The sequence below is a fragment of the Glycine soja genome, chromosome 8 (genome assembly GCF_004193775.1).
Source record: "Glycine soja cultivar W05 chromosome 8, ASM419377v2, whole genome shotgun sequence".
Taxonomy (NCBI): Eukaryota; Viridiplantae; Streptophyta; class Magnoliopsida; order Fabales; family Fabaceae; genus Glycine; species Glycine soja.
Window position 1 is genome coordinate 41,629,564 of NC_041009.1, and position 71,743 is coordinate 41,701,306.

General features: G+C 34.9%; 6 protein-coding genes across 13 annotated transcripts in view; 4 read left to right on the forward strand and 2 right to left on the reverse strand.

Annotated features, from left to right (window-relative positions):
- The first annotated feature begins 5,820 nt into the window (after positions 1-5,820).
- LOC114424271 (AP2-like ethylene-responsive transcription factor At1g79700) lies at positions 5,821-8,696 on the forward strand. The gene is made up of 8 exons (XM_028391108.1): positions 5,821-6,105; positions 6,582-6,664; positions 6,790-6,798; positions 6,892-6,980; positions 7,069-7,142; positions 7,234-7,284; positions 7,382-7,458; positions 7,865-8,696. The coding sequence occupies exons 1-8, from the start codon at positions 5,870-5,872 to the stop codon at positions 8,467-8,469; spliced, it is 1,224 nt and encodes a 407-aa protein (XP_028246909.1). The 5' UTR covers positions 5,821-5,869; the 3' UTR covers positions 8,470-8,696.
- A 14,034-nt stretch (positions 8,697-22,730) lies between these two features.
- LOC114423257 lies at positions 22,731-28,188 on the reverse strand. The gene is made up of 8 exons (XM_028389944.1): positions 27,795-28,188; positions 27,588-27,640; positions 26,671-26,839; positions 25,998-26,086; positions 24,747-24,879; positions 24,170-24,262; positions 23,301-23,403; positions 22,731-23,208 (listed from the first exon to the last, which is right to left on the reverse strand). The coding sequence occupies exons 1-8, from the start codon at positions 27,993-27,995 to the stop codon at positions 22,832-22,834; spliced, it is 1,218 nt and encodes a 405-aa protein (XP_028245745.1). The 5' UTR covers positions 27,996-28,188; the 3' UTR covers positions 22,731-22,831.
- A 1,248-nt stretch (positions 28,189-29,436) lies between these two features.
- Positions 29,437-32,773, forward strand: LOC114423258 (single-stranded DNA-binding protein WHY1, chloroplastic-like). Of its 3 annotated transcripts, none has more exons than XR_003668812.1 (7): positions 29,437-29,758; positions 30,235-30,335; positions 30,441-30,533; positions 31,109-31,203; positions 31,529-31,602; positions 31,879-31,995; positions 32,495-32,773. XR_003668812.1 is itself a non-coding variant. In XM_028389945.1 (7 exons), the coding sequence occupies exons 1-7, from the start codon at positions 29,518-29,520 to the stop codon at positions 32,609-32,611; spliced, it is 810 nt and encodes a 269-aa protein (XP_028245746.1). In that variant the 5' UTR covers positions 29,438-29,517; the 3' UTR covers positions 32,612-32,773. The 3 variants fall into 3 exon arrangements, 2 of the variants coding, with proteins under 2 accessions (XP_028245747.1, XP_028245746.1); XM_028389945.1 differs by having other exon boundaries at positions 29,438-29,758; positions 31,907-31,995; XM_028389946.1 differs by lacking the exon at positions 31,879-31,995.
- A 4,500-nt stretch (positions 32,774-37,273) lies between these two features.
- LOC114423260 (ubiquitin-conjugating enzyme E2 2-like) lies at positions 37,274-46,431 on the forward strand. The gene is made up of 6 exons (XM_028389950.1): positions 37,274-37,426; positions 38,064-38,197; positions 38,327-38,352; positions 38,926-39,015; positions 39,910-39,998; positions 46,126-46,431. The coding sequence occupies exons 2-6, from the start codon at positions 38,073-38,075 to the stop codon at positions 46,252-46,254; spliced, it is 459 nt and encodes a 152-aa protein (XP_028245751.1). The 5' UTR covers positions 37,274-37,426; positions 38,064-38,072; the 3' UTR covers positions 46,255-46,431.
- Positions 46,432-47,706: 1,275 nt separating this feature from the next.
- LOC114423259 (probable LRR receptor-like serine/threonine-protein kinase At1g14390) lies at positions 47,707-51,993 on the reverse strand. The gene is made up of 7 exons (XM_028389949.1): positions 50,013-51,993; positions 49,741-49,874; positions 49,382-49,625; positions 49,095-49,288; positions 48,965-49,005; positions 48,772-48,883; positions 47,707-48,131 (listed from the first exon to the last, which is right to left on the reverse strand). Exons 1-7 carry the CDS (start codon positions 51,268-51,270, stop codon positions 47,898-47,900), a joined length of 2,217 nt encoding a protein of 738 aa, XP_028245750.1. The 5' UTR covers positions 51,271-51,993; the 3' UTR covers positions 47,707-47,897.
- Positions 51,994-67,321: 15,328 nt separating this feature from the next.
- LOC114423261 (protein IQ-DOMAIN 31-like) overlaps positions 67,322-71,743 on the forward strand; it is a 5,277-nt gene continuing 855 nt past the window's right edge. The window contains exons 1-6 of one of the 6 annotated variants that reach the window (XM_028389956.1): positions 67,322-67,340; positions 68,047-68,189; positions 68,495-68,758; positions 69,908-70,096; positions 70,318-70,398; positions 70,707-71,688. In XM_028389956.1, the coding sequence (XP_028245757.1) occupies positions 68,094-68,189; positions 68,495-68,758; positions 69,908-70,096; positions 70,318-70,398; positions 70,707-71,688 (1,612 nt within the window). In that variant the 5' untranslated portion in view covers positions 67,322-67,340; positions 68,047-68,093. The other 5 variants (XM_028389952.1, XM_028389953.1, XM_028389955.1 and 2 more) reach the window with 5 other exon arrangements.

The following is a 71,743-nucleotide window of genomic DNA, read 5'->3' on the forward strand; positions in this document are numbered from 1 at the left end:
TCATTTTGTCCTCAGTTTCCTCTTCAATGTTGGTCATCACTAGTGTCATCTCCATCTCCTTGTAGTACTCCTCCACAGTCAAACCTCCCTACGACAGCCTCTGGAGTTTTTGTCGCATGGTTCTGCTGTAGCTAGTTGGAACATACCTCTTTCTTATAACCCTTCTCATCTCAGTCCATGTATCTATCTCTCGCCCTTCCTCTATCATCCCCTCTCTTTGATTTTTATTCCACCAAACAAGGGCATAGTCTGAAAGATGCTGCTAACTTCACCTTCTACTCTTTAGTATAATCATTGCAAGAGAATACATGCTCAATCTTCATCTCCCATTAAAGGTAGGCATCTGGGTCACTCCTGCCTTTGAAAGAGGGTACATTGAGTTTTACTCTCTCAATTTTGTTCTGCCCCTCCACTCTGCTTTGCTTGGGTCCAACATTGCCCACTCTGTTCCCACCATAATGTCTTCCAGTATTCTGATTCAGTTGGTTCTCTAGACCCTCAATTCGTCCATAGAGCTCTTCATTGTTATGGTTCAGGAATCATTGCATTTGTGTAGTCATTACGTCCAATAACAAACCTTGAGATCCATCCAATTGATGATAATCACCACCACCATCACCAGTTCCTACCATAATTAACAGAGAAGAAAATATGCAGTAATTTTCAACAAAGGTTTCAGTATCTCACCACACTCTACTCACGTGTTTCTCTCTTTGATGGTAGTACACTTATGTTTGATGCTCTCAATATAGGCTTTTGTGTGATGCTTTTTTCACTCTTGCGTTTTACCATTCACTCCCTTTTAAGTTCCTCGATGAATCAAATTAGATGCACAAGGTAATATAATAGGAAAAATAGTTTAATTATCACAAACTCAGTAACAGAATTGGATAACAAATTGGATAACACATTTGGATAACTAATTGGATAATAGATTTGATAACAAATTTGATAATAGATTGGATAATAGATTGGATAAAAAATTTGATAACAGATTTGGATAACATATTCGATAATAGATATGATAACAGATTTGGAGAACAAATAGAAGAAACAAAGAAACTACTTAATCACAGAGAAAAGAGAACATAATTAACGAAGATGACATGTAAACTTCAAATGGTCATAACTTCTGCTACGGTTGTCCGTTTGAGGCTCAATATATGTCAAAACGCTCAGAATTCAGAGGAGAATCCTTAAGCAAGGGGATTTGGTCTACGATTTTTGCCAAAGATGCCTCTAACTGCCTCAAATCCGCGTTCAAAGATCAAACACCCACTTTCTTTCTTTCTTTCTTTTTTCAAACTTTCTGCAACTTTTTTTTATAATGTCTTCTTTTCAAATTCATCTAGGATAATTTAGGCAATTCATTCAATAGGAAATTAGGCAATTTGTTCAACTGGCAAATAGGAAAATAGATTCAAGAGCCTACTAAACCCTAAACCCCTAAATTCTTCCCGTAAGCCAAATTGTCCCCAAACAGAATTTGTAACAAAATTTGAAATAGAATTCAAATAGAATTTTTTTTACACAGAATTTGAAAGCAAGAAGAACAAGAACAAGAGCAAGAACGAGAACAAGACACAAACAAGAACACAAATAACAAAACAAGAATAATATGAACCTAAGATAAATTATAAAGAAAAAGAATTGGATAGGATAGAACCTGTATCAAGAGCCAAAGCTCTGATACCAAATGATGTGATCCTTACTAGGAGTGGATCGTTTGATACAAGTTACAGAGTTTTGAATGACGCCACTTTCGGAGAGGGAAGACAAGTCATGGTAGACGTCACAAGGATTACCTTGACAAGTCCGAGATTAGTTTAGCGAGGAACCCAAAGAAAAGTTCTCACAAATTTTTTATCAAATGCCAAAGTCCTTCTATTGAAAACGAAATCCATACATATAGTGTATCTGAACGAAAAAATAGAAATAGACATGGGTCTTCAAATTAGTTTGGGCTAAAAAATTACAACGAAAAAATTATAAATAAAAAATAGAACATATTTGGCATGGGCCTTCAAATTAGTATAGGCCTTTAGCAACAATTAATATGCTTAGTTGGAGGGTATCTACTAACTGTTTGGTCCTACTCCTAGTCATAGGTCCCTGTATTTGGGCAGTTTTAGGATTTTCATCAAATACAAAAACTCTATTTAAATGAATAATTTTCAGAGTTTTATTTGCATAATTTTATATGTTTTAACATTATGATTGATTATTTTCCTTTCATTATATATATTTCACATTATGTGTTTTAACATTATGTGCTTTATTATGTCAATTTCACTTTATTCTTATATTACTCTTATAATATTTATGCATAAACTTACTTTTACCTTCTCATTACTCAACTTTAGTTGAGTAGTCATACTCCAATTTTGAAATATTTTCTTATAAATATATGAATAAATATAAATTATCTTAATTTATACATAATTTTTTTTAACTCCTTTAACCGTCAATGATATAAAATATCATTAATATTTATAATTTTAATTTTTATTTATCAAACAAATTATTTATTTAAAATTTTTTTAATTATTTATAAACCTGTGCATCGCACGAGTCTATGTCTAGTTAAGAATTATGTCCATAACCTTCATGTTAACGATATATGGCGCATCATGTGACATAATTAAGACAATAAAGATAAAATTATGCATTATAATAACATGTACAAAACAATCTTAACCATTCTGGTTAACATAGTTAACCGAATGACAGTACTAGTCTACAAAATAATATCATAACAGCAATAATCATTCATAATAAGAGAATGGGCCATGTTATATACTTCAAACATATTAGCCATATATACTATAGTTAAGCATTGAGATTAATTCCAGATAACAACTTTTAAATATTGTGAAACATTAAGCATTATGCTCATAACCTTCATATTAATGCTATAGGGTGCATGTATGACTTAAAAAGAAGTATAATTATATTTAGGAACTTGTTTGTCATACCAAAACAGAAATAACACAAACACATGAAGTAAAATTTGCAATTTCAACATGCATGGAATGAACCTAAACTATTTTTAGATTCTACAAAATAATAATTCTCAAATCCTAACTCAAGCATGGCAAAGACATTGATGGGGAATCACACTCAAACATATGGCTAAACTTTTGGATTCCTTCTCAATACAATATTATTGTTAGCTGGTTAACATTGTTGGTGAAAATGGTTAAATTTTTTTACTAATTGGTTAATATGTTTATTTGATATGCGACCTTATACCATTTGAAAGAACAAATCTTATGAGAATCAAAAGGAACAACCCACAATGGCTAAAGTTCTCATATGAAATCATAACACAAATTCATATGACAAACCCTATATCAAATTAGAGAAGAAATGCAAATATGAGAGATAGACAAACCTAACCTGAGAGAGATGAACCTTAACCAACGATAGACACAAATTAAATGTGTGAGAATCGCAACTCCCATGCTATAGAGAAACATATCAATGTGCGTGTGTGACTGAGATGAACTTCAATACAAACGTCCATGCAAGAGAGGGAGTCACTTACTAGCTATGCCATCGAGGACATTCAATGGTGATGAATGAAAACCTCCGACAACGATGGTGACGTCAGAGAACATCGACGATGGCTTCGGAGAAACATGAAAGATAATGTTGTTTTAATGTTTTAATATGTGAGAAATGGTATTTCTAATTTTTTAAAAAAAAAAACATTTTTTTTTAATTTTTAAAAATGAATTGATTGATTAAAAAATGCTACATAGACAAGTGGCTCATGGGTGCACATTAATGTACAGTGATTCGTTTATCATACTTTTTTTTTTAAGATAAACTTTTAAATTTAAGAGACTAAAAATAAATTATTTCAAATTTAAAGGATTAGAAACATATTTAACCTTTATAATTTCATGCTAATAATTAATTTTCTTTCATAAACATAAATGAAATCAAAGGAAAAATGAAAGAAATACTTTTTTTAAAATGATACGGTCTAACTTGATGGATAAGAAGCAAATAACAAAAATAAACTTAACGTCAGGTCTAATTAAAAAAATTACAAAAAATTAAAATTGCAGATTATTATCACTTATATGTTGTACAACTTACTCATTTTTATTTATTATGGGACTTAACTCACACTTACACTCCAACAAAGTATTTTGATTATTTGGTGTAGTCATTAACCTTTTCCAAACCAATGTGAAACTAATCACAGTAGAAAATGAAAATTAATAAAAATTGACTTAGAAATAAATTATCATCGATTTTTTTAACAAAAACAATTTGTCAGATATGTTGAGATTTATTTTTTAAGACCGCTAATATTCTTGGTAGAAAATCTTTGAAGAGTTAACTGAAGACAATTTTGAACGAGTTAGATAATTGTTCAGGCAGTGCAATAATGAAATCTAGCCTTCGATTACTCCATGTAAAATGGAATAATTTTGCGTTGATATCATACCTGTTTTCATAGGAATTGTAAAGCTCGGCAGAGGGAATAATCTCTTTTTTTTTTTTTCTGTCTTCTTCTCTGCTACCAGGTAAAAGACCAAGTTGGTTGGAACTTCTACACAAATTGACAATTGGGCAACAAATTAAGCACTCTTTATTGACGACATTTACTAGGCCTTTTCATTTAACAACTTTCATTATTGACAAATTTTGTTCTGCACATTATATATAACACTGACAACAGAATCACTTATACATATCCCAAAAAACAAAAGCTGCAATAAAGACATTTTTAACTCGTTTTTCAGTACATGCCAAACCCATTTGTCCTATTTCTTTCTGAAAAATGTTTTGATTCGCCGGAAGTTATAATGTCATTGTATCCTCTAGATTTGTCATTTCTTAGGATGAGTTAATGCAAGCTCTTTTATTTACTTTTGGGATGAATTACATTAATGTAAGGTTTATATAGGGATCTTGTAATGTATATATGGCTCAAACATCCTTTTCAAATTTTTAGGTCTATTTTTTCTTTTCCTTAAAAATTTAAGTTTCTTTAATGAGATAACATTTGACCTAGTGGTGGCAAAACAAGCTGAGCTTTAACAAGCCGATCCATAAAAGTCTGGATTCAATTTGGACCTCTAAAACATAGTCCAAGCCCTATAAAAACCTGATTTTCCGAGCTTTTGGCGGGTTTTGTAAGTTAAGCTTGCATTGGGTCATGATCGGATTTAGCAAAAATTGCTCATGTTTAATTCGGATTCAAAATTTTAAGTTGAAGTCCTACATTTTAGTTTGGGCCAACCAACCTAGCTAGCTAAACCCATTTTGCCACCTCTTATTTGACCAAACTATTTTAGACGTGGTAACAAATAGTAAGTCGGCATGGCAATGTATGATTTATTACCTCATGATTTATATATAAATAGATAAACTAAAATGGTTACGTTTTATGTGAATGTTTTTTCTTATTTTTCAATAGAATCTTCTCCATCTGAGTATCCTCAGCATAGTCTCGTTTGGTGTCAATTCTTTAACACAAGTGAACATAACGAATATAATAAACTCTTGTAGACTTTGATAAAATCAATGTATTGTTTTGGGATTGTTATCAACTAATTAGACATCGTCTTACATTGAACCAGATAATTTTGTTTATACCTCAATAAGAGTAAGCTCATTGCTAGCTAGCTACATGTTATTGGTTTCGTGGGTTGTGAGCAAATTAAATTTGTTTTATGGTAATGTTATCATCGACAATTTTTGTCTTTGTTCCAAAATCCATTTTAAACAACAAAATGACAAGTTAAGCATGAAACAAGTTTCTTTTGTAGTATATATAGATAAGTCACAGGTTTAACCATTCCAGGTAAATTACATTGTTGTCTGCTGAAATAAAAAACAGAAGAGTGAAATGGAGCTTGCACCTGTGAAGTCTGAACTAAGTCCAAGGAGCCATAGGTTGCTCATGATAGATGGTAGTGAGGTTATTGGCACTAAGTGTGTCAAAAGGCGGCGAAGAGATTCATCTACGGCCGTGTTAGGTGGCAATGGACAACAAGGTGAACAGTTAGAAGAACAGAAGCAACTTGGTGGCCAATCAACTGCCACCACTGTGAAGAGAAGCTCAAGGTTCAGGGGTGTTAGCAGGCATGTCATCCTCATAAACATAACAACATCTTAGGCCTTATTTGTTTACTGTTTTTAAAAAACAGTTTTTTTGTTTTCTAAAATTTATTTCTCTCTTAAGCACATTTGAAAGTCTTTGTCTGGTGAGCATATTTCTGTTTCCTAAAAGTTTGTCCCAAGAGTAGTTGAGCAAAACATTTGAAAAAAAAAAACAGAAGAGGATGAGAAAACATTTCTCAACTATTTTCTATTTTTTGGTCTTTAAAATACTTGTTTTGAAAACAGTTTTCAAAACTTAGTAGATTTTGGGTGAGATATTGATTGTTAAGTAGAGTGGAATTGTTTTAAAAAGTAGTTTTTAAAACAAAAAATCTGAGAAAAAAAGCAAACAAGCTCTTATTCTCAGTTTTTTAATTTTTTTTTTTTTTTTACTTTTTTCAGTGTTTTTAGTGATTGCTTTCTGATTTCAAGCTAACTATATTCTTTCTGTGGAGCAGACACAGGTGGACTGGAAGGTTTGAAGCACATCTATGGGATAAAGGGACCTGGAATCCCACTCAGAAGAAGAAAGGAAAGCAAGGTAGATGTGGAACACTTTGTTAACTTTACTTTCATTTATTTCTTGTTTTTGATTGCTCACACCTTCTCATTGCATTGTGGTTCTGTTTGTGTATGTAACTTTGTTGCTTTGTTGATGTGGAGCAGTATATTTGGGTAAGTTCTTCTTCTATTTGAATCCACCAGTGTTTTATCTGAATTAAATGATAGAGAAATTGAACTTTTGGGGCAAATTTATGCTTTAATCAGGAGCTTATAATGATGAAGAAGCTGCAGCTAGAGCTTATGATTTGGCTGCACTCAAGTACTGGGGAATATCAACTTTCACAAATTTTCCTGTATGTCTATCATATATAAACAGAATAAGTTATATTGTTGAAGAGTATCTCAGTGAGATCCATTTGTGGCATACTGATATTTTTGCAGGTATCTGATTATGAGAAAGAAATTGAGATAATGAAAACTGTAACCAAAGAAGAATATCTTGCTTCATTGAGAAGGTAATCCCATTTTTTTTAATAAATACTGCCATCAAGGCTTTCTGATTTTTTCTTTTCAAGTTTTATATCCTTTTTTGTGTTTTTATTGTAGGAGGAGCAGTGGTTTTTCCAGAGGTGTATCGAAGTATAGAGGAGTAGCAAGGTGAAACATTTTCTAAATTTTGCACTCAAACCTTATCTTTTGTTTTCAAGAAACAAATACACGGTGCTAAGATTTTAAGTCTGAAAACTAAATACAGGCATCATCACAATGGAAGATGGGAAGCAAGGATTGGGAGAGTGTTCGGTAACAAGTACCTCTACCTTGGGACTTACAGTGAGTATTCACACTCCTAACTTAATTCCCTTGTTTCTTATGAAAAACACAACTCAAACAACATTGGTTATTTCACTCTACATACATGTCTAAAATAAGATGAATTTTGGTAAACAAAGGGTCAAAAGATTAGAACTTAGGTAGTAGGCTAACTAGTAAGACTCATTATCCATAACAAGGTAGTTAATAAACGGTTGGCGACCACAATTTTGTTCAGAATGTTAAGGTTTTTGGGCTCTATGTGACCACAATTATGGCTGTATTGGTTGCAATTGTACGTAATTTCTGGTAATATCAAAGATTGTGACAAAACTGCATCCAAGACTGCAATTTAAAACCGTGGTCCTAATATTTTATAGATAAAGAGCTGCTACCTTATGTATGTGCTCAATGTCTTCCTCTAAAGGTACACAAGAAGAAGCAGCTCGCGCATATGACATTGCAGCAATTGAATACAGAGGCATAAATGCAGTGACAAACTTTGACTTGAGCACCTACATAAGATGGCTAAGACCGGGAACACATCCTACTGCTTCTCATGATCAAAAGCCTAGCACTGATGCTCAACCTTTTGCAACCTCTAACTCCATGCAAGCAAGAGGGAACATTGAGGTATCCAACTCCAACAAGAATTCATTCCCCTCAGGTAAATTGGACAGTACCAAGAAGCGAGACTTTTCCAAGTACATGAACCCTTTGAGTCCATGCAACAAGCCATCTTCCCCAACAGCATTAGGACTTCTCCTAAAATCCTCAGTGTTTAGAGAACTGATGCAGAGAAATCTGAACTCTTCTAGTGAAGAAGCTGAAGAAGTTGAATTGAAATATCCACATGAGGGCAATGATGGAGTTAGAGGGATTTATGATAATGACAACACCAATAACTCTTACTTTTGCTCTTCTAATATCAGCAGATTACCTAACTTGGAGTCATCAGAAGAGAGTCCATTGCCTATGTATCATGGAACTGTGCAATCACTATGGAATAGTGCTTTCAACATGTCTAACTGATTGCTTTTGTTATTTTATTTTATTTTTCTGTTAAGAAAACTTGAGAGAAACTCTCTCCCTCCTTAGCATACTAGTGGATGTCAAATAATTGCCAAGATGTGCATATTGTCACTTCGACCTTGACTGTTCATAAATCAACAATGTCAAATAAACATTGCTGTATTGACTTCAATTTTGAAGCAAAATGTGTAAAACTTTTTCTTTAGAAATAAAATATTGTTAACTAATGACTTTAGAGCTATGGTTAAGGAATATTAAACACGTTCTATTAAATAATGACCTCTTTTGAATGATAAACCCCTCACTCCTTTTTAACTATCCTATCTTGATTGAAAAATTGATGTCCTTAGAATAATGTTGGACATTTTAGTGTAATTGATCTCTTTATTATGTTAAAATAAGAGTGCACGCTTGTTTTAATGTAATAACGAGATGTTCGGTTTAGGCAAATTTTGGAAGTTACATGGAAGTTACTAAAACTTCCATCAACGGCAGTTTTTAAAAAGAAATAACTTCCATCAACCGCCAAAAACCACCTGTTCTTTGATCATAAATAATCATTCTGGTTCAGAAAGCATAACGTGTGACAAAACATACAAGACCAAAACAAAACTCTTGAATTATAATCTTCTGATTTTATCCGATTGAACAATTTTGGTTGAACCCCGAAATTTGATTCAATCTGAAAGTGTTATACACGACTTCAGATTTATTCAGTATTATCTCGATTTTCAAATTAACCAACAAAAGATTGAATCAAATTTTTTGAGATGACGAACGATAGTTCGAAGATGACAAGCAAGTTTGCGAAGTTGGACAAGTTTGAAGGGCAGAATTTCAGAAGATGGCAGAAGAAGATGCACTTTCTCTTGACAATATTGAAAGTGGTGTATGTGCTGAGTACACCGATGTCAGTGTTTATGGAAGACGAAACTCTGGATCAAACAAGGAAGCGTTCGAAATGGGAGAACGACGATTACATTTGTCGTTGACACATTCTGAACGGTATGTCTGACTCTCTCTTTGATATTTATCAAAATGTTGAGTCTGCTAAGGAATTATGGGACTCTCTTGAATCCAAGTATATGGCAGAAGATGCCTCAAGTAACAAATTCTTAGTTAGTAATTTCTTTAATTACAAAATGATTGATTCGAGGCCTGTTATGGAACAATATAATGAACTGCTGCGGATTTTGGGTCAGTTTACTCAACATGATTTGAAAATGGATGAATCCATTGCAGTTTCATCTATAATTGATAAACTGCCTTCTTCTTGGAAAGACTTCAAGCATACCTTGAAACATAAGAAGGAAGAGTTGACTCTGGTTCAACTCGGTAGTCATTTCATGATTGAGGAGTCGCTGAGGGCTCAGGAAATTGACAAAGTCAATGATAAAAATGTAGCAGGTTCCTCTTTCGTTAATATGGTAGAGGAAAGTGGAACAGTTAAGCAAAATTATAATGTTAAAGGTAACAAACGCAAATTTCAAGGAAATAAGAACTAAGGTCCAAACAAACAGACAAAATTGTCATGTTGGAAGTGTGGGAAACCTGGTCATTTAAAGAGGGATTGCTGGGTGTTCAAAGGAAAGAACAACGCTGGTCCAAGTGGGTCTAATGATCCTGAAAAGCAACAAGGTCAGATTGTAGTGAATAATTTTAATTTGAATACGAATTCAAATTATGTATCACTAATATCTAATGCATACTATGTGCAGTGTTAGTGCTTAGCTCTACTGAGTGTTTAAAAGATTGGCTAAGATTTTGTTAAAACATAAGCACTTAGACAATGAAGGAAAGCTGGAGTTGCTGCACATGATGTCCAACATTATGTCAAGGAATCAGATCGGGCTGCACAATGCACAAGGCAAGATAAAATGTCAAATGAAGAATTGAAGCTGCAGGATCCACGATGTCGGACACGATGTCCTGACATCCGGCCCGAAAATACTGGACACATAAATCTGTTATCTCTTTAACAGATTATTGTGCAGTTAGCAACAGATTAGACGATCTATCTCTTGGAACGAATTAAAAGATAATTAAAGTTCGAATTACAAACTTGAATAGTTCGTTCAGGGATTAAAGATTAAAGATAAAAACTAAAAGATCAAACTTGATCTTTTAGATCTTTAAGTGCAGATTTTCAGGAAAATGATAGATCTCATCCAGCACAAGCTGTTGCAGCCCAGAAACGCACACTGTTATATAAACATGAAGGCTGCACGAGTTTTCCACCAAGTCCGGGATTGAAGAGTTATTTTGTGAGTTTTGGGACTTGAGTGTTTTGTGAGCCACCTTGATGTCACCCTAACATCAAGTGTTGGACCTGAGTGTGTAGAGTTGATCTCTATAGTGTGTGGAGTTGATCTCTATTGTTCAGAGAGTAATCTCTGGTGTGTATTCGAATTAATTGTAAACACGGGAGAGTGATTGAGAGGGAGTGAGAGGGGTTTCTCATATCTAAAAGTGGCTCTTAGGTAGAGATTGCACGGGTAGTGGTTAGGTGAGAAGGTTGTAAACAGTGGCTGTTAGATCTTCGAACTAACACTATTTTAGTGGATTTCCTCCCTGGCTTGGTAGCCCCCAGATGTAGGTGACGTTGCACCGAACTGGGTTAACAATTCTCTTGTGTTATTTACTTGTTTAATCTGTTCATACGGTCATATACAAGCTGCATGTTCTGAAGCGCGATGTCGTGACATCCTGTACGACATCTGTCCCCAGTATCAGAATTTCATTTGGTATCAGAGCAGGCACTCGAAATCACTGAGTGAGATCTAGGGAGATAAATTCTGATGAACATGGAGAAAGAAGGAGGACCAGTGAACAGACCACCAATTCTGGATGGAACCAACTATGAATACTGGAAAGCAAGGATGGTGGCCTTCCTCAAATCACTGGATAGCAGAACCTGGAAAGCTGTCATCAAAGGCTGGGAACATCCCAAGATGCTGGACACAGAAGGAAAGCCCACTAATGAATTGAAGCCAGAAGAAGACTGGACAAAAGAAGAAGACGAATTGGCACTTGGAAACTCCAAAGCCTTGAATGCTCTATTCAATGGAGTTGACAAGAATATCTTCAGACTGATCAACACATGCACAGTGGCCAAGGATGCATGGGAGATCCTGAAAACCACTCATGAAGGAACCTCCAAAGTGAAGATGTCCAGATTGCAACTATTGGCTACAAAATTCGAAAATCTGAAGATGAAGGAGGAAGAGTGTATTCATGACTTCCACATGAACATTCTTGAAATTGCCAATGCTTGCACTGCCTTGGGAGAGAGGATGACAGATGAAAAGCTGGTGAGAAAGATCCTCAGATCCTTGCCTAAGAGATTTGACATGAAAGTCACTGCAATAGAGGAGGCCCAAGACATTTGCAACATGAGAGTAGATGAACTCATTGGTTCCCTTCAAACCTTTGAGCTAGGACTCTCGGATAGGACTGAAAAGAAGAGCAAGAACTTGGCGTTCGTGTCCAATGATGAAGGAGAAGAAGATGAGTATGACCTGGATACTGATGAAGGTCTGGCTAATGCAGTTGTGCTCCTTGGAAAACAGTTCAACAAAGTGCTGAACAGAATGGACAGGAGGCAGAAACCACATGTCCGGAACATCCCTTTCGACATCAGGAAAGGTAGTGAATACCAGAAAAGGTCAGAGGAAAAGCCCAGTCACAGCAAAGGAGTTCAATGCCATGGGTGTGAAGGCTATGGACACATCAAAGCTGAATGTCCCACTCATCTCAAGAAGCAGAGGAAAGGACTTTCTGTATGTCGGTCTGATGATACAGAGAGTGAACAAGAAAGTGATTCTGACAGAGATGTGAATGCACTCACTGGGAGATTTGAATCTGCTGAAGATTCAAGTGATACAGATAGTGAAATCACTTTTGATGAGCTTGCTATATCCTATAGAGAACTATGCATCAAAAGTGAGAAGATTCTTCAGCAAGAGGCACAACTAAAGAAGGTCATTGCAAATCTGGAGGCTGAGAAGGAGGCACATGAAGAGGAAATCTCTGAACTTAAAGGAGAAATTGGCTTTCTGAACTCTAAACTGGAAAACATGACAAAATCAGTAAAGATGCTGAATAGAGGCTCAGATTTGCTTGATGAGGTGCTACAGCTTGGGAAGAATGTTGGAAACCAGAGAGGACTTGGATTTAATCATAAATCTGCTGGCAGAACAACCATGACAGAATTTGTTCCTGCCAAAAACAGCACTGGAGCCACGATGTCACAACATCGGTCTCGACATCATGGAACGCAGCAGAAAAGGAGCAAAAGAAAGAAGTGGAGGTGTCACTACTGTGGCAAGTATGGTCACATAAAGCCCTTTTGCTATCATTTACATGGTCATCCACATCATGGAACTCAAGGTCGCAGCAGCGGAAGGAAGATGATGTGGGTTCCAAAACACAAGACTGTTAGTCTTGTTGTTCATACTTCACTTAGAGCATCAGCTAAGGAAGATTGGTACCTAGATAGCGGCTGTTCCAGACACATGACAGGAGTTAAAGAATTCCTGGTGAACATAGAACCTTGCTCCACTAGCTATGTGACATTTGGAGATGGCTCTAAAGGAAAGATCATTGGAATGGGAAAGCTAGTCCATGATGGACTTCCTAGTCTGAACAGAGTACTGCTAGTGAAGGGACTGACTGCAAACCTGATCAGCATCAGTCAGTTGTGTGATGAAGGATTCAATGTAAACTTCACAAAGTCAGAATGCTTGGTGACAAATGAGAAGAGTGAAGTCCTAATGAAGGGCAGCAGATCAAAGGACAACTATTACCTATGGACACCTCAAGAAACCAGCTACTCTTCCACATGTCTATTCTCCAAAGAAGATGAAGTCAGAATATGGCATCAAAGATTTGGACATCTGCACTTAAGAGGCATGAAGAAAATCATTGACAAAGGTGCTGTTAGAGGCATTCCCAATCTGAAAATAGAAGAAGACAGAATCTGTGGTGAATGTCAGATTGGAAAGCAAGTCAAGATGTCCCACCAGAAGCTTCAACATCAGACCACTTCCAGGGTGCTGGAACTACTTCACATGGACTTGATGGGGCCTATGCAAGTTGAAAGCCTTGGAGGGAAGAGGTATGCCTATGTTGTTGTGGATGATTTCTCAAGATTTACCTGGGTCAACTTTATCAGAGAGAAATCAGACACCTTTGAAGTATTCAAAGAGTTGAGTCTAAGACTTCAAAGAGAAAAAGACTGTGTCATCAAGAGAATCAGGAGTGATCATGGCAGAGAGTTTGAAAACAGCAAGTTTACTGAATTCTGCACATCTGAAGGCATCACTCATGAGTTCTCTGCAGCCATTACACCACAACAAAATGGCATAGTTGAAAGGAAAAACAGGACTTTGCAAGAGGCTGCTAGGGTCATGCTTCATGCCAAAGAACTCCCCTATAATCTCTGGGCTGAAGCCATGAACACAGCATGCTACATCCACAACAGAGTCACACTGAGAAGAGGGACTCCTACCACACTGTATGAAATCTGGAAAGGGAGGAAGCCAACTGTCAAGCACTTCCACATCTTTGGAAGTCCATGTTACATTTTGGCAGATAGAGAGCAAAGGAGAAAGATGGATCCCAAGAGTGATGCAGGAATATTCCTGGGATACTCTACAAACAGCAGAGCATATAGAGTATTCAATTCCAGAACCAGAACTGTGATGGAATCCATCAATGTGGTTGTTGATGATCTAACTCCAGCAAGAAAGAAGGATGTCGAAGAAGATGTCAGAACATCGGGAGACAATGTAGCAGATACAGCTAAAAGTGCAGAAAATGCAGAAAACTCTGATTCTGCTACAGATGAACCAAACATCAATCAACCTGACAAGAGACCCTCCATTAGAATCCAGAAGATGCACCCCAAGGAGCTAATTATAGGAGATCCAAACAGAGGGGTCACTACAAGATCAAGGGAGATTGAGATTGTCTCCAATTCATGCTTTGTCTCCAAAATTGAGCCCAAGAATGTGAAAGAGGCACTGACTGATGAGTTCTGGATCAATGTTATGCAAGAAGAATTGGGGCAATTCAAAAGGAATGAAGTTTGGGAGCTAGTTCCTAGACCCGAGGGAACTAATATAATTGGCACCAAGTGGATCTTCAAGAACAAAACCAATGAAGAAGGTGTTATAACCAGAAACAAGGCCAGACTTGTTGCTCAAGGCTACACTCAGATTGAAGGTGTAGACTTTGATGAAACTTTCGCCCCTGTTGCTAGACTTGAGTCCATCAGATTGTTACTTGGTGTAGCTTGCATCCTCAAATTCAAGCTGTACCAGATGGATGTGAAGAGCGCGTTTCTGAATGGATACCTGAATGAAGAAGTCTATGTGGAGCAGCCAAAGGGATTTGTAGATCCAACTCATCCAGATCATGTATACAGGCTCAAGAAGGCTCTCTATGGATTGAAGCAAGCTCCAAGAGCTTGGTATGAAAGGCTAACAGAGTTCCTTACTCAGCAAGGGTATAGGAAGGGAGGAATTGACAAGACTCTCTTTGTCAAACAAGATGCTGAAAACTTGATGATAGCACAGATATATGTTGATGACATTGTGTTTGGAGGGATGTCGAATGAGATGCTTCGACATTTTGTCCAACAGATGCAATCTGAATTTGAGATGAGTCTTGTTGGAGAGCTGACTTATTTTCTGGGATTCCAAGTGAAGCAGATGAAAGACACCATATTCCTCTCACAAAGCAAGTATGCAAAGAACATTGTCAAGAAGTTTGGGATGGAAAATGCCAGCCATAAAAGAACACCTGCACCTACTCACTTGAAGCTGTCAAAAGATGAAGCTGGCACCAGTGTTGATCAAAGTCTGTACAGAAGCATGATTGGGAGCTTACTATATTTAACAGCTAGCAGACCTGACATCACCTATGCAGTAGGTGTTTGTGCAAGATATCAAGCCAATCCCAAGATAAGTCACTTGAATCAAGTAAAGAGAATTCTGAAATATGTAAATGGCACCAGTGACTATGGGATTATGTACTGTCATTGTTCAGATTCAATGCTGGTTGGGTATTGTGATGCTGATTGGGCTGGAAGTGCAGATGACAGAAAAAGCACTTCTGGTGGATGCTTCTATCTGGGCAACAATCTTATTTCATGGTTCAGCAAGAAGCAGAACTGTGTGTCCCTATCTACTGCAGAAGCAGAGTATATTGCAGCAGGAAGCAGCTGTTCACAACTAGTTTGGATGAAGCAGATGCTCAAGGAGTACAATGTCGAACAAGATGTCATGACATTGTACTGTGACAACATGAGTGCTATCAATATTTCTAAAAACCCTGTTCAACACAGCAGAACCAAGCACATTGACATTAGACATCACTATATTAGAGATCTTGTTGATGATAAAGTGATCACACTGAAGCACGTTGACACTGAGGAACAAATAGCAGATATTTTCACAAAGGCATTGGATGCAAATCAGTTTGAAAAACTGAGGGGCAAGCTGGGCATTTGTCTGCTAGAAGACTTATAGCAATTACTGTTATTTGAATGTGCTCAAACGTTAATAGCACATTCACTACTGGGCCAAAACAGATTCGACCGTTGCTTCACACGTCCCTCTACATTCCTCATTCAAATTTACATTTTCGTGGCATTCTCGGTTTCATCAGCATTCCCCAACACCTCTCAGATTTTCACGAAACCATTTCAAAAGCTCTGCTTCTCCATGGCTACCTCACCAAAAGAAACTTCATCTCCTGGTTCACCCTCTGTACCATCGTCTCCATCATCCACCAAAGCACCATCAAACCAGGAACGACCTGAATTCAATATCCAACCCATACAAATGATTCCTGGTCAAGCCCCTGTTCCTGAGAAACTGGTTCCCAAAAGACAACAGGGAGTGAAGATTTCTGAAAACCCTAGCCCTGCAACAAGTCCTAGGGAAGTAGACCCGGAGATGGATAAGAAGATCCGTAGTATTGTGAGTAGCATTCTGAAAAATGCGTCTGTCCCTAAAGCTGATGAAGATGTCTCAACATCTTCCACCCCAAATGTTTCTGTGCCTGATGTTGATAAAGATGTTCCAACATCTTCCGCTCCAAATGCTGAAGCCCTCCCTTCACCCAGTGAAGAGGAATCAACAGAAGAAGAAGATCAAGCCACAGAGAAGACCCCTGCACCACGGGCACCAGAACCTGCTCCAGGTGACCTCATTGACCTCGAAGATGTAGAATCTGATGAGGAACCCATTGCCAACAAGTTGGCACCTGGCATTGCAGAAAGGTTACAAAGCAGAAAAGGGAAAACCCCCATTACTAGGTCTGGACGAATCAAAACTATGGCACAGAAGAAGAGCACACCAATCACTCCTACCACATCCAGATGGAGCAAAGTTGCAATTCCTTCCAAGAAGAGGAAAGAAATTTCCTCATCTGATTCTGATTCTGATGTCGAACTAGATGTTCCAGACATCAAGCGGGCCAAGAAATCAGGGAAAAAGGTGCCTGGAAAAGTCCTTGATGCACCATTGGACAACATTTCATTCCACTCCATTAGCAATGTTGAAAGGTGGAAATTTGTATATCAACGAAGGCTTGCTTTAGAAAGAGAACTGGGAAGAAATGCCTTGGATTGCAAGGAGATCATGGACCTCATCAAGGCTGCTGGACTGCTGAAAACTGTCACCAAGTTGGGAGATTGCTATGAAAGTCTAGTCAGGGAATTCATTGTCAACATTCCCTCTGACATAACAAACAGAAAGAGTGATGAGTATCAGAAAGTGTTTGTCAGAGGAAAATGTGTTAGATTCTCCCCTGCTGTAATCAACAAATACCTGGGCAGACCAACTGAAGGAGTGGTGGATATTGCTGTTTTTGAGCATCAAATTGCCAAGGAAATCACTGCCAAACAAGTCCAGCATTGGCCAAAGAAAGGGAAGCTTTCTGCAGGGAAGCTAAGTGTGAAGTATGCAATCCTGCATAGGATTGGCACTGCAAACTGGGTACCCACCAATCATACTTCCACTGTTGCCACAGGTTTGGGTAAATTTCTGTATGCTGTTGGAACCAAGTCCAAATTTAATTTTGGAAACTATATTTTTGATCAAACTGTTAAGCATTCAGAATCTTTTGCTGTCAAATTACCCATTGCCTTCCCAACTGTATTGTGTGGCATTATGTTGAGTCAACATCCCAATATTTTAAACAACATTGACTCTGTGAAGAAGAGAGAATCTGCTCTATCCCTGCATTACAAACTGTTTGAGGGGACACATGTCCCAGACATTGTCTCGACATCAGGGAAAGCTGCTGCTTCAGGTGCTGCTGCTTCAGGTGCTGTGTCTAAGGATGCTTTGATTGCTGAACTCAAGGACACGTGCAAGGTGCTGGAAGCAACCATCAAAGCCACCACAGAGAAGAAAATGGAGCTGGAACGCCTGATCAAAAGGCTCTCAGACAGTGGCATTGATGATGGTGAAGCAGCTGAGGAAGAAGAAGAACCAGCTGAGGATGAAGAAGAAGCAGCTGAGGAAGAGGAAGATGCAGCAGAGGATACAGAATCAGATGATGATGATTCTGAAGCCACCCCATGACCATCAGACCTTTATTTTTGCTTTTACTTTTACTAGTCATTGGTCTGTAATATTTGCACATTAATTTCATGCATTCTACTTTTGTCAAATTCTGTCTAAAAAGGGGGAGTAATAGTAGTATTATGCATGATTTATGATTTTGAGTAGTAGGATACGATGTATGCATGATTCATGATTTTGAGGGGGAGTTGTATGATACGATGTATGCATGATTCATGATTTTGAGGGGGAGACTGCTGCTGCTAATGATGACTGATGTAAGCTACTGTAACTACGAGTAGCTGATAGAAGATGCTGCAGCTAGAGCATGGAGACAGGGGGAGCAGAACACTGATGTCACATGAGATGTCTTGACATCCTGGAAAAGACTAGTAGCTGATAGAAGATGCTGCAGTGAACTGCTTCACAGCAGTAAGAGCATGGAGACAGGGGGAGCAGAAAGCTGATGTCACGTGAGATGTCTTGACATCCTGGAAACGACTTGCAACTTGCAGAATTTTGCTGTCGCCATTACCAATTCCGCTGAGCTTGATTACTCTGATAATGAAAGTTGCTGATCCCACTTGCATAACTGCTCGTACCTGCTCAGGAAGTGTCTAAGTATGTTTTAGACAAAATTTGCCAAAGGGGGAGATTGTTAGTGCTTAGCTCTACTGAGTGTTTAAAAGATTGGCTAAGATTTTGTTAAAACATAAGCACTTAGACAATGAAGGAAAGCTGGAGTTGCTGCACATGATGTCCAACGTTATGTCAAGGAATCAGATCGGGCTGCACAATGCACAAGGCAAGATAAAATGTCAAATGAAGAATTGAAGCTGCAGGATCCACGATGTCGGACACGATGTCCTGACATCCGGCCCGAAAATACTGGACACATAAATCTGTTATCTCTTTAACAGATTATTGTGCAGTTAGCAACAGATTAGACGATCTATCTCTTGGAACGAATTAAAAGATAATTAAAGTTTGAATTACAAACTTGAATAGTTCGTTCAGGGATTAAAGATTAAAGATAAAAACTAAAAGATCAAACTTGATCTTTTAGATCTTTAAGTGCAGATTTTCAGGAAAATGATAGATCTCATCCAGCACAAGCTGTTGCAGCCCAGAAACGCACACTGTTATATAAACATGAAGGCTGCACGAGTTTTCCACCAAGTCCGGGATTGAAGAGTTATTTTGTGAGTTTTGGGACTTGAGTGTTTTGTGAGCCACCTTGATGTCACCCTAACATCAAGTGTTGGACCTGAGTGTGTAGAGTTGATCTCTATAGTGTGTGGAGTTGATCTCTATTGTTCAGAGAGTAATCTCTGGTGTGTATTCGAATTAATTGTAAACACGGGAGAGTGATTGAGAGGGAGTGAGAGGGGTTTCTCATATCTAAGAGTGGCTCTTAGGTAGAGATTGCACGGGTAGTGGTTAGGTGAGAAGGTTGTAAACAGTGGCTGTTAGATCTTCGAACTAACACTATTTTAGTGGATTTCCTCCCTGGCTTGGTAGCCCCCAGATGTAGGTGACGTTGCACCGAACTGGGTTAACAATTCTCTTGTGTTATTTACTTGTTTAATCTGTTCATACGGTCATATACAAGCTGCATGTTCTGAAGCGCGATGTCGTGACATCATGTACGACATCTGTCCCCAGTATCAGAATTTCATGCAGGATGATGACGTTGCTTGGTGGTTTGATTCGGGAGCAACAAGCCATCTGTGCAAAGATTGTCGTTGGTTCAAGGAATTTAGACCAATCGATGATGGCTCTATTGTGAAGATGGGCAATGTTGCAACTGAACCAATCCTAGGATTAGGTTGTGTGAATTTAGTTTTTACTTCCGGAAAAAGTTTGTATTTGGATAATGTCTTATTTGTACCTGGTATTCTTAAGAACTTATTGTCTGGTATGGTTTTAAATAATTGTGGTTTCAAGCAAGTACTTGAAAGTGACAAGTACATCTTGTCAAGACATGGTTCGTTTGTTGGATTTGGTTACCGTTGTAATGGAATGTTTAAATTAAACATTGATGTTCCTTTTGTTCATGAATCTGTTTGTATGGCCTCGTGTAGTTCTATAACTAATATGACAAAATCAGAAATTTGGCATGCTAGATTAGGACATGTTCATTACAAAAGATTAAAAGATATGTCAAAAATAAGTATGATTACTCCTTTTGATATGAACATTGAAAAATGCAAAACTTGCATGTTGACCAAGATCACTAGGAAACCTTTTAAGGATGTTAAAAGTGAGACTAAAGTCTTAGACCTTATTCATAGTGATTTGTGTGATTTGCATGCTACTCCATCATTAGGTCATAAAAAATATCTTGTTACTTTTATTGATGATGCATCAAGGTATTGTTATGTATATTTATTAAATACAAAAGATGAAGCTCTTGATAAATTTAAAATTTATAAGAAAGAGGTAGAACTTCATCAAAATGGGCTAATCAAAACTCTTCGTACGGATAGGGGAGGTGAGTATTATGATCCGGTTTATTTTCAATCTATTGGAATAATACATCAAACTACCGCTCCCTATACACCACAACAGAATGGTGTAGCCGAAAGGAAGAATAGAACCTTGAAAGAAATGGTGAATTCCATGTTATCCTATTCGGGTTTAAGTGAAGGATTTTGGGGTGAGGCTATGTTGACAGCCTGTTACTTGTTGAACCGAATTCCTAACAAAAGGAATAAGGTTACCCCATATGAACTTTGGCTAAGGCATATAGTCAAGTGTATAATGGGAAGTCTAGACACTTGGGTGTTAGACACAACATGTTTCGGGAGTTAATCATGCATTGTGTGATATCAGTGGAGTTTGTGAGAACTCAGCATAATTTGACCGATCATTTAACCAAAAGGTTAAGTAGAGATCTCGTGAAAAGGTCGGCTGTGGGATTAGGATTAAAGTCCATCTGAAATCTCTTATGTTAAGATACCCAATTCCCATCTAATATGACATTAGGTGCTGAATTCAATGTGGAAAGCTTAACATGTAGAGATTGGAACACATCATCGAAAGTATCCCAAAAGGTATGTGTTTGGTTCTGCAAGTTAAGGAGGTTGAAATATAACTTCTCAATGGTTTTTTTGAAAAATTGCATTTGCAGGTGCAAGAAAGAAAAGAACTACCTATATAAGCATGAAGTTTAGCCGCTTCAAGAAGCTGGGACTTGGCTTTGATATGCTTATGAAGGATAGGGACACAGGCTAGTAAACTAGTGTCGAGCAAGAGTAATGTTATAAACTATTGTGCAGATTATCTTCATGTATTCATTATGAATAGAAAGGGTTCAATACTTAGTGACACCCTGATATTCGAATATTTGAAACGTGTAATTTGCTAAGATGAAATTCAATCGTCACGATATTTCATCTATGCAGTAGTTTGTGGTATGTTATGACTTTTGTGATTTGATCGGTAATTACACTAAAATGGGGGAGGTTTGTTGGACATTTTAGTGTAATTGATCTCTTTATTATGTTAAAATAAGAGTGCACGCTTGTTTTAATGTAATAACGAGATGTTCGGTTTAGGCAAATTTTGGAAGTTACATGGAAGTTACTAAAACTTCCATCAACGGCAGTTTTAAAAAAGAAATGACTTTCATCAACCGCCAAAAACCACCTGTTCTTTGATCATAAATAATCATTCTGGTTCAGAAAGCATAACGTGTGACAAAACATACAAGACCAAAACAAAACTCTTGAATTATAATCTTCTGATTTTATCTGATTGAACAATTTTGGTTGAACCCCGAAATTTGATTCAATCTGAAAGTGTTATACACGACTTCAGATTTATCCAGTATTATCTCGATTTTCAAATTAACCAACAAATAATGAGTTAGATTGTGCCATCACTGCTTGTACTACAAGTAATTAAGAAACTAGTTTATTTTGACTTTAGCACGATACTCTTGCCAAACACCAAAGACTTGAATATTTAGCCCTTCACGATTTCCTTGCAATCAAATATCTATAAAATTTACCGTGGTGTATGTAAGAGGAATACACACACAACTTGCCCAGTGTTAAATAAACAACTTGCAAAGTGTTTGCTGCATTGAACTAATGACAATATATAAGATGGGGTATTATGAATGTGAATACTTGAAATGACAATATCGTGAAGACAACAATATAACATTGCAAAATCTCCATCCAAGGTAATATAAAAAGAGGCGACAGTGGAAATTTCCTTACATCTAAGGTATTCTTGGTATTTTCTTGCATTCCCAGTTTTTTTAAAATTTCTCTTTTCTTTTAGAAAAAAAGATGTGCCAAAATAGAATTTTAAGAAAAAAGAACTTTTTTAACAAAGAAAACATCGAAGAGCTTTTGAAAAGGTTAAATTTAGAACTTTTGATTTCTACTTCTCTTTTTCCTTTTTTATTTTAAATCTCAAGATCCAACAAAACATTTTTCAAGAAATTTAACCTTAAAAATAACATTTAAGGTTTAAAAATAAAAATTATCGAACAACTTTAAATTTAAATTTTCTATTTTTAATTTTAGCTTCAATTAGGTTGTAAAGTCTAAAAAAGTTAGGTCAAGTAGCTTAATCTTGGATGGATGGATGATCCAACAACCACCCCTAAACCTAGCTGAATTTTGTCAAAGTTGTGACCAATTGGCATTACTCAATAGGTCCAGTTGCAGATAGTTAAAGAGCAAACATAATATATAAAGCTCTTCTAGCTTCAATTACTATCCATGATAAGATTTAGGTTGAAAATTTTATGTTTGACATGAGTAGGATTATTAATCTTGAGGATTCTCAGTAACAACTGTCCTACTTGGACATGTCCTAATATTATGCCCCTCCTTCTTACACAACCTACATTTGTATGGTCTTCGAGAGGCCGCGTTCCTTCGTTTACTAGGAACAGCAAAAGGAACAGCTTGAGGGCAGGTCCTGCGGTTATGGCCGAATTGGTGACATATTTTGCACTGATGGTGTTTTATTGTTCTTCCATTGCTAAGGCTTATCTTTAACTTTCTACATGTTCTTCTGTTGTGGCCTTTCCCCCCGCAGAGCCTACACGTGAATCGCCGATCAACCAAGCTATCATTGAGTTCTGGACAGTAGTGTCTCCTATGCCCTTCACGTCCACAGTTTTGGCAGTAGAATTTCACACCTGCATTTGAGGGGGAACAAAAAGCAAATGAGTATGAAGTTCAACCATGTCTACCAGCAACGAAGTCACAGGTGCAAGGCTATGAAAATGACCCTTCATGGCCATGCTCCTTTTCTGACGGTTTACTGGATCACTAAAGTAAGCTTTCATAATTTTGGAAGTATGCTTTCTTGCTGCAACAGTTCCCTTGGCTTTCTGCATCCATTAGAGCAAATATTTTTTGTGCAGAATTTTCCGTGTGTCAAAATTCAAATGCTTCAAGTACTTGTACAATTTACTTACTGCGTGCCTATACTCAAGTAAATCATAAAACATGCAAGCAAAGAAGGTAAATGCTCGCTCGGGCTTTAAAAGATGTTTTATTCCCTACCCTAATTAAAATAGTAGAATTATAGCAATCAAAAACCATTTGAGAGCTTAATTTAGCCAGGACAAAAGAAATTTAATATTGATAATACTCAGTTCACTTCCTTATAGAGTAAAAGCTCATTTTTTGCCCTTCAAAGATATACGCAACATGACATTAGCCTTCCATTTATTCGTGACATTAAATTCGTACTTCAAATGATTAATGCCAACAGTGGTCTTTCAAGGACCAATCTGATGGCAAAAATGTGACATTTACCGACGTTTGATACTGCACATATCTTTGGAGGCCAATTTGATATATTTATAAATGGAAGATTAATATGATGCCACACATATCTTCGGATGATAAAAAATGAGTGTTTACTCCTTTACTACATATATCACAGAAAAAATAAAAACAGAAAAATTCTTTTTGAAGCCATATTTTATTTTGTGGATATTCCTCAAAACCGGTGAATCCTAAATGTCAAGGCATGAAATATTATTAACTTGTAAACAAGAATGCAACAAAAATTACTATGAAGGATGCAATCATTTTGTAAAATAAGAGAAATGATGATATCAATGAAATACAAATCCTGGCATTTTAAACCTTGATAGCAGCCACACGCTGTGCCTGAAGCTTGGGATCCTGGTGGATAATCTTCATTCTGTTGCTAAATAGACCAGTTTTGGCATTGAGACTCTGCAATCATTCAACTAAACAAAGACATTTAAATTTGCAACCTAAACAACATCTATAAATTCTTTTTCTCAGTTTATCATATTAATACAGCAGTAAACACAAGGAGAAAACAGTGCATGGAATCTAAATCACTAGTTCACTATATAATTATAATTTATAACTGCCCTCTATCATAAATATACGTGTGCATATATGTCCATGTAATTCTCAAGTCTTTTACCCAGAAATAGGTTAATGCTTCTGCAAGATAAGATGTGTTCTTATCAATTGTATGAGACACCAAAAATTGACATTCAATTCTTTGCATAGATGTATTCTATCTGTGTGTGTGTGCGTGGAGTGTGCATGTATGTCTATATCAAATATCAAACAATGAAGGTAACAAGCTAATGGGCTCAACATCTGTGACTCATGTAAAATGTATGCATTATAACAATTTGTATCCAAAACATGCTTATTAAGTAAGGTTAAGCAACCAACTAACTTTTAATGAACGACTGATCTTTAATCCAACTTCTGGAGGTGGAGACTGGTAAACACGCTTGGATTTTTTCTTCACATCTAGCTTTATGTCTAATTTGTCAACTTCATCATCTTCCTTCACTTTAAGTGGGGAGCTGAAAAAGTAAAATCCATAAAGAAGCATTATGTATGACCATAAAAACAAAAACATTTTGCATAATTAAAAAATTTAGAAGCAAATTAAACAAAATTTAGAAGCAAAACAAGCAACACATTAAACTTTTATGTTTACCGAGTATGTAAAAAAAATATACCACCATCATGTTGGAATTTTATGACATCACAATGCTAAGAAGTTCACAATACAGTATTACAAGAATAAAAGCAAAAAAAATAACAACCAGAAGCTCCCTACCCAGGTGCATGCACCTCCACTGCAACAAAATGATAGTGACAAATATAAAAACCACAAGTGTTGGTTTGAATACCATAACTAAAACCGATATATTATTACCTAAATCCATATGCTCAACCAATTTCCTTCTGAAAGAACATATACAACATTGATTATAGAAAGAATGTTTGACAACTTATACTTATAGATCATGATTGTCTATTATCATAAAAATGCCGCACCAAATTTCAAAATCCAATATAACTAGTGCAGGGATGCAGAATAGCAATGCCAGATTATAGCAGTTCAGCAGTATATTTTGATATAATCTCCTATTTCTGAGATTTAAAAAAATCACACTTGGGAAAAAGAAAGAAAATCATAATAGTTTTTATTTTTAATATAGAAACAACCAGATGAGCAGATTAAGTTCATATTCAAGAAATAAGGAATGATAATTGATTTCTTTTGATAAATCTAAAATGAATATTACACACCAGTATTTGGCCTTTTATGAACCAGTTTTGCAAACAATGTGGTTTGGAAGAGGGGAAAAACTAAAGCTAAGTACCATGGACATTGACATGGAGGAGGATATTTTGACTAAAAAATTCAAGGTGTCATATTAAGATGCGAAATGTCATGTCAAACAAGTATATGGCATGTGTTGATAGTTGATACAACTATTAAATTTGTCCAACAAAGAGACTGTTCCTCTTTTGAAGTGTCTATGCTAGTGATTACTAAAGTTGGAGAATGTACAAGTGTGTATTTACATTAACATGCACAGGACCATGTAAAGTGTATATCAACATTGCAAGGAGCTAACAAAAGATAAGATCGGTAAAGAAAGGCAAAATTTTATGTCTCAGAAGTTACATAGAACGGGCCCTCTCCCATGGTTGTTCATCAATTGATTCCTCCCATATAACACGATCTCCAGAGCACTGGTGGCAAGTCAGTATACCCTGTTTACATGAAGATCAAATGGGAAAAAAGGTAATTAAAGTAACTACTGTGCGCATTGCACTGATGATGTTCAATATCTTAGTGTTTCACAATTGCTATGAATATTAGGAAAATAACAAGCAAGAATCTGTAAATAACAATATATAAAGTCATAAACCAATAGGATGCAAATTTAACTAGTAACTTTTGTGTCTAATACATGAATGCATGGCATCAAGCTATGTTGAAGTATGAGGATTTGTATAAATGTAAGTTTCTAAGCATATTGGTCATTTTAGGTAAAATCTAATTTTCCCCTTGTGAGTGTACAAAGAAGAGAAATAAAATCTCATTTGCCCCATCCTCAAGTGAACTTCAAAATTTCAGAATTTTTCATTCAAATCAGAAATGACTTAATTCCAAGCTGTCTTGGATGGAAATACAATATGTATGCCAGCACATTCATAGAAACTCGATGATCCTTGCTTTTCAGAGGCAATTTAGGTATTTATGGAATAAATTATCCAAGTAATTAAACTCTCCTAAGAGCAAGAAGAGATTCTGCTTTACTTAGTAGCAAACTACAATTCCAAAAAGAAAGTACCTTTCCATAACATTTTGGACAGTCTGGCCTTGATCTTTCTATTCCACACTCTGTACCTGTACAAGGGGTATAACCCCTTCCCCGGCAACTTGGACAAGGTAGCTCTCTGATATACTGTCCATTTGGACCAAACCAGGACCTTGGTTCTGGTGTATGAGAATTAGCCGTGCTGAAATTATAGAAAAAATTGTTAAAAGTCACTCCGCCAAAGGACTTTTTCATAAAATATCAAATATGGAGATAACCATACCAACATTCAAATCATAATATGTATTTTGTTCGATTGAAACGATGAGTATTATCATACGAAAATAACCAATACAGTTTGCAATTAACCACACAATATAGCATAATTTTTTTATCTGAGAATATCTAAACCCAGGAAAAAAGAGAGAATGATTTTGCAGGGTGAATGAGAATTGGATAGATGTAACAAATTGAAATAGCAGCACTGGCAGCAACTTCCAGCTGTACAAGAATATTTTTTTTTCTTTTCTTTTTGGTGAAATGTACAAGAATATTGCTGATGTGGTCCTGTATAATCTAATTCAATCATGGTAAGAACTTCAATACCCTTGTTTATGCTTAAAGCTAGATATTGTTTATTCAAAATCCTAGACCCGAAAGTAATAAAAGTTTTTCTATGCTGAGTGAACTGAACAAAAGATGCAGCTAAACCTTAATAGAAATCATATTTTCACCACAAAGCAACTACAAACACAAAGAACCCAAAGTCCACACTCCTAAATAAAAAAGAGGAATGCCAGCCAAGCTAGCAACAGTTGAATAAAAAATACAATTCAATGATGTAAAAAATGTGTTAGAGAATACATTGCTAGAATTTTTTAAACTAAATAATTAAATTTTTATGACAAAGTAAGAGAAAATTAAATAAAATAAAAGGAAAAGGTTGAGACCTTGGCTTGAGTTCCTCCAGACCAAACAGTTCCTCTGAAGGATTGTAACCCAACTGTCACAAAAACATAATCACATTATCCAGATATAATTTTTTTTTTTAAAAAAAAAAAGAACTCCAAGTTATGGTTTTGTTTGTGTTTTTTAAGTTTTAAAAAACATGAAGAACAGAAAAAAATGTAAGAGAAAAGAAAAAAAAAAGTGTGTGCCTGGTTTGGTTTTGGGGTGGAAAAGGAGTCATCACTGAGTGATGAACAGAGGAAGGTTGGTGATGTGCCAGCGTTTGTGTTGTTGTTGTTGTTGGCATGAAGCAGAAGAAGGAAGAGACGCGTGTTGGGTGGGGTTTTCGTGCGTGGATATTTCAGAACGCGAAATGGAGAGCGGAACACGTGAACCTGGTTGGAAAACATGAACAAAGAAAGAAAGAAAAAGATTTTGTTGTTCGGTGGAGCTTGTTCAAACTTCAAACTGTATTGTGTGTTTTTTCCGAGATGGTGATTATTTTCTGTTCTTCGTGTGTTTGTGTTGATGTGTTTGAAACGTGCGGCTACCAAGACAAGGTAGTGAGGTGGATGGATAAGTCGAAGAAAAATGCTTGAGCGTCCGAAAGAAAGAGTTCGAATGATGTTACGACTAAATTAAAATTTGACATATGTTAATATTAAAAAATTGATTTTCGGGTAAATACTTATTAGGGTTTATGAAAGTGTGAGAAATTGGTTATGAAAAAACAAGAATTTAAATTTAGTCGTACACAAAATAAAACAAATTGATCATGCTGTTAAATCTGAATGTGACGGTAAGATATTATTATTTTTGTTCATGATGTCAAAGTGACGAAGATAAAGATGGAGATTATGTTTCTTGTTTTATGTCTAACTATGTGGATGAAGACTCACTTGATTTTTGTGTATGCTCGCATGTCTTTGGTGTTATGAGCTGTGATTTGTTAAGTGGTGATAAGGATTATTTGTTTGCACATGAAATGTTTAACATGCAGTTTTTTCGTTGTCACCTTGGCGGCATAACTTTGTGTTTATGATTGTCTAATGTGTTGTCTACCTTGTAAATGATATTTATGTGGTTAGTTAAACTTGTTTAGTGGATATTGTTTTCTCAAGATATGATACATACAATAAAAATAAACGAAAAATATTACAAAAACAAAATTAATAAAACATAAACTTAAAGAAATTAAAATTAATATATATATATATATATATATATATATATATATATATAAAGACCAAAATTGAAAAAGATCAGCTATCATATACCAAAAATATGAATATCATGCATATTACATTCAATAACTATTAATTCAATGGACAGAGTGTAATAAGTGTATATATTCACCCAACTTTTAATGCATATTTTAATTTTCTTTACAACATACATTTTTTTAGGAGCCAACATACATTTCTTAAACCTTTAAATCTTTTTTCAATCACCACTTAACTTTTCACTTCTTAATCCAAAATTATTTTTGAAACGTAACTTTTACTAAATTTACTTTGCATTTGGGTATATTGTTTGTTTTTCAAAATAATTGAAATAATGATTACTATTTGGATAAGTGCACACATTGTCATTCCTCAAGTTGTAAATGCAATTAGTTGCTTGTTGAAATAAAAAATAATTCACATTGTTTTGTAAATATTTGTTTGTTGATTAGAATTATTATAGAAAATTTATTTGTTATCTAATAACAAATTTTCACCGTCTGCAGGATTAAAAGGAAATGTTTTTAAATATATAGAGAAGGTAAAATAGAAGGTTTTTATAGTTATAAAAACCAAATTAAACTAATTCTAAATATAAATTTTTCCTAAAATAAAAATAAACTAAACTAAACGCACTCTAACAAAGACCGGGAAAGGCACAGGGAAAGCAGCAGCAGAAGCAGAAAAAGATAGAGTGAGGTGAAGAAAGATGTCGAATTTGCAGTTACAGCTTCACTCTCCTCCACCATCATCCCTCTTATCATCTTCATCATCACCATCATCACTATACTCTTCTTCTTCTCTTAAGCTATTCCCAAACCACCCTTTTTCCACAAAGTCCCTTCCTTTCAACAATCATAAACATTTCTCCCTAAGATGCCGCCACACTGACCTCTTCGACCAGAACACCATAGCCTCCACACCACGACCAACGAGACCCTCTGCTTCAGGTACACCCCCTTTTTTCTCTCTTTTTTCCTTAACCCCTTTTGCTTTTTTGGTTTCTGAATGACACCTTGGAAAAAAAAAACATTTGGGGTTCTGAGAAACCTAATGGAGGCTTGGTTTTCCAATTTAAAATTTTCATTTTTAGTAGTTGGAAGATGAAAATAACATATTTTTGTGCTATGTCTTTTATAGAATGGTGGGTTAGTTAGAAAATTTGCAAAGGGTTTGTGTTGTGATGTTTTCTTGTGTAATGTAGTACTTATTTGGTTTTCTGGTTCCTAATGGAGTCTTGGTTTTCCAATTTTAAAAACAAAAATATTTTTAATAGTTGGAAGATAAAAAGAACATATTTTTGTGCTATTTCTTTTGTGGACACTGGACAGTCACTAATGGATGGTGGGTTAGTTTTGTGTTATGTGTTTTTGTTGTGTGATACTGTGATGTACTTATTTGGTTTTCTGGTTTAATGTGTGTTCAGTTGGAGCTTTGCCGCCTAGGGTTTATGTTGGTTACTCCATTTACAAAGGGAAGGCTGCGCTTACATTGACTCCTAGGCCCCCGGAATTCATGCCGCTCGATGTATGTTTGTTTTGGTTTTGGTGGTGGTTGTGGTTGGATGTGCCATGATCTTTATGGACTTGTGAATTGAGCATTTAACTGTGAAGGTTTTGGTGTGTTTTGTAGTCAGGAGCATACAAAATATCCAAGGAAGGTTATGTGCTGCTTCAGTTTGCACCGGCGGTTGGTACGCGCCAATATGATTGGAATAGGAAGCAGGTGCGTTGTAATGATTCTTCTGGTGATTTAAGGGTAATATCTATGCTGGTGTTATTTGTCAAAACCGAGAAGGTTGTGCTTGGTTTTCAGTTGGGAGGTATCCAACGTCCGTTGGAAAAGTAAAACTGAAAAATTCTCTTGTTTGGTTTTCAGTTAGGACCAATAGTAAACCAAGTTTTGCTTCAGTTTTGCCTTGAAACTCGGTTTGAAAAGGAGGGGTTGCTTTTGCACAGCCTTGAAGTTGTTGTGTGCTCTTATTAGTTTTTCCATGAAGTTGTGTGCTGAGAGTATTGCATCAGTCAGCTAATAATATAGCACAATTAAGACAGGGTACAACATAACCATACATGCCATTTGTTCTTGAATTGAAGTATTATATATGGAAGTTTAGATTGAATATGAACTGTTGAAAGCATTGCTCTTTGAGTATATGAATATTTTTAGACAAAATCTGACTTACTTCCGTGTTTTGATAAATTTGGATGTTTTTGTATGATTCTGTTGGATTCAGTCTGTTGGTCTTCTCTTATGGTTTAGGAGTGCGAATTTTTATAGTACAATTTACTTGAATGCAGGTGTTTTCCTTATCAGTGAGTGAAATGGGAAGTGTGATTAGCCTTGGTGCAAGGGACTCTTATGAACTTTTTCATGATCCTTTTAAGGGCAAAAGGTAGTTTCTATGACGCACCCTTATAGTTGTTGTAAAATGTAAATTTGTAATGGGATTGACAATTTGACATATTATGATTTGATCAGTGAATATTGCTTGATGCCTTGATTATCTTGCAATAAGAATTGCATTTTTTTCTGTTTGGGTCTTAGTCTCTTTGAATATAAGTAATTGATCTATGATGTCATAAGTTGAATATATTTTGCATTTTCCTTTTGCTATGTGGGTAGATGCTGGGGAGTGGGGCTCAGGTTTTGATGTCATAAGTCGTGGCTGTTGTGCTTGTACACCTTTAAAGCATTTCTATAATTGTCTTGAAATGCAGTGATGAAGGTAAAGTCAGAAAAATTTTGAAGGTGGAGCCTCTTCCAGATGGTTCTGGACACTTCTTTAACCTAAGTAATACTCTTTCTTCATGAACATATTTTATTATTATCATATCATTTTTATTTTATTTCCTTCCCATATTGATGTTGCTGGGACACTATGAAATGTTGGGTTGATTGGGTCCATCACATATTGTGGGGAAACTGAAACAAGCTCCCACAGTGATGCACTATTTCAAAATTGATCAGTCTTAATGTCATCATTTAAAAAAATAACTTATGTGACCCTTTTTATGCCAATACATGCAATATAAATGAAGGAAGTTAAACGTCTTTATATATGCTCCAGTTCTAACTCTGTTATGGAATTTCCCAAGGTGTTCAAAACAACCTTGTGAATGTGGATGAAAGCATCTATATCCCTGTTACAAAAGCAGAGTTGGCAGTTTTGACCTCAACTTTCAATGTATAACTTCCTCTCTCTCTCTCTCCCTTCTAATATAAATTGCCAGCATCTGCATTTTCATGTTTCTCTTATAGTTCTATGAAAAGATGTTGTAGCAGAAATGACTGATCATCATTATAGAGTATTAACATTAAAATCTGACTACTGTAAACTTTGTAGTAATAGCTTAACATTATTCATCAAAATTCTGTTGCCTAGCCAGACTAGGAACATATCTTCACACTGTAAGATGCCATGAAGTCTTTAAAAGGTTTATTAATTTTCTGCATGTCTGTTTGAAAGAGAATTTAGAACTTGGAATAGCTCCACAGGTCATTGGAAAAATGGCTTGTTTATGTTTAATGTTAATGTACCATTTCAACAAGAGTTTTTTAGTTGAACAGTACATTTCATGCTTTGGTAAATGTCACTTTCCTTTATGCATGGTTGCATACAATCTGATTAATATCTTGTTCATATTGGATGTACTTTTGATACTTTTTTCTTTTTCTTTTTGTAGTTTATCATGCCATACCTTCTGGGTTGGCACACCTTTGCAAACTCCATAAAGCCAGAAGATAATGGAGTGAATAATGCCAACCCAAGATATGGAGGAGACTATGAATGGAACAGATAGAGATCACTTTTTGCTTGTATTTCACCAATCACCCTGTGAAGTTCTCAACTTCCAAATTTGTTAAATCACTGCATTTTGTTAGCTAGAATTGTTTTAGAAATTGTGACTTTTGAGATGGTAATGTCTAATTGAGTTATTCCTCTCATTTTTTTCTTGCTACTAGTGTTAGTGCTTGCTCAAGAATGGATGATATTACGGATGAAAAAGTTCAAATAATTAAAGAACTGAAAAAAGTATATAATTTAAACTACCACGAGAGAAATTTGGTGTATTTTTTTTAATGTAAAATGATATTTGTGGTAAGTATTCCCCTACTCATTCGATTGTCTCGTTATTAACAATTGGGCTGGCAAGAGCAAATATATTTAGTACCAAATAAAAATTTGGATAAATTTTCTATAGGCATTTAAAAAAAAATAGAATAAGTTAAAGATAAAATTAGTTTATTTATAAGTTAATTTGTAAAAGTTTCTTATGTTAACTTTTTTAAAAGATGATTTTTAACTTATGTTCAATTTAATTGTAGTTAAAAAAAACTTTTTTCATTTTTGGCTTAATTGTATTTTCGGTCACTTAAGTATAATAATTGTGTGATTTTAGTCTTTCAAGTATGCTAATTGAAGCTCTTAGGAATTGCATGGTGTGATTTTAGTCTTCTATTTTACTTATGTTAATTGAATGCTCTAAGTGTCACAGTTGTATGATTTTTGTTGAGAAAAATGAGTTTCAATTGCACAATTAGTCCTCCTTATGTAGTGTGATTCATGCCAAAACTTTTGTACTATCTAGCTTTTCGGCTTTTCAGGGTTGGACAGTGTTAATAGAATCAGACTAGTCATTAACTTGAATGACATATTAGGTTAATAAATCATTGGTTGAACCACTAAATCATTAACTAAACAATATTAATTAGTTTATAATAAATTTATAGATTTAATATTATTATTATTATTATTATTATTATTATTATTATTATTATTATTATTATTTCACTATTATATTAATCATGATTGATCCCATCATGCACGTTTCACCATCTATTGAATTATTTTTATGCTTAAACTTTCTAATTTCTAATGTTTATTAAACAAATGTGTATATGGCTGTTGACCAAACAAATGCGTATTTGATTTTCCAAACCAAGCATAAAAAGATGCGATTTTTTATGCTTTCGGTGTTTAAGGATTTTGGTGTAGTCAGTTTTTTATTTTTATCAGTTTAGAGGTTTAAAGCAGGTTGATTTTGAACACCCTTAGTTACCTTACACACATTGTTAAATTAAAAATTTGGTCCCACACTTGACATCTTCATTTTGTTTAGTTCCTAAGCAAAAATATATACAAATTAATTCTTGTTATTCGTCAAATTTGTAATGATATTTGATTTGGTCCCTTGTAGACTTTAATAATCATATGTAATTACAATATAAAATAGTTTTATATTATTGTTTAATTATGAATTATTATTGATATCACTTATAAAGTAGTTATTGTAGGAGTTAAAATCTTATCATACATGTGATTCGTGATTGGATGACAATGCAATTACATAACCATGTTTATCATAAATTAAAGTATAAAATTTAAATAAATTATATTACCTTTTTTTTTTATTTTAAAAAAAGTGTTATTAAATGGTACAAAAACTTAAAATACAAAATGCACAAATCACTCAAAATAGATGATATGTAATTGTTTTATAAAATAATAAATTAAAAAATGTTAAAAGAAAAATAAATGAAACTAAAAAAGAAATATTTTATAATCGTACTTACCAAAATTCAAAGCAGGCACACATTAGAGTGGGTGTGGCTAAAGTGGACTCCCGAACTTCACACGTCAGCTTTATAAGTAACCTTTGTTAAGAGGGCAAGAGGGGAGACCTACAAAATAAAAAATTTCGACGCTCAAGTAAGTATATAAGTTAGGAGAATAAGAAAGAGAAAGTATAAGAGTGTATGCATAGGAGTGTTAGCTCGTGTGCTAGTGTGTGTAGGATGGGTTAAGGGTTCGATGAAACCTGATATTTATAGGAGTGGAGTGGAAATGCAGGTCTTTGTTTGTAAGGGCTGTTATGATCCTTGCAGATAATTATCGACTTATAGATAATAACTGGTAGCTTATAGATAATGTTAAAAATAATACACAACTTAAAGATAAAAACTAGTAGATAATTGTACCTTATAAATAATGTGTAGTTTGTAGATAATTAAATATTTGTCAAGAGATAAGGAGATTCAAATATATTCAAATATTAAGATATTAGAGATAACATGTCAGTTAGGGAGCTTGGCTGCTAAGGGTCGAACGCTCATGCTCTTGTCCTAGGACAGACATTGAGGGTTAACACGTGTCTCAGAGTGCTACGTATGATATCACGTGTATTTTGTGGACCCTAGACAATGCAGTAGTAAAATTCTGTTGATCTTGAAAATTATTCCCAAAAATTCAAATAAACAAATCAAATAATATAATTGCTCTCGGAAAATTCTAAGTTTCTAAATTCTACTTGTGGACATCTTGCATAGCAAATTAGCAAATACTACAAGGCTCACATGTTGCTTAAGAGTTTGAACGTGTTGCATGTTAACACCAATAAGCAATTGAGAACTCTTGCTATTACTTATGAGTTGAACAAAAACGCTTCACCAAACATTGAAAAACACATGTTTATCTTCCATTTGGATCGTGGCACCTTCAATATTTCCATATTAACAATCGAGGAGGAGATTTGACGGTTGTCATTGTCACAACCAATACATGTAAAATTCCTCTTTTGCCCACTCAATTGGTAGTGTTACTAGCCTTTCCTTCCTCTCAAATTTATCCCTCATGCCACCCCACCCTCTCCCCCTCTCCTTCTTGCTACGTTGCGACCACCCACCCCAACCAAATCCAAGTTGTGGTCCAAGTCGCAACGCACCATCACGTCAAGATCGAACAAGCATCGCTAGTGCCAAGAGCATCATCGACAATGATCCAACCCCTCCTTCTCGACCCCTTCACTTCTCCCTCCCTCATCGGCGACAATGGCCCTTTACTCCTATTATCTGGGTTTGGGGGGTGATGTTGAATTTGTGTTGTCATTGTCAACGAATTTGGGATGATGAGAGTTTGATGTCAGAGATGGTGAGCAAACAATAGAAATGTGATTTAATTGTTGTATAGTGCACAACGGAGTTACGAAATCATATTTTTGTTGCACACGTGGGGTACAACATAATAGTATTTTTGCTATTTTTTTCTTACAACCCCACTCAACAGTGGAAACATAATTTTTGTAGCACACTTGTACAACGAAATTATGTTTGTGTTGGATTTTGTTTTTTCACCCCATTTAGGCATAAGCAACAAAAATATATTTTCATTGTGTTTCTGTCGAAGGAACAATTTCAAAATATGTCAAAAAGACACACACACATGGGTAGTGCCATTAGCAAAAATGGTATGCCAATAACAACTCCCAAGGATTTTTGAAGTGGGTCTTAGTTTCAAAGTTTTCATATTAAAGATTTTTGAAAAGGATTCATTTATAATTAAAATTGAAAAAAAATACAATCATTGGTGTGTTTAGTATGAATTTTCATTCGTGCTCAACAACATTTTCCTTTTAATCTATCCCCTTTCTTTCCTAAAAAATAAAATTGAATTATACTTCATTTTTTTTAAGAAAGGAAAGCAAGCATCCAAATTAATTAAAACATCTCAATTATGCAAACACTCTAAGAGAAACCCATCACCCACCCAAAGACCTTAAATTTATTAATGATAAATGGAGAAACAAAAAAAACATGGGAGGACCAAACCCTCATGTTTAAAAAATAATTATAACAATAAAACTTTATCTCAATAGATGAGTTCAATTACATAAATCATATGACATCATTTGATTTAGTTAAATATTTAAAAGAAAATAATAAGAACTTTTAATAAAAAACAATTAAATATAAGAAAAATTAAACTATACATAAACGATATAAAATAATTTTATACTATTATTCAATCATAAATAAATAATCATATATAATAAATTTATTTACTTTAACAACTGACTTCTATCTTAAAAGTGATATAGCTGGTAATTAGTAATGTCTAATGCTTATAAAAAATAATGTCTAATAAATTTACAATATAAAAGTAATTTTCACATTCATAATACATATCTTTTGAACTAAAGATATATTATTACATCTATAATGTTACTTTTTGACAATACATATGTAATGTTCTTAAGCACAAACCTTTTTAATTAATTCATATCCTTTAACAAAATTATTTAATTTAGTTAATAATATTAATTTTTTTAATATTTGAAAACAAAAAATATATATATATTTTCTTATATTTAAGACTAGAAAAAGTATATTGATAGATAATTAATTAAAAAAGAGAGAAGAATTCATATAAAAGAAAAGAAGAGAAAGAATAATATTAATGACATGAATAAGTTTAAAAAAATATAAATTTAGGATAAATTTATTACTATTTAATTATTTTTTAATCTTAAAAAATTAATTAATTAATTGTTATAAATAAAAAATGAATGCAATAATTTAAGTCAGTTAGTGTGTATATGTAATAAAGTCTCATGGGTTGTTGGGGGTTTGTAGCAAGTTGCCAAGAAAAGGAGAGACACAGCTGACTCGACCATTCTATAAAATCAAAATAATTGAAACCAAAGATTCTTTCTTTCATTCTCTCTCATGATCCCTGAGCCATGGTACCATTTCCCTCATAAAATTCTCTCTTCCTTTTTGGGTTCTCCTATTCCAAGCTTCAATCTTTTCTCTCTTCTCACAGCCTTCTTCACTCACAGGTCAGAAGCCCTCTCTCTTTCTCTTTCTGTCTTCCGATTTCGCTTAAAAATCCGTTTTTTATTTCCCGTGCATGGCTTTTTCTGAAATTAATTCTTACCCAGATGAATAAGTGCTTTGGAATTTGTTTCTAAGAACCCCTTGTTTTGTGGGTAGCTTCCTACTTTGTGGTGGAATCGGAGTAATCGATCTGGGGTATCTGCTATGAATCCCAGCTTTGTGATTGTGTGAAGAAAGTTTTAATGGGTGTTTGGAAACTCTCGATTCTTCTTTTTTCTTGTTTTGGGCTTTTAAAAGGCTTGAATTAGCGTATGCACACTTTGTTGTTTCAGTTTCTGAGTGAAATGAATATTTTTTTTACTCACTGGTGCTTATTAGGTTGATCAGTTTTGATTGGTAATGGAAAATTCTGAAGTTTGTTCATAAAGTATTAGTGGCGTGATAATTGTTAAGCTCTCAGAATGTAAATTTAGCTCTATTGTCTTGTGTTTGCGTTCTTTGAACCTTTTGATGTATTCTCTGATATTTTATCAAAGGTTTTCTTGTTTACTCACTCACTCTCCCTTTCTATCTCAATTTTTTTTATCCGTGCACATGAGCTGATTACTATTGTTTGAATTGTACTTGATTGGGATAAAGGAGGTGAAGATGTCGACTCCGGCTAGGAAGAGACTGATGAGGGATTTTAAAAGATTGCAACAAGATCCTCCTGCTGGCATCAGTGGGGCTCCCCAAGACAATAATATTATGCTTTGGAATGCTGTTATCTTTGGGTGTGTAGGAGTTTACAAATCCTGTATTTTTTGTTTTCTTAAGTGTGTGTTTCTCTTTACTTTGTGGTTGTGGATGGTTTAATGTATAGTAACAATCTAATTGTGCCTTTTCTTGGTGCTTTTTTCCAGCCCAGATGACACCCCTTGGGATGGAGGTACAATTATATCTATCTTCTACCTTATATATAACTGAGACTTTGTTTCTTATTCAATGGTTCCACATGTTATAATTGTTTGAGTTTCTAGTGTTCTTTAACAATGTGGAGCTAGCAATAGCATCTGTCCCATTAAGCATTTTATGAATTATGATCAACATTGATATGTAGAGGATGAAAAGATTTTTGATAAAAAATATTTGATAAAGTTGAAGTGGCCAACTGCACATCCATTTGTCTATTATGTACATTTATATTTCTGGTGCTGTAATATCATTAAGTTTTTTCTTATTGATTTAAAAGTTTGTCTTTCTTGTGTTCTAATTTGTTTTAGAAAGTAGAACAATTCATGGTGTCTATTGGAAGTGTCTAATATGGTGTTATTCTTTTATTTAATTCATAAAAACATGATTTCAACTTGTAGGTGTTTCACACAAGGTTTAGTATTTGATGTATTTTAGGTACTGAAAGATAAAGGTTTAAATTGACCCGTGCCATGCTAGTTTAATTGAGCCTAGTTACAGAATTTTCTAATTCATGGATTTTTATATGACTGGTATCCTTTTCTTTCAGGTACGTTTAAGTTGACACTTCAGTTTACAGAGGATTATCCTAATAAACCACCTACTGTGCGCTTTGTTTCTCGAATGTTTCATCCTAACAGTGAGTACAAAACTACCCTGCTATTCCACTTTGGAGCTAACAATCATGTGAAATATTTGTACAATCATTTTTTTTGTACAATCAATACCTGAGGGTTATCATTACTTTTAAATTAAAAGCTTCAAACAGAATTGGAAAGTTGTATTTTACATCTACAACATTCATTTAGCTTTTGGAAGTTATTGTTGAAACAGCTTCTGTAGGGATTTTTTCTTCTGGAAGCTTTCTTTAAGAATAATAAATCTAATATAAAACATACTTTATTTTATACTTCAGTTCAGGTTTGGTACTTTGGTTCTGTAGAGTGTAGACAGTTTGCATACATTTTTTGCCCTTAATATAGTTAGTCTTTTTGGTCATCGCATCCTATAATGTTGTTCTAGATTTATTATATTTGGTTGAAAAGAAAACATTTATATTTTGGATATTTAAATGCATGCTAAACTTTTGTAAGTAAAGGAAAGTTAAAATTCATGCGTAGTGGATGAGTGCTGTTTTCTCATATATCTATATGTTTCCCACTGAAGCTAGATTTGGGTAGTGATTTGATTAAAACAGGAAAATTGAAAATTCTTAGATAAACATTAATTTCAAAGGATAGTTTAAAACACCTCTGTAAGGATCTTGTACCATGTAATAACTTCATGTAGAAAATTGTTTTAAGCAATATGACTATTGAATTGTACGTAGTTAACAATTTAATGTGTTGATCTTACACAATAAATTTATGAAAGTTTCAACAATTACAGGAATGTGATCAAGTGGTGAATATCTTCATTTGTTTCAAAAGCATTTCCTGTGTTAATTTAAATTGGAGTACAAAACAATTTTGTATCTTTGCACGCTAGTAACTTTGAATCTAGTTCTAAGCCCCTCTTTACTTGGCAATTATAGTTTATGCGGATGGCAGTATATGCTTGGACATTTTACAAAATCAGTGGAGCCCTATATATGATGTAGCTGCAATTCTTACCTCAATCCAGGTAATTGTGATTCACTTAATATTTCAGAATTGCATTAAGACCATACTTATGCTAAAAATGATTTTATTGTATTCTGTCCACAGTTTATTAAAATACAATTTGGAATCAGTGTTTAAGGTAGAGGAGAAGGGTTGTTTTATGCCCTCAATATCCAATGCAAAATTTATTGAAACCCCAAACATGGATCATTCGTGGCAGATTTTGTGTGCCAATGCTAGGTCATTATTTGGAAGTAATGTGTTGTGTGACTAAGGTACAATGTTAAATGAGCTAGAGCCATTACATTGGCTCCCATATGTAGTGTTAAATGAGCAAGGATCTTCACATTTTTCTAGACGCATGTGGGTAAAGAAGCTAGCCTACAATTGCCTGTGATTAGGTTTAGTGTTTGAAATATTAGTACTTTGACATTAGGTTTGGTGTTTGAACTTTGAATATTATTACTTTGACATGTAAGTATTTGGAGGTAGTGGGCACCATGTGTCCTGAAGACACAAATTTTTTTTTTTTTTAAAGCTAAGGGGCTAGAGGTTAGGTGTGACACTCTCTACTCCGACATACATGTACTTAAGAAAAACATATAAAAATTCAAAATTTAATTAAATTAATTTTATTCAAATCACTTAAACAAATTCACGTAGGTAAAAAAGTCACATTCACTTCAATGTTATCAAATAAAATTTATTAAAAACATCTCTGACTCAAAACAAGATCATCCAAAACTCCAAAGAATGAACTAAAAACTCAGTATGTAAAACAAAATGATAAAAACTACATGTCCAAAACTTCATGCATTTAATATAGAACCCCATGTTCCAATGTCATATCCTATTAGAGCATTGTGTTCTAGCATCCTTTAGCATGAGATTCTTTATAGTCATCCACCTAATCATCTGCTTCCACGAACATAAAGTTCGAGATCATCACATAATGCAAATACAAACAACACACAGGAAGTGAGTTACCACATTCCTAACTAATAGAGAGAAACGAGACAACATAGATATACATATCATATAAATGAAATACAACTTATTTTAACACAACTCATGTCATTCCACCACTTATTCAAGGATCAAAACACAATATCACTCAACCAATCAATATCGATTAATACACAAACGTTATGTAACAAATATACTAAGACTCAATCCTATATGCAATGTGATAATCAGTGAAAAATCTCGTCCGACGCTCAAGAGTACATGACAAGACAAACTACACACTAGTAAGTCAGGTCACTTTCACTAGGTAAAATCATAAGGAGACCAGTCAGGGTCACTTTGTTTTGCGAGAACGCTCCAACCATATGGGATCAGCAAAGGTTTCAAGGAACATTCAAACTGAGTGTATTTACCTCTAAGGTCTACATTCCGAAGAGTCCATTAGGGCCTCTCCCTCTTGATTCAGGTCCAATCCAAAAAATATTTAAGCATTGAGTCTATCTATGAACTGTACAAAACACACGGCTCCTCAATTGTTTTCAAAATAATTTTAACTCATCGTATCTCAAAGTAATTAAACTCGTTGGATTCCCACAGTGAATCCTATCATAATACTTGTCACGCATTAACTCGTCGCTCTTAAAGGATCTTACAGTTGTGTGATTATACGATTTATAGCTCACAACTCAATGCACACAACATCTCAATACACATGTGATCTCACAATTTAACACATACTCAACTTGTCACTTACACATAATTCATCACACTTCCATAATCCCAAGACAATACGTTATCATGCTTTCATGCATTATATACATGTCACGCAATAATAATATTAATATGTTATGTTCATATAATTAAAACCTCTTAAACAATTTCACATAATCATATCAAAATCAAAGGAATCAAAATCATAGGTAAAAAACATGAAAACACCAAGAGCATCCAATTTTATCAACCAATTCGCATCAGGACATCAATTGGTCCGTCAAATACAACAATCTCATAATTATAATCATAAAAGAAGAATCACAATACAGTAAATATTCCAAAATAAATTTCAATTTGATCATCTAAAGATCCCTACACATGTTCATTCTAACCTCAATTGCTATAAACTCATCTCTTACCTTTAAGTGGGTTCATGTGTGTAGTCTGGTAGTGATAGCGGCGTCTCTAGCGGTTTCATAAGATTCTTCAAGTTTTTCATCTGGTTGTTCTGCTAGAATTTTCAAGCGTTAGAGGGAAGGAGAAGGGATTGAAGCCTCCATTTCAATGTCTCTGTGTGAGAGACATTTCTCTCACCACAAACATTATTTCGCAAATCCCAACGATGGAGATGTGCGATAATGAGTTTCGGTCCTGGTATTCAAATTTCACGACGATCCAACGACTAATGAGTCCAGGATCTTAGTTTTACTAAAACAGGTTTGGGTGTATGCGAGAAAAAGAGAGTTGTTGGGTGTGAGGGACATTTCTCTCACCACAAACATTATTTCGCAAATTTCAACGGTGGGGATGTGCGAAAATGAGTTTCGAACCTGATATTCAAATTTTAAGATGATCCAACGGTTAACGAGTTCGAGATCATTGTTTTACTGGAACAAGTTTGAGTGTATAGGAAAAAAAAGAGGATTTTGAGAGGAGGGAAAGGAAAAACGAATTTGAGAGAAGAGAAAACGTATAAATGTATCGTTAATGTAAAAATTGACCTAATATGTCTTTATTTATAGATAAGGTATTCTCAATCTATTATTTACTTTATTTTTCTTTATTATATTATTTTATAAAAAGGAATTTTATTTTACTTTCTATCAAATGAATAAATAAAACATCCTTTTTATTTTCTAATAACATATATTTATTTTATTTACCTAAAAATCATTATTTTAATTAATAAAATTATTTCTCCTTATTTATTTAATTACAAAAATCTATTTATTTTACGAAAAATGGAATGTTACACTAAGTTAGATGAAAGAACTAAGTGGGTGTTATCGTGGGAAAGAATTGAAAAAAGAATTTGGTGGGTGTAAAAAGGTTTGCAAACAAAATCCAATGTTTAAAATTAATGGTTGCACAGGCAACTATAAATATCATTAATGTTTATGCGCCACAAGTAGGATCAGAAAGTACTTTTGTAAGAAAAGTTTTTAAAAGATTGGTTCAAGGCTTTCCACAAAAAGAAAAGATTTCATAGGTGGGGATCTAAATTGGTATGTTGAGCCTTAGAGATGAACTTTGAAATCAAAGAATTTTTGCTTGAGTAGGAGCAATACATTGCTGTTTTAACAAGAAACAAGGAAAATGATTTGGAGGTAAAAATGAGAGATGTACATCAAGTTTCTAAATTTAAGTATCTGGGAGGTTAAAATATATTTTTCGTCCTCGTCAATATGACAATATTCGGAATCCGTCCCTCCAAAATTTTTAGTAATTTTTTCGTCCTTGCAAAATTGAAATTTGTTACTTTTGGGCTCGGACATTGGTTCGGGTAAATCTGAACATACGTGGCATTCTTTTTACTTTAAAATTTTTAAAAAGTAATTTCTAGCGGTTCAAAACCGTTACAAATCGCCCAAAAAAAATAAAAAAAAATTGCGAGAATCAACACCGGGCCATCCATGACCTATAGACACCACAACTGCTTCAATTGTTCTAAATCAAGCATCTTCAATCCAGAATTTCCACTACCCACATTTAACCATACAAACCTAAATTCAAATTACACATTGACTGATGCTCCAAAAACTTAAATAACCACTTAACATACATCACAAAATTTCAAATCAAGCCCTAACAATGGTAAATTTCGAACAAAAAAGCAAAGTCCCTTTGTTCAATTGCACATTAAGCTTAATAAATCCAACAAATGAAAAAAAACAATATAATAGGAGGTTACTGTTTGAGTTCTTTGAAGAATGACACCTTTATCGCTGAACTCGTGAGAAACCAATATATCGTCTTGTAGATAGGTGTGTCAGCAAGGAGAGATTGGAGGTCAGAGATGGAGAGGTAGGGGGTGCATCGGAGCTTGTGGAGGGTGGCAGATTAGATCTGCTCAGAGGTCGGAGTTTCCGTGCTGCATATAGGGAGGGGGCACGATGGAGTTTGTGGAGGGTGTTCGCTCAGAGCTTGCGGAGGTCGGAGTTTCTGTGTTTAACCACAGCTGCAATGTCTCTTAGATCCACTCAAATCCTTTCCTTGTCAGATCCACTCTTCCTCTCTCGCGCACAACCACATGGAAATCCTTAGATCCACTCGCTCTCGCTCTCTCTCACCCACTTAGATTTGCTCCCTCTCATTCAATCTTTGGTATTTTTTATTTGGGTGGAGGAGAGGGAGGAACCTTGGGATTGGGAGACTTTGAGTTTGAGTGGGAGAGAAGAGGGAATGGGTAGAGGGAAGGAAGAGGTTGCAGTGGTGGCAACAGTAAGGAAACAAGGTGACCGAGAGGGTGACTGCCTAGGTCCATGAAGGGATGCAAAAGGGGCAGAGGAAGAATCTATTACGTTTTTACTGTGTACCCCCATTACAGTCAATCAACTTAACATGTGTTTGCTTATGTGTGCAATCACTAGTCACATAGGTTTGGATTACTCGAACCTATGTCTTGACAAAAAATAACAGATTTCAATTTTGTGAAGACAAAAAAATTACTAAAACTTTTATAGGGATGGAGTCCGAATATATTTATATTTACGAGGACGAAAAACATATTTTAGCCCATCTAAGATCAATAGTATATAAATTGATGGAAAAATTAATAAAGATATTACACACAGGATAGGATACAAGTTGAGTGGCTAAAATGAAGAAAGGTGTTGAAGGGATATTAGTGATAGTAAAGTACCTACCAAGTGCAACGGAGAGTTTTATTGTACTTGTTATACAATCAACTATACTTTGTGATAGTGAACGTTGGAATTTAAATGGACAAAATCATAAATAAGTGGAAGTAGCAAAAATGACAATGTTAGGATGGATGTGTCTACACAAGAAGAAACATGATACGAAATGATTACATACAAGGATATATTGATGTGACATCGATTGTGAAAAAGATGACTAAAAATTGGTGAAGGTGGTTTAGACATTTGCAAAGAAGGCCACTAGAGACATCAGTGAGGAGAGTAGATGGCATGGTTTCTAACCATGTAAAAGGGATAGGAGACTAAGAAGGACATTGGAGGAAATTATTAAAAGGGATCTCATGGTGAATATCCTTGAAAATTTAGTGTATAGACTATTGTTATACAATTGATATCAATGTTGGAAATAGTTCACTCAGCCAAGTAAAAAAGAGGAAAAATCAGCCATGCAGATAATTTGTCTTGCATATTACTTGAATTACTCTAGTTTATGTATGTTGTTAAGATTCTGTATTTGCTAGCAATATCACCGAAGTACTCCTTACAAGACTTGGACAATCATCCCCTCTTAAGCTAACTTTTTGTATTAAGTTAGGCCTAATCCATTTCTAATATGGTATTAGAGCTTATCCTCCAATCTTCATGTTGGGTCACCTACAAATGTCTAGTCTTACAAATATCAAGCTCTAGATGTTCAGTCCTTAGTGGGAGCGGGTGGTATTAAGATCTCACATTGACTTGGAATATCCCCAAAGAACTTTATAAGCTTGGCAATCCTTGTCTCTTGTGTTACCTACTAAGGATGAGTTAACCCAATTCATTATAATAGATTTGTGTGTTCTTTTACCTGCATTGAATTCTGAAATTATGATAAAACTCATAAAAGAAACACTACCTTTCAGTTAGTATCACATACCCCCAGTAGGTGTCATGTGTAGATTCATGTAAAGTGGTCTGTTTTTTGATACTGTATGATCCTACAAATTGAGCCAACCCTCATTCAACCCCGTTACCTTTAATGTTAATTTACATCACTCCAAAAAGTACAAAATCCAAACACATCTAAGAATTTGTGTAATGTGTATCTCAATATGTTAGGTATACACCTTATAGCATTTTCTTGTGTTAGGTGGAATTCATGTAGATCTCACTGAATATGTGAGTCTCGCTCCCAAATTAGCAACACATGAATTTCAACCAATTAGAGTGTGTTGTTTTACTCTTCCTCAATAGAATAGTGTTAGTTGATTTGTACATTGCTCTGGATTCTTGTTATTTATCATTAAATTGGCTGCTTTCTTGTTGCAGTCATTGTTGTGTGATCCAAACCCAAATTCACCAGCAAATTCTGAAGCTGCTCGGATGTTCAGCGAAAACAAGCGCGAATACAACAGAAAAGTACGCGAGATTGTTGAGCAAAGTTGGACTGCTGATTAATCATTATAGATAAGATAGGGCTTGTGTGGCAATCAAAAGGTTGTCAAAAGGATATGGTTGAATAACCACCAGACTTCAAAAAGGACCATTATGATTTTCTTGTCATCCCTGACAATGTGTTTGCTCACACTTTACGTGTTAATGTTCCACCTTATTTTCTCCATGTTGTGTGGTTCATTTGTCTTTGGTTACAACTTTATCATTATAACATAGGATGGCGTATCAAACCGGCGATTTTTTTAGCAATATAAACAAAATGGTCCTTATTACCCTTGGAAAGGTAGAAAGGGACTCGAGAGCATAGCATGTGTACATGCTACTAAAAGTAGGATGCCAACTTGTTTTTCTTTTATGAGTGGAGTATTATTTGAGGACCATTATTTTACAAGGATGAACTCTTTCATTATTAGTTAAATGTATTTAATTTTATTAGAAATTAGTTAATGATAAATCATTAACAGACAAAAATATTTAATTTGGCCTAGAAAATTTATAATATGAACAAAACACATGGGACAAATGACCATTATTTAAACGGATCAATATTATCAAAATTCTTTTTTAATCAAATAGTGTTTAACAAGACTAGCAAATGAGTTAGTGGAAATTTAAAACGTTAGTTGCTAGCTGAAAATTAACTAATGAGTGTAAAATGGTATACAGAATGAACTATTATTATAAGATAATGTAGATAAAAATGGGAAAGAAGGTTATAAATGTTATAAATTAGTAAAATATGTTCTTTTACCAAATAAGTTTCATTTGATTAATTTTAGTCAGATTAACTTACAGTTTAGTTAGACACTAGTCGAGGTTCTAAATTAATTATATAGTAGCACTAAAGTTTTTCTTATTAATGTTTTAAAGTTTTATTTTATCAATCTCAATTTTTTCATATGGATTGATGGACACAGATATTCCAGCTTAATTAGTGGTCTTAAAGTGGTCTTAAAATTGAATTAGTATATAATTGTGTTAAACGGTTAAAAGGATAACTATGGTATTTACCAAAAAAGAATCTTATAATTCTGCCTATGAGAATTTACGATTAAAGACTAAGAGAAAAGATTAATTCTAAGGTGAAATGAATTAGAGAGCCTTTGGGTATAATACAACATGTATACGCAAGAATCTCACTTCGATTAGAGTTCTATTAATGATGTTAATGCTAACTTGTCATTAATGATGTTAATGTCAAACTCAAAGAATTGACATAGTGGTGTAGAGTTTCATTGTGTTAATTGGGAATGATTTATTTAATGAGAGAATTCGTATTCGATTTTTATTATGTGTAAAATTTTCTTGAACCGACGGTAATTACGGACTACGAACTAAATTAGTCTCTGACTAACCCTTTAAAATTTTTTTGGTTCCAACTAACCCTTTAAATTTGTATGGCTTATTGGTACAATATGATTTGTTGCAACCATCGAAGTCAAAAGGAGCAAGGAATTGATACTTTGATAGGAACCTAATTCAAATATTATAAAACCTTAATAACAATAATGATATGGAAAAATGCGAACCAAATTGTGTTTTGGGGCCTTATGAAAGAAATTACATATGTACATCAACATTTTATTCATTATGATAATGAACATATGGAAATATAAGCAAGCATTTTTTTTATTGACAAGTGTGGTTTACAATTTTGTGCTGAGGTTTCCACTGCTGGTCCAGGACTCTTGAACTTGCATTGCATACTGCAAATTCCAAAGAACATCCTCTATTGAAGGGCGCTGGCTAGAAACCTTGGAGAGACAGTTTATGGTGATCTGAACTGCAGTCTTCATTGATTCATATGCATAAGTTCCCCTCAGTGTAGGGTCAATGGCACTTCTGATTACTGATGTTGCTTCTGGTGAACCATTCTCCAGCTGAGCATGATATAGAGAGAATTAAAGATAAGAAAAAATATACTACCTGGTTTGGTTACCATAATCTTTTTGGCACTCAGAGTAAGCACTTTTGATTTTTCAGTGAGGATTTGAACAATTTTTATGTAAGATGAGCAAACTCTGTAAGTAGTGAGCATTTTATTGCTCCCTTGGTCTCATTTTATTTTGTCTCGAAGATAATGTACATATCTTAAAGAACACAATTGATTATACCATCAATTTTTATGACAATAACTTTGTGTATGTTTGGTTTTAAGGTGAAAAAGTACTTTTGAGGCAAAAGTAATTTAGGCAAAGGATCATGATCCTTGCTTTTGCTTTCATTTTACTTTTACCCGTTGAATTTGTATTGGAACACATGCACAATATTTCTAACTTCAATCCAAACATGCACTATATCTGACTAAAATGCTTTTATTAACTACTTCATATAGGTACAGCTATACACCTACCGGCTTATTTATTTCTTGAAGGTATTGTTGAAAAAGAAGTAATTAATACATTCTTGACATTCTAATGCGACAAATAATTTGAGATAAAAAAATATTTCAAAAAGGACGAATAAAATGAGACAAAGGGAGTAAGTATCTGACTAAGAACAAAAAGTTTTAACAGATACCTCTTCCTTCAGCTCCTCTATTTCACTCGAGGATGTAATTTGTTTTCCAGTGATAACTTCAAGTAGAATAACACCCAACTGATAGATATCTTCCTTTTCTGTATTGTTTGTGCTGCATATAGGTTTCACAATAAATTATACTTTGGATACAACAATGGAATATTTGAGAAGAAAAAGGTAGTAAGAGAAATACCTGCTAATGTGATTGGTGGCATTTTGTTCATTATGTGCACTCTGAAAATTGATGAATGCAAGTTAGAGTTATGGATGCAATTGTGCAAATACTAATGAGAGAATGATCAAATTATGTAGTCTGTCCAAACCTTGGATGGTAATGGAATGTTGTATCTACTGACTTTTGCATTGAGACTATCATCCAACAGAATGTTCTCAATCTTTAAGTTGTTGCCATATATTCCAGGAGCAACTCCTGTGTGTAAGAATTGAACTCCTCTTGCAATGCCTATGCTCATTGCCATTCTTTGTGGCCATTTCAGCATTTCCCTCTTCCTCCCATCTGTTGAATGAAGACTCATCACTCATGTCATGTTACATCTTTTGGGGCATTCATGTTCTTTGCTATAGCATTTCATTTTATATGATTGTTTACCTGAAAGTTGATCCCTCAATGACACATTTGAGATGTACTCAAACACAATGAAGACTGTGCTTGTTGTTTGTGGATGCTCCTGTTCAGTAATGAGACAGTGTCCTAGAACACTCACCATATGCCTGTGCCTCAAATTGTGTAATACCTCTACTTGCTGCATGATGCTGTGGGGCAAACCTTTCTGCTTTATTTTTACACAATTAACAAGGACCACTGAACCATCTCTGAGCCAACCTTTATATAGCTGTATAAATATATGATAGTAAATGCCATTAAGACTTGGACTTGTGGGTTCCATCTCATTACAAAGCACTAGTTATGAATAATCCATAAACATCATAAAAAAAAAAATCTTTTACCTGTCCCTGTGATCCCTCTTCTATTAAATTTGATGGGTCAAAGTTGTTAGTTGCATCTTCAATTTCCTCTGATGTGAAGATACGGTATGGTGGCAGTCCAACTGCAGCTTGCTTCATTGCCTGAGGAATATGTCCTACTCCCACAGAAGAAACCAGATTAATGCATCACTTAAATGAAGGAACATGAATTTAAAATAAGATCTAAGATATGTATGATTTATCATATAACATCAATTAAGAATAATTAGAAAAGAGCATAATAGTGGCCTTACTTGTACCAATTGGTCTAGGAGATACACTGGTAGAATATTTATTAGCAACAGATTTGTCCATTTTATGAGGTGATCTTTCTGCTTTGGACTTCCTAATGATGCACACAACGAGTAGAACCAGAAGTCCTCCAATTACTACAATTCCTACAATTATTCCAAGTATTAGCCCTAGTTTTGTACCCAAATTTGATTCCTTCTTCAGGTTTTTAGCTGGAGGCTTAACAGCCAAAGCCCCCTCTCTCTTGCAAAAAGAAAATGGATGTTGTTGATCATTCAACCTATTTTTGGTTGACAAACAGTTCCCAGAATATAGCACTTTGGCCTTTGAAGACATTGAACCAAAGCAGGATGGCAATTTTCCAACCAGAAGGTTGTGTGAGATATCCACAAATGTTAGTGAAGAACTACATGCCATATTCACTGATAGGTTACCACTTAGATGGTTTGAGGCCAAGTTTAGGTACTGAAGGGAAGGCAAAGAGATTATAAATGATGGGATGTTTCCAAAAAAATCGTTGGAAGACACATCAAATACCTGCAGTTTGTCAAAGTGCACAAGCTGTGGAGGGATATGAGATCTCAGTGAATTATTTCTCAAGACAATAGTAACAAGATTCTTTCCCAATGAAGGGAATCCAGGACCCAAATTATTACCTTCCAAGTTGAGTTCTTCAAGAGAACTTAGGCTTTGGAGGTCAGGAATACTTCCATTGAAGAGATTATCAACTAAAACAAGACTCTTTAGATTCCTCATAGAGGATATAGATTGTGGAATTCCCCCATAAATGAAATTTGAGCTAATGTTCAGCACTTCCAAGGACCAAAACCTGTTGATCTTGGCTGGTAAAGGACCCCACAAACCCAAAGACACCAAGGACAACATCTTCAAATTTGAAAGCTTTGTCATAACAGTGAAGAAAGAATCAATGGAGAATCTTCCAGACAGTGTTTGAAGGGAAGTCCAAGCACTTTCTTTGGGATTGTGTAAAGATGGAGAGGTCTTGTTTCCAATGATTGTAAGTTCCGTGACATGACCATTGGAGCAAACTATCTTGAGGGAAGGTGAGGAAGGGAGGAAGCACAAGTTGGTCCATCTATTCCACCCTTGAAGGGCTTGAGGGTACTCAAGAAGCTTCTGAACTTGGAATAGAATTCTACCCTCACTTGGTGATAGCTGTGCAACTGAGGAAGGAGTAAGCAGAACAAGAATGATTGCTGCAGGAAACAAGTAACTGAAACAAAGCCACAAGTTCTTCATGTTGTGATGAAGCTAAAATACTTGTACTAAGATAGGGATTTTTGGTTTGGTTTGGTTAGTCACACAACACAACATACTCTACTGCAGAGTTCAGAGTTGAAACAAATGAAATGACAAACAACAGTTAAATTGCTCAAAAGATGGTATTGGCAATGGTATGGTATGAGTTTCACTGACTAGAGCTATACAAAACAGAATAATCCATATTCCATGGTCTTTCTTGGCTTTGCTTTTTCTTTTTTAAAAAAAATTATTTCCAGTTGTACAGAATCTAATAATTTGCAAAGAAAAGCTTTTAAACAAAAAAGCTATTTGTCATGGCATAATGATTGCAAGAAAAGATTTTTTGATGGGAATTATGATGAGAATAAAGAATTTCAGTAATGTGGAGCAGGTGTGGTAGGACAATGGGGGAGAGGACCCAAAAGTTTGTAAAATAAAAATGGATCTGAGATGTGATCTGAAAAGAAAAAGACTGAGAATTCAAAATTCTCAGTGAAGCCACTAAGAAAGTACTTCGAGTTTAGTAGTAAAAGCAACTTTAGTTAGAGATGTCACATGGAAGAGTGCAAAGACATTATTAAAACGGGAATTCTGATCAGAGGGTATTGTATTGAAGGCATCGTATTAAATAGCCACTTGGTTTGTAATGCTAGCTAGCTAGCAGCTACTACATTGCCCGAGAAATATCCAAGTTTAATCCAAAGTCAACACAATGCTGAAATCAAAGTTGCAAAGTGCAGGAACTTTGGTGGTGAGTGAGTGACCATTTTATTTTTATTATGGACCTAAATGTATGTTAAGTTGTTAACACTACATTTCCTGAAGAATTGTTCATGTAAATGTAACCCACACGCCATGGCACGTGATTGCAGTGAAGGGTAGGCTCTTTTATCCAAAGTTAACTAAAAATGTTTTGGTATTATCCAATTATGAATGGTATAGGAAGATTGTTAACTTTTTGTAATATAACTTAATAAGATTTTATTTTGTAAAAGATTTTTTAATTAGTGCGTCATTTTGTATGATAAACTTGTCGAGATTTATAATATTTATTTTAAAATATCTATAATAATTACTTTAAAAAGACTATTAAGCCTGCAGATTAACTGATTTGAAATTATTTCAGTTTAAATAGTAATTTTGAGTTTAAACTCTAAAAATACAACTTTGTTAAATACTTATAAAAATAATTTTATCATTTTATAATAATATTATCTGAATTAAATTGTATCGTTTAAAGAATATTTACATTCTGTACTTTAAAAAAATTATATCATTGTAATTGATACTAATGTAAACTTTTTTGTTAATAATGCATCATAATTAAGCTCTTTATATCCTCAATAATTCAGCTTTCATTGTCAATACTAATGCCATAACTGCCCAATTGTTGGGGTGAGGTTAGCTTGGATTTTGGAGCTTTATGATGGTAGGTGGTACTCTGTGTCGGTGAGGTGTTCCCTCTAAAGTGAGGGCAAAGTGAAGACTAAAGACCGAGGTTGGCACACACATTCTTGGTAAAAATGCCTGACACTGAACATATTTTAATCTACTGTGAATTATTTTCACCTAATTCTTTATTTAATCTTGTTAATTAATATCTTTAGGACATAAAATAAGGAATTAGGAATAGAGAGTATTTATTATAAAGATTATATGTGAGAGTAAAAAAAATAAATATAACTTTGGCACATTTCATTAAAATTATTTTTCCTTTTAATTCTAATATCCTAAAAACACCGATTAATATTTTGTCTTTTGTTTATTATCCTTGCATTATGAAGTAGTGTTGGACAACCTGTCATGAAGATTAAAATGGAATAAAGGACAAGATCTGAACAAACGTTTTAGCATTGGTTTTCCCTTGTGTACATTGCTGGTACTGATCCAGGGCTTTCTGAAAAAGTATTATGGAGCATTTGGATTGTCGTTTTGTCACAACTTGATCACTATAATAATTTTGGTATAATCAAAAGTCTAATCACTTTGCTTTTGTTTGAGTGTATGATGATGGAGAAGTCAATTTTGCTAACTCCTAAGTGAAGAGAAGAATTTTGACTTTGAAGTCTTGAGTTGATAATTTATTGAAACTGAGAATTGAAGAGTCCGTGGAGAAAGATTTTGCTGAGTAGATAATGCATTTGTACAGATTTTACAGAATCTTTCTACGTAGTTTTATGAAGTTTGTTTATTATTTTTTTGATGAAAAAAAATTGAAATAGCGATGGAAGTGTTCAGATTGTACTTAATCTTATTTAGAAAATAGATAAATGTGTTAAATAAAACTTGAATTTGGCATGGGCTTTTCATATTAGTATATGTAGTGTTTAGGCTTCACAAAATATATGTGACATTTTAATTGGCATTTCGAGACCAAGCACTACCAGAGCAGACCTGCTCTTCAAGCACTATCACTTTGATAAAACTCTCATCAATAATTTTGAAATGTACTACATATCCAGGGAGAGCAACACCAGAGTAGACCTGCTCTCCAAGCTAGTCAACACTAAAAAGACTGGGTACCTTAAAACTATCATCTAGGAGACGCTCCAAACTCCTACCATAGACACTGAAGAAGTTATGGCAGAAGAATAGGAGGAACCAAAACGAATGACCCTTTACAGGAATTTCCTAATTCGGAGGGTGTTGCCATAAGATGAGAATGAAGCCCGACACCTAAAACGGAAGGCAAGCTACTATGTCATCCTTGATGGCAAGCTATTCAAAAGAGAGTTAACAACACCCTTACTAAAGTGCCCTAACAGCTAAAAGACATATTATGTCATGAGAGAACTCCATGAAAGAATCTACGATCTCCACACCGAAGGACGCTTCCTTGCAACCAAGGTGGTGTGTGTTGGCTACTACTAGCCAACACTCAGGGCAGACGCCTTTGACTTCACAAAGAGATGCAGACAATGCCAAGAGTTTTGCAGATATTCCATGCACCCCTCCTAACAATCTCCACAGTCTACGCTCCCCTTGACTCTTTGCTATATGGGGGATGAACATACCAGGACCACTACCAAAGGCCCCAAGAGCAGTCAAATATTTACTAGTTGTCATAGACTACTTCACCAAGTGGATAGAAGCAAAACCACTGTGAGAAATTATGGCTAATGCAGTAGAAAAATTCACTTGGAAACACCTCATTTGCAAGTACAACCTCCCATACGCCATTGTCACGAACAACACCACTTAATTCAAAGCTCAGACTTACGAAGACTTCTTGACGAGACTAAGCGTCAAGCACCTTGTCACCTATGTCGAACATCCTCATACCAACGACCAAGTAGAGGCATCTAACGGAGTCATCCTCAGGGCCCTATGCATTAGACTCAACAAGTCTAAGGGTTTATGGAAATAGGAGCTCCTTAGTATACTCTAGGCCGACCATTGTTCACCCCAGACAACAACTAAAGAAACTCCTTACTAACTTACATATGGCACAAAAGTCATGATCCCTGTTGAAGTTGGGGAACCATTAACAAGGAGACTATTGTTCCAGCAACAACAAAGTGAAGAAAACATGAGGGTAGAACTCGAAACAACAGACAAAGTCCAAGACACGGCCAAGATCAGGGAAAAAGCTACCAAATTCCAAGCAGCGAGGAGATACAATACAAAGGTTCAACCACAAGCCTTTCAACCTGGTGACCTCGTGTGGCGAGTCTGAGGTGAAGCCAATAAAGATCCCTGAGCGGGAAAGCTTGGTCCAAATTGGGAAGGCCCATTCAGGGTCATAGCAATCCTAGATAACATAGCATACAAACTACAAGAACTGAATGGCAAAGCAATTCCAAGAACATGGAACACCATCCACTTGAAGTTTTACTTCAGTTGACCTAATGCAAACCCAAATGTTGTACTCTTTTTCCTACTCAAGTCTTTTGTCCCAAAAAGAGAAAAATTAGGGTTTTGGCTTAAAAGGATTTAACGAAGCACATCTGGGATAGCGAAGGGAATTTGTACTCAATAAATACATTGAATAAAAATCTACATCCTTTCCCTTTCATAATTTTCTTTTCAAGATAGGTACATCCATAGTCGCAGCTCCAAGGCTCTTCAAACCTAAGGACCGCCCTTGGTGAGCTCTCATTCTAGCACTAAGTCTCCAGTACGTGCCACTTCACAAGTGATATGTATGCAAAAGTACCAAGTTTCTAGTATATGTCACTTCACAAGTGACATGTATGCAGATCACCAAGTCTCTAGTACGTGTCACTTCACAAGTGACATGTATGCAAGAGCACCACATCTTCAGTACATGCCACTTCACAAGTGACATGTATTCAAGAGCACCACGTCTCCAGTACATGCCACTTCACAAGTGACATGTATGCAAGAGCACCAAGTCTCCAGTATATGTCACTTCACACGTGACATGTATGCAAGAGCACCATGTCTCTAGTATATATCACTTCACAAATGCCATGTATGCAAGAGCACGCCACCATGTCTCCAGTACGTACCACTCCATGAGTGGCAAAGAGAACACCACCACATCTCCAGTACATGCCACGTATGCAAGAGCATGCCACCAAGTCTCCAGTACGTACCACTCCATGAGTGACACATATGCAAGAGCACGCCAGTGCGACTCCAGTACATGCCACTTCACAAGTGACATGTGTGTAAGAGCACGACACTACAACTCCAGTACATGCCACTCCCTGAATGACATGTATGCAAGAGCACGACACACACGTTACACACACCGGGGTTGTTAAACCAAGGTCCTCCCTTGGTGAGTCTTGCCAAAATCCAGGATGGACGCGCCTCTAGTCGATTCTCCAAAGGCTCGCCAAATCCCCCTTGGCGAGTTTCACAGATTCACAAAACCCAAGGCCCATCCTTGGTAAGTCTCAACGCAACTCTACAGGCTTGTTAGAACCCAAAGCAAACATGTCCTTGGTCCAAGGTTCATTAAACCCAAGGTTCACCCTTGGTGAGCCTTCCTTTTGCCGAGTTCCATCTCTATAAGAACTCAAGGCACGCAAGGTTCTCCCTTGACAATCTTTCCTATTCTTAACTCTTACCTATATAGGGAAACTAGACTACAGGTGTATTAGAAACCCAAGGTTCGCCCCTGGTACAAAAACCCAAGGTCTATCCTTGGTACAACAACCCAAGGCACCCCCTCTTTGCTTAGCTTACTCCTTAAGAATCACAATGATCACAGTCAGAGGAAAATCTCCACGAAGCGAAAGGAAGCACCACTACATGAGTGACAAAACCTTTAATCAGGTTAAAATCAAACTTGACATAATTTCACATCACCTACTTTTCTATTTTACAAGACCACCAAGGTCTTCCTTCCCACATCACCAAGGTCTTGCTTCCTATGCCTTCAAAGACATCACACTCATCATGACGACCTATTCATACTACCACAACTAATGGAGCATTGCATAGACAAAAGCAAACACACAAGACATACAAAACATACACGTGGAAAAATTCGTCAACAAAGGAAAAACATGCGCATTGAAGAAAAATAAAAATTGTCATAATTACAAAGCCTATACGGCCAAAATCCAATAGTTAGGAAAATAATAGAATAAATAGAAGGCAGCCTAAACTTGGGCATCATCGCCTCGCTCCTCAGCACCCTGCTCCTCATCAACAACCTCCTCTTCCACAACAATTTCTTCTTCATCAAGCAGAACACCGTCTTTCACATCCTTGAAAGGTTCAAAAGGACCAAGTCAAGATCCTTGGTGAAGAACCCGACCTGACTGACGGCCTTTTGAAAGCACTTCTCATGTTGTTCCACAACCTTCTTCTTATATATTATTAGTTCCTCTTCAAGCTTCTTGCTGGCCTCCCTCACCTTGACTGCTCGCAGCTTGGACTCCTCGAGCCTGGACTCTGATTCCATCAGCCGGGCCTCTAAGTCAGCAACCACCTTGGCAAGCTCGTCCCTCTTTACCGGAATGCCTTCCACCTTGCCAACCAAGTTCTTTTTCTATTCCTGCAAACCCTTGCAGTGAGCGGATAGTTCATCACCGTCCAACCTGGTGCGCAACAACTTGGCCAAGACACTGCCAACCTTGGAAGACAGTTGGTGGTTTGACCTTACAGCTTCAGCGAAGGCGACAATGGCATTAGTTATCTTAGGGCACTCTTGTCTCCAAACCGTGCCAGTAGTAACCCTTCATTTGGCAACCTCCATCTCCAAGGACAACACCTTGCGTAGAGCCTCTTGGTGCCGCTATCCATTCTCCTCCAGAATCGCCAAACTTCTCTGAAGGAAGACTTTGGTGGAGTCCATAGAGTTTTGCTCCCCAACTGACCGAATAAGGTTTCTATCAAAGGTTGACACAAAGCCAGATGGGTCTTCTGCTCCTGTTTGTAATTCGCACCCCATAGTGAATCAACATCGTTGCAAGTGTATAGGTGATCCAAAGAAACATGGGGACGAGAAGAGGAGGAAGACGGCGCCGCTGACAACACAACAGAGGGTGGAACTGGTGAAGATGAAGAATGGGGTGGCAACATCACATGAGCACTAGTGGTCGCCACACCAGCACTGAGCAAGGGTGTGGCAACGATGGATGAAGACGCTGTAACAGTACTAGCCGAAATAGCTGGCACATCAACTCCAACAACAGAAGTAACCTCCCGAACAAGTACAACAGTAGGAGGTGGAGGAGCAGGAGCCTCGTCGGCCGACGGAGCTAGAGGCAGATCGTGCAAACTCGAAGGGCGACCCAAACCAAGCTCCAACCTTGTAACTTGCCTCAGCACACAAAGGCTCATAAGGGCCTTCGACTTCTCACAGGCTAACCCCCCAACGTTGTCATCTCGCTTCCTCTTAGCCAAAACAAAGGAATGGGCACTCAGGGTAACCTCAGCAACAAAGCAATAGGGTCAACCTCACCAGCAGGTTGACCCCCTTCTCTAAAAGAAGGGGGGACAACAGATGGTGGCATGATACCACCAATAGGACTGATTTGCTTCACTAGTGGCCTCCAAGTGAAGTCGCCCATCATTCATGCAAAACAAGCAAAAATAGCACAATAGATGTCAATTCAAATCACAATGCAGCTCGGACACAAAGAAGGAAGACAAGATAAGATAAAATGTTTACTATCCAAGGAAGCGAGAGGATCACTCACCGAGGGAAGAGACAAGATGGCCCGCACATCCAGCGAGGTTGACAGCTATCCCAATATAGCTTTGTTGAATCTCTTCATAAGGGTCAACAGGTCCTCGTCAAATGACTTGAACCTGGTGGGGTCACACTGCCAATAGAACGGAAGCGGGGCTCCCCGTCCCTGTTGAATATAAGTGGCAAACTATCAGCCACGACATTAGTAGTCAAGACCTTGAAGAAACGATCCTTGAAGCGGCGAAAGACTATTGAGTCAAACTCAAACAGCTTCTTGAACACGCTGCTCAAGGAGGTCCATCCAATCTTGCCAGTTATCTTCATTTGGAAGAAAAACAAAAAGATCGGAACACTAGGTCGGATGTTGAAGTAGGGGCACAAAATCTCAAAGGCCCTCACCATGGCCCAACTGTTCGGGTGAAGTTGGGAAGGGGCCACGTTCAAGTGCTCAAGAAGAGCACATTGAAAAGCGGTCAAGGGAAGAGCGAGACCCAAGACCTCAAATAGACATATGTACATGAAGAAAAATGGCAGACTGCCTGATGTCGTCCCAAGAAAGGGAAGTCATCACTCCCACAAGTCTGGAAGGCCATCTTGTAGGAGTCCTCAAGGTTCACCAGTTTCACCTGGCATTATAGAGGAGCGACACTTGTTGTATAGGTGAAGGAGGAATTATACTTTAGAACATCATCCCTTACCTAATCATAGCCAACAACGGCAGGTGAGGACGATGGAGACCCAACACTATGGCTACGTCGCACGCGGGGAGACACCCTAATGTCCCCACTGCTTCTTCTTGCTCCCCTAGAAGCAAAAAGGGGGAGAGCCACTGTGACTGGGATAGGTTCCCTGGCCGGGGAAGTAGCGAAAGGTCGCGCCTTCTTACTGAGGCGGGAGGTGCCTCTACCAGTACGACGCAAAGCCCTCAACTTCTCCAAGGAAGATGATTCGTTGTTGGAGGCACCACAAAGAGTATCCTCCAAGGAGGAATCGCCAATGGAAATAACCTCCAGGTCCATCAGGGGTTGCTGAATCGAACCCTTGGAATCACTGGCACTCATGTCGATGGCGGAGTCATACAAAAATGAAGATGTGATCAGAAAGAGAATACCTCAAAGGATCAAAGAAGGTGAATGAAGAAGGAAAAGAATCGTAAGCACGAAAGCAAAAAAGATTTAGGAGGTAGGAAATCAAAGTGTCGATGACTTGAAATCAAATGTCCCCTCTATTTAAAGAGGATACAAACTCTTCGATAAATGGCGGGAGCTGAAGTGATGCCCTAAAATTTAGCACCACGACACAACCCCACTCACCCACACACGACTTCAGTACGTTCCGCCTCCATGAGTGACACGTATGCAATAGTACTGTGCGTGCACCACATATGCCTGCAATAACAGATAGAATGTAATGCTTGTCTTCAATGCACCCTCCAACGGTCATAAAAGGGCAGAGGTTTCAAATCCATAGGCTTCCCTCACCTGAAATGTTAGACCTTGCTGTAAAACCAAAAACATGTCTACCCCGAGCAACTTGACATAAGTAGCTTGGATAACACTTGTCCAGGCTCGGGAGCTTGACAAGTTTCACAGACCTCCAACTCTCACACCTGTCGAGGTTACCACTCTCGACACTAGACAACACTTGTACATGCTTAGGGGCTTAACAAACTCGTCACCCTCCTACTTGTCAAGGCTACTACCCCGGACATCAGACAATCTTCAACACTGGACAACCTCTTTTGCCCGTAAGCCGGCTTATAGCTTGGGGGGCTTATGTACTGTCCAGGGTCCACAAAATACACGTGGCATTTTACGTGGCACTTTGAGACATATGTCAACCCTCTATGTCAACCCCAGCACAGGAGCATGGACATCTCACCCTTAGCAGTCGGACTCCCTAATTGATAGGTTATCTCTAACCTCCTATTATTCGAATATATTGTCATCTTTTATCTCTTGGTAGGTACTCAATTACCTACAAAGTCACACATTATCTATAAGGTACAAATTATCTACAAGCTTTTATCTGTAGGCTATATATTATCTCTAACTTTATCTATAAGCTATCGACTATTATCTACAAGCAGGTAATTATCTTTAAGGGCTATACAAGTTCCTACAAACAAGGACCTGCAACTCCATTTCACTCTTATAAGTACCAGGTTCTTCCGAACCCTCAACACATCTCGAACACACATGCACATTCGCTTGCATACTTGTGTATTCATACTCTATCTCTTATTCTCCTAACTAATATACTTACTTGAGCGTCATAGTTCTTTGTTTTGCAGGCCCCCTTCTTGTCCTCTTAACAAAGGTCACTCTCAGCCAATGTGCTCCAACTCCGGTTTTTGGTAAGTACAATACACATACTCTTCTAAAAAGATTAGTGAACATTATAAAAAAATATTTAATTTATTATTTATATAAAATTAGCGAACATTATAAATTATAATATATTTTAATTGAAATTAATAGTATATAGTATATAGTCATCTGTATTTATTGATTTTTTACACAACACATGGAATTAATTCAGACTCTCTACATACATAAAAAAAAGGTAAATTACATTTCACTATGATATTTGATAAATTATGCTTGTACATGTTTTAAAAATAAGACAGATAATTAAAGACAAGAGGAAACATGAAATAAAATTAGTGATGCGATGATTGTTGAATACATATAATAAAAATAAATAAATTATAAAAAAGTATTATAAGAATAAAATATCTTATAATATTTAGTGAGTAAACTTACAATTATATATATATATATATATATATATATATATATATATATATATTTATAAACATGGTATTAGTATAAAATAGTTTCCATCGAAAGTGATGATTAATCTTTGTTGAGAATCTCAAACGCACACATGATGGATATTTTCCTCCCAATGCAACACGATTTTTTTCATATCCAAAAATCAATCAGGATTCAAACCTAGCTTGAATCACTTGTTTAAAAGATACAAGTCACTACCACTTGTATCAACCATTGTTAATACATGTATGATTGTTCACTAGAGTTTTCCTTAAACCTTTGCGACAAATAAATTGAATAATTATAATATTGACTTCTCTTAAAGTTAGTAATAATTATATCTAAATCATAGTCTCTTACCCCTATAATAACAACATAAATAGAAATTTGATTTCCTTTATAAGAATCAATTTAAAATATTTTTTGTAATAATTAATTTTCATAAAAAATACTCTTAATCATTAGTCGTTTTTCTAAGTTTAATAAATAGTAAGTAAAATATATTTGTTTTAAACTCTTTAACTGTTTAGCTTCCTCTTATATAAAGAATATTTTTTGGAATCTTACTTAATTTGACTATTTTCATGCATAACTAGGGAAGTAAGTGAGTTGCGATCAACACTCGAACTCGATCAATCCAACCCAACCCAACTACGGGTTGTTGGGTTGCATGGGATCATTTTGGCTAACCCAAATAATTATTATTATAATTCGTTCAGTATGTTATGCGTGTCATAACCCTAATAAAGAGGAGGGACATAACAAAATTCTAGTCATGTTTTTAACTAATGCTTAAATGCATGCACCTAGAAGGAATCGATACATTGTAAGTGACACAAAGCTTATTACTAACGAAATACTAATATAGCGGAAGAATTGAGCTCTTTAGCAACAATTGTCAATTGATGTTCAATTGTTTATTCATAATCCTTTGACACCACACATGCAAGCAAAATAGTGTTTTAGTATGTAATTATATGTATGAAACATTAAGAAGTTGGCCATGTAAACCATTCTATCTTAAGGTCTTATGCAAACCATATAGTCCTATGATTATGGGAAGGATTAAACCGCCAATGTCTAAAGGTGGTTAGTCATAAAAGCAAGATTTTGTCCCTTCTTGAGTACAAGTAGGTGATTCAGGAGTTCCACGGAGAGGTTAGGATGATTGTCTCTGTTTTTTTTTATAACCATGGTATTGGTATGAAATTGCTTCCACCGAAAGCAATGAACAATCTTCGTCAGAGATTTTGAGAGAGTATAAGGTAGTATTCCCCTCCCAACATGATTTATGTCATACCCAATGACCAATCAAGATTCAAATCCTAAAATACTTAGTTAAGGAACACAAACCATTACCACTTATGTCAATCATTGTTAGTGAGGGTGAGTGCCTCTTATACAAGAAAGCTATCACATAACGGATATGTGCATCTTGTTTTTTGTTGAGAGGTGATAGAAAGACACCATCTCCTTCCACCTTTAAGTAAGGGAGATGATTGAATATCACTCTAAATGATGTGTCATATTTGCTACATCTGCATATTGTTGGACCCTATATGTTCTTAAGAGTGTTAAGCTATGATAAGCACCCAACTATTTGATGGCCATGCTCAGGATGAGTTTTAACTAGGCATATGATGGGACTACATGAGGAGTGCACATGCATTTAACTAGCTAAAATGGGGTATCATATATGCACACATCTGAGTCAAACACGTTGTCTTTGTAGTCAAAGCTTATTTACTACATTTTCTTGTTGCATGATATTTGTTGACAAGAGTTCCATGTGCATGGACATGGCCTACTTAGACCTTCTTGATGCTCTTGAGAGATGCAACGATTATACTCCCTCCATATCTCTATATAAGATTCAATTGTCTAATTCATTAAGATTAAGGAAAGTGATTAATTTAGTTGATAACAATAAATTTGTCTTAAATTTATAACTTTTTTCAAAACTATCCTTGTTGTTAATACTTCTATTTCTTTTAATGGTTTGTCAATATATTATCTTTCTTCTTTTAATGAGGAATATTTCTAGTCTAAAAATGATTAATGATAAAATATTATAAATTAGGTCTTATGAAAAGAAACACACATCATTTTAAACTTAAATCTTATATATAGGAATGAAGGAAGTATATAAGTTGTCACTGCCTCGTGTTACCTATAAGGTTAGCTTAACATGGCCAACATGCATCAGACATAATAGACTTGAGGATGCATATGACCCTATTTCAAGTGCAAAATTTGTTTTATTTTATTTGGCTTGTGCTTTTTTTTTTTTATGACAATTAATTATGTTAATGGATTTGATTGAGGGGGCATTGGTGATGTGTTCACGATAAAGTCAACTTAACGATAAGTGAGACCTAAAATAAATTTTAAAAGAAAGTTACTTTATATATGTTGAACATTTTTGCTAACATATATGACTTTTTTTTATCAATATTTGAGACATTTTTGTACTTTAATGACAAATACTTTTGTGTTGGTGAACCTAAAATGTAAGTTTTAATTGTTTTATCTTTGAGTCAATCCTGGTTTACGACGTGAATAGTACTAGATGTGTTGTAGGTAGAGGAGGTCATTTGAACACCCTATCAATTGTACAAAGAGGTTTAGTTCCATGACATATCTTTTTTCTATGGATTTCTCAAGTTAGCCCCCATGTTGCATGTCTCTCAATCTATCCACGTGAGAGGGTGCTACGACAGTTTTAGCATGTATAAGGGATTCCTTACTCACCACACTTTATGTACCTTTTGTTGAGGAATGTTATGCGAGGTTTATTCAAATATCTCGTTCTCATCCTTGATTATGAAACCAAAGGAGTGCCTATGCTTAAGGTTTTTCCATCGATGTGCATGCTTGAATAATTCCATACATTCTCTCATACAAACATTAGGCATTAGTAAACGGACATCCTCTGAGAGGCTCCTCCAGAGTACTTGTGCAGCCGCTACTTGGATGTAGTAAGCTAGAGACCAATTTGAGCGAGTCTCATGATTTTCCTATAAGTGTAATTAAATATCATATCATCCCTATGTATTGAATGACAATGAAACCTTCATAATACTTATTTATCTTATTTATATTCGTTTTTGTAGGCTTTACTTGAGAGGATTGCTCAAGAGTTTAAGGCTATGCATGATCTAAGAATACCCTTAGCACTAATGTTTATACCTCCACACAATGCATATTAACACTCGCAACATTAGGCATTGCACTGGGATGTTCATATCATGGGAGGAAGCTAGACCCACCAATGATGTTTTGGTGTTACTATTTTAACTTCTTTGTATTACTATTTTGTATCTGATGTTCACTTATTTTGTAATATTTCTTCGTATGCTGACTTACTTGTTTGCTGAGTATATTGACTTATTTTGATTTATTTTGTATTTTCTCCTTATTTTTTAATTTTTCATGTTAATTCAATTATTAAGATAATTTTTAAAAAATAAAAATTAAGTGTCAAAATTTAATTTAATTAATTAATATTTTATTTAACGAGTTATTCAACTTGTTAAAGTTATTAAACTTTTTAATAAAAAACATTGTGCATAAATAAAACAAATTGACTACATGAAAAAATTAGTTTCCATTTGGTGTTTTGGCTTGCCAAGACAATTCAGAAAAATAAAATAGTTTTCTTTGTGTATTTAATATCTATATAAAATGGGAACCAGTATAGTTATACATGACAAAAACTAATTTCTATATAAAAAAAATATTTTTATATAAGAAAATGGAGATGTGAAGATAAAACGAGGGGTATCAATATCATGGACCATAGCGGATACGAAATCAAGGTAAATCATTAAGCAGACCCATGGACTTTTCTCAGCCCGTATATTTTGAAGCATTGTTTTTCAAGAATATGAAACATCACTTTAGTTTACTCTTGAATTAGTTTCAATAATTTAATAAAATTTAAGTTTAGAATATGCGTACCTTTAGGTCGATATTGTATAAGTTACTAATGTAAGATATTGTATAAGTTACTAATGTAAAACTTTAATTTAAATTCGTAAAAAAAGTTTAATTTAAATTAAAAAAATAATTAGTCATTGAAATGTCTCACCTTAACATTTAAATTTGAAACCCCAATTTTTAGTTTTAATGGCCGCAATTTGATTTTCTTTTATATTTTTTCATCAGCCATTAAGATTTATTTCAAGAAATTAAATATAAAATATTTTAGAGTTCAACAGTCTAAAACAATTTTATACATCACATAATCAAGATCATCCTTATTATGACTTTAAAAAGAAGTTATTATAAAATTTATAAACTTATAATACATGATTAGATGATAGTATCAAATTATTATGTATTTTTAATGCATATTTTTTAATTTATTATTTGAAAAGAAAGATGAATTGCATAAATATATAAAAGTATATTTTTCTATTACTCTTTCTCTCTTTTTTCTTATATAAGAAGTAGGGTAGTTTTGTTAACAAATATTTCGAATCTTCTTTGAGAACGTTTTATTTTTCAAATTCACATTGAAGAACAACATCTGTATATCTCAAATGATCAATTTAAAACTTAATACAATTATATATATATATATATATATATATATATATATATAATATTTTAGGATACAATATATTTTTAGTCTTCAAACTTTTATATCACGCAATTTAATCTTTAAAATTAAAAAAATATGTTTTTATATCTGATATTACTTCCTAATTTCTTTATTTTTTTTAAACTTAAGTTGTGAGGAGGGATTAATTTTTTTTTAAAAAAAAAATTTAAGAACTAAATTACATAATATAAAGGTTCAGAAACTAAAAATAAAATTTAACGAAATTATTAAATAGAATCATTTTAATTTAAGGAATAAATACGTAATATTTAAGTATCCAATTAAGGAATAAATACGTAATATCTAAGTATCCAATTATTTTTGCAGTTTAAATACTTAAAAATAAAATATTTAAATTTAAATTTATTTTAATTATTAAGTTTATATTGAAAAGTTATACCACATAAATATATGTATATGTTTATCAACACATATAGAGAATTTAAAATGTCTTGTATTGAAAATTCAAAACCTGCCATAATTTTGGTCTCCGATATATAAAATATCACCCATCCCGTGCAAATAATTTTAAAATATAATTAAATTTTACGTAATTTTTTTTCTTTTTTACTTATTTTCGTAAAAAAAAAAATCCTAAAATCAAAATATCGAGTTGAAAAATGGATTCATTTGCAACGGGCGGTGCAGTGGCTGTGGCTTCTTTTATACAAATCTACTAAATTATTAATATCGTATGTATCCATCATTGCAACATGACGACAAAAGACACCTCACTTTTGAAATGACAAATGATTAGATGGATTTCAATTACCATAAGCAGTCATCTTTTATATGGATAATGTATTATTGAGTTTTTACACTCTTATCTAAGTATAAATTATCAATTTGTTAATTTTTATATCAATTGTTTTATTTGAATTTTTTATAATTTCTGATCTATTAATAATATAAAATTTATTTATATTAAAGGCACATAAAATTTAGACTCTATATAAATAGAAAAATTATATTTATACAATGAAGAGAGAAAAAGAAAAAAAATTTAAATTTAAAACGTAATAAATGATATAATAGGAAAGATGATATAAAATATAATATTATATAAATTATTGTATGTGTATGACTTTTGGTATAAATATACTAAACACAAAATTTTGAACACTCCTTTTGACATTATTAGTTGTTAGATTAGTTTTTCTATTTGATAAAAAAATAAAAATATTATTTTCAAATATGAAACATAATTTTAACTATAAAAAGAATTGATGCTTTTCTGTTTAAAATACAGAATATAAATACCAAAGTTTATGATAGTCAGGTAACTATGTCTTTTCAATATGTATTCAGAAATATAATTTCTAAATGTATCTATTAAAAAAACAAAACCCAACCACTTAAATATATATATGTTAAATTATATAAGAGATGTTCTGTTCACATAGTAATTTCCACAACAATATGAATTCAACCTTATAAATACCAAAACATTATTTTCTACATTTATTTCTCTATCCGGGACCACAAAAATATAGAATATAGAATAAGAATAATGATAAAAAAAAACGTGGATCTATTTGCTTCAGATTTGAAACATGAAACCTCGAGGGAGGTATCTTTTCAGTTGTATTCCAGAGTCTCTTGAATTCCATAGTACACTGTCACTTCTGTCGGTTCCTTAATGACCTGCCACGTTGTTTAATTTATTTATCTCTTTAATTTCCTTCTAAGTTCTAAAGTTTTCTTCTCGCACATCATTCCTTCCTCAAATGTTATGACAGTTATTATGTTTATGTATGTTCATGCATTCCACTTCATAACTTTTTTCTCACTCACTTATTCTCTAATCTCTGGACATGTTCCTTTCCTTCTTGTTGGCATCAAATATTTGTGTTTTTCCTAGTTTCACTGTTCTCTTATAGGAAAGCGTGCACCTTGAAGGTGACTTTTGTTTGGCATTGTGCACAAGAAGAACCATTTCTGCTTCTCTTTGACTTCTACTTCTTGTCCTTATTAGTAGAAAATATGAACTGAAGAGTGAAGACTTCTTTTTATTTTTATTTTAAACTCCTTGTGGTAAATTTTCTGTGCAGAACTGATATATTGTTTAAATTGGAGATAATGATAATAATGTTACCTTATGTGTGAGAAGAAATTACAATGTGCTGGTGCTAGTGTAATTATTATTTTTTAATTCTGATTTTATGTTTCTGGTTCTTGGTCTTTGCAAGGTCGAATTAAATGTCTAACTGTTTTTTTTTCCTGAAAATTTCCTAATTAAGATTTAATTGGGTTTCTGTTGTATATGATTCTTGCAGGTTTTGATATTTGAGTTCTGTGCTTTCTGACATTTATATTTGGCGAGATGGGAAGACAAAGTCCTGGAAAATGGATCAGAAACTTACTTCTGGGGAAGAAATCATCATCGAAGTCCAAGTCTTCTAGAGAGAAAGATATTAATGTAAGTTTTTTTTTTTTTTTTTTGGGGGGGGGGGGGGGGTTGTGATTGGCATCAGTTTCTGGTTAGGATTCATTATACTCATTGTCTGTATTATATAGAAAAGAGTGTGAAGGACAGAATCTTTAACTGGTGAAAATTTACCTGCAGCATTAAAGTGCATAATACATTTGTTATTTAATCCACATTATGGATCATATGTCCAAATGCCTAAAGTGAATTTTTTTTCTGAAATATGTGTAGATGTAGTGTGTTGTTTGTTGGCTGTAACTGTAAGTTGTAATTCTGATCTCAATTCTGTTGTAAAGAAACCTTCAAGTTACAAGGATGTTCTGGTGGCGTCTTCCGAGGCATCAATGTCTGCTCTAACATCCGGAGCTAATGCTACTAAAGGAGTGCTATCAGAAAAGGAAGTAGTAAGCATATCATCAAATGATGGTGTAAATCTTTCAATTAGAGACAAACAGGACAATGCACAATCACTTGCTAATATTGGTTCTGGGGACCATCATGAGAAAATCAGGCAAATAGAAGCAGCTATAATAGTTCAGGCTGCTATTAGAGGCTATGAGGTGGTATTCACATCTTATATTTATACAATATCCTTTGGAAGTTATGTTCACTATCAAATTTCTAAATACTCCTTTGAGTTATTTTCTATTTGTACAAATTATTAGGGAAACCCTTTTATTTTAGTAACATGTTGTGACCACTTTCTTCTGGACCATGTCTTGGGTGATTAATGTTTATTAGTTTGTCTTTCCTGTACTTGAACCTCTTCTCTCAGATATTTCATCATAAATGAAAATGATCACTGCTTAACAATCTTCTGTTCTGTAACTTTTTTTCAATAGAATTTTAGAATTGGGTTTGAATTCTGGAGTGAGAAATAAAACGTAGCCTTTGTTAATATTTTTTTGGAGGTATCTGAATCCAGTACTGATTTGTATTTAATGCTTCAGATTAATTATCCTGACTCCTGAGAGTATTCTTTCAAAAAAATAAGTATAGATATGAGTTGCATCCTTTTTCTTGAGTTGGGATTGTTATGACTTTGATCGGACTTCCTGCTTGTGATTTGTTTGTATGAAATTGAATAAACTAACAATGTTGAACTTTTTAAATTTGTGCTAGCATATCCAGCCACATCATATCCTTTACTTTTATAGAATTTCCTGTATATATTCAGTTGTACTTGCATCATATATTGTAGCTGTGTTTCACAGGTATAGAGAATATGGTAAAAGAAATAATCAACATACGTTTTGGGATTTTTTAATTTTTTTTGTAATTCTTAATCTTTTAATCTTAGATACTAAACCAAATTTAATGTAGCCTTATAGCTGATACTTGTTGAATAGGATTAGCTGATGCATCTCAGTTATGATTATTTAGAGGACCTTGAGAGCGTTTCATGTGTTAGAAATGTTGACAGATATCAACACAACTGCAGTGATTTCAGTTTTAAAAGTTTAAGTTCTCAGTTGAAAAATATATTTGTTTCCTTTATGGCCTTTTTCTGTTCAACATATCATTAATACATTATTATTTGGAATTCTTCCTAAATATATTTGGCCATACAATTGCAATGTGCTTTGATCTTTAATTTATAAACTGTCACTGCAAAGTGCAATTTTCACAAACACTGATTCCTCATACGGAAGTTTGCAAGTCTATGGTTCATGAATACATAAAGTGATTCCTATATTACTGAATTGAAGGCGCGTGGGACATTTAAAACTCTCAAAGGTATCATACCTCTGCAATCTTATATTCGTGGCCAGTTGGTTCGACGACAAGCTATTTCTGCTTTATATTGTGTGAAGTCAATAGTTAAATTTCAAGCATTGGCTCGTGGTTACAAGGTTAGGCACTCAGATATTGGCCTTGCAGTCCAGAAATTTTTTAAGGTAAAAGTACTTTAACTATTGGTGTCAACACAATTTTTTAATAGACATGTTAGAGGTTTTTCATTTAATTAATATTGAAAGATGCTATAACACAATGAGCGGGTTCTAGGGATTTATGCTTCACATCACATAGCATTTATGACAAGCTGAATTTCATCAGTTACCTTCCTCTTTTCCTTCTATGCAAAAGCTAACTACTTCTGCAATATCTTTTTGTTCAGGATACTAAATTTCCGAATTCTGTTGGAGTAGATGCAACCACACAGGCAGCGAAGCTCTCAGATAATATCTTTGTTAACAAGGTAGGAAGTATTTTTGTCTAATATAAAAAGTGTAACTTTGTTCTTATAGCTTTGAATTTATTAAAATGAATTATATTGATTGCAATAAAAGAAAGAATTTGGTGCCTGATTGATTGTAAGTTGTTAACCCCATTTCATAGGTCATTCACCAAACTCATTTACTGATATGGTTTATGAATTATGAATATGAATTGTATAACTAAGGTTGGGAGAAGGATGTTTTCTTACTCTTGTCCCTTTTTCCACTTCTTGTTTTCAAACTTACCTTGTTTTAGATCATAACTTATAGTATATGTTATCCCTTTCAGCTTCTGGCTTCATCATCCTCTGCTGTTTCTCCAAATCTCAAATATAATGCTGGTGAACCTAACTTGGCTTGGGAGTGGCTCGAACGTTGGACAAAATCACACTTTTGGGTACCTCTTCGAGAAGTGCTGAAACCTGATTCAATATCTGATAAGAAAAATGGAAGTTGTCAAACAGTTGAAACTAGCAAGCGACAAGTTAAAAGAAATGCCAGGAAAGCACCTGCTGTGAGGGCTGGTGATGATTCAGTTTCAGATTCTAACAAACATAAACGGTATCCCAAAAAGGATTCAAACCTCCCATTGCATTCAGCTAAGGAACACCCACAAAAGGAAATTGAGAAAAAGAGTCCTAGAAAAACTCAAATTCAGAATGTTTTTGATAAATCTGAGGTTGCTCATGAGAAAAGAATTAACATCACAAGAATAGTTTCTGATCATGCAACAGTGAATGATGTTCAAGAGGAAGATGCTGATGCTCCTTCAAAGAAGTTGGAAGACTCGGCAGTGTCAGAGTCAAAACAGTTTGATGTTGAGAAAAGTCTAGGACAGCAAGCTGAAGAGAATGAAAATAATGAGTCATGTAATGATACTAATGCTCCCTTGCAATCTAGCTTGATGAATGGTAAAGATGGAGAATTCATTGAGGACTTGAATGATATAAATTCTAAGAATTTCCAGAGAAGAGCTTCCCTGCCTGCTAATTTTACAGATCATGAAAATCTGTTGCATAGTAACACTCCAAGACGGCCTAGTTATATGGCTCCAACTGAATCTACAAAAGCTAAGCTAAGAGGACATGGACAAGGCTCTCCAAGGTCTGTTAGCGATTTGGCAGATGTAAGTAGTGTCACCCGGCGGCTTTCACTTTCGTCTTCGCTTAATGGCAAGTATGGTTCATTCTCTCCGCGGTCAGATAGATTGTCTGCCTTGAGCAACAAGATAAGGACTGACAGATCTCTATCATCTTCAAGGGATGGCACAGGTAAGAATTTAGGATTTTGCACCTTTTTCTCCATACTTTTTCATCTATTGATGAG

Bases quoted from the DNA above. Each gene is read 5' to 3' on its own strand.
- LOC114424271 (XM_028391108.1), top strand. From the start codon at position 5,870: ATGGAGCTTGCACCTGTGAAGTCTGAACTAAGTCCAAGGAGCCATAGG. The intron at 6,981-7,068 runs GTATGTCTATCA...ATATTTTTGCAG, and splicing joins CAACTTTCACAAATTTTCCT to GTATCTGATTATGAGAAAGA. The intron at 7,459-7,864 runs GTGAGTATTCAC...CTTCCTCTAAAG, and splicing joins CCTCTACCTTGGGACTTACA to GTACACAAGAAGAAGCAGCT.
- LOC114423258 (XM_028389945.1), top strand. From the start codon at position 29,518: ATGTCGAATTTGCAGTTACAGCTTCACTCTCCTCCACCATCATCCCTC. The intron at 30,336-30,440 runs GTATGTTTGTTT...TGTGTTTTGTAG, and splicing joins CGGAATTCATGCCGCTCGAT to TCAGGAGCATACAAAATATC. The intron at 31,204-31,528 runs GTAGTTTCTATG...CTTGAAATGCAG, and splicing joins GATCCTTTTAAGGGCAAAAG to TGATGAAGGTAAAGTCAGAA.
- LOC114423257 (XM_028389944.1), bottom strand. From the start codon at position 27,995: ATGTTTTCCAACCAGGTTCACGTGTTCCGCTCTCCATTTCGCGTTCTG. The intron at 24,263-24,746 runs GTTAGTTGGTTG...GAATGATTGCAG, and splicing joins AGATCAGTCGTTCATTAAAA to AGTCTCAATGCCAAAACTGG. The intron at 23,404-24,169 runs GTTTAAAATGCC...TAATGGATGCAG, and splicing joins AGCGTGTGGCTGCTATCAAG to AAAGCCAAGGGAACTGTTGC.
- LOC114423260 (XM_028389950.1), top strand. From the start codon at position 38,073: ATGTCGACTCCGGCTAGGAAGAGACTGATGAGGGATTTTAAAAGATTG. The intron at 38,353-38,925 runs GTACAATTATAT...CTTTTCTTTCAG, and splicing joins TGACACCCCTTGGGATGGAG to GTACGTTTAAGTTGACACTT. The intron at 39,016-39,909 runs GTGAGTACAAAA...TGGCAATTATAG, and splicing joins TCGAATGTTTCATCCTAACA to TTTATGCGGATGGCAGTATA.
- LOC114423259 (XM_028389949.1), bottom strand. From the start codon at position 51,270: ATGAAGAACTTGTGGCTTTGTTTCAGTTACTTGTTTCCTGCAGCAATC. The intron at 49,006-49,094 runs GTTTGGACAGAC...ATCAATTTTCAG, and splicing joins ACATTCCATTACCATCCAAG to AGTGCACATAATGAACAAAA. The intron at 48,132-48,771 runs GTATCTGTTAAA...TATCATGCTCAG, and splicing joins TAGAGGAGCTGAAGGAAGAG to CTGGAGAATGGTTCACCAGA.